The sequence below is a fragment of the Mytilus trossulus genome, unplaced genomic scaffold (genome assembly GCF_036588685.1).
Source record: "Mytilus trossulus isolate FHL-02 unplaced genomic scaffold, PNRI_Mtr1.1.1.hap1 h1tg000158l__unscaffolded, whole genome shotgun sequence".
Taxonomy (NCBI): domain Eukaryota; kingdom Metazoa; phylum Mollusca; class Bivalvia; order Mytilida; family Mytilidae; genus Mytilus; species Mytilus trossulus.
Genome location: NW_026963304.1, coordinates 640444 through 712532, shown reverse-complemented (window position 1 = coordinate 712532; position 72089 = coordinate 640444). Strand labels below are relative to the sequence as shown.

Here is a 72089-nt window from a genome sequence, read left to right as displayed (position 1 = left end):
CATGTAAATGTAACGGAATTTGATGAGACTGTTATTAAAGTGAGAGGGTTAGCGCTATAGAACCAGGTTTAATCCACCATTTTCTACATTTGAAAATGCCTGTACCAAGTCAGGAATATGACAGTTCTTGTCCATTCGTTTTTGATGCGTTTTGTTTTTTGATTTTGCCATGTGATTATGGACTTTCCAAATTGATTTTCCTCTGAGTTCAGTATTTTTGTGATTTTACTTTTTTCTGCTTAGAGAAGACATCGTGTTATTGCATTGGTTATTTGTCTCATCCATGACAGATCCATTTTGTTCCTACTGTAGATGGAGCTGTAATAGATTCATGAAAAATATATATAACCCATGCAGTAACACGATATGTTGTTTATGCAGATGAAGGTGTCATGGAATCGCGAGACTAGCAACCCATACAATTGTACGATGGGTTGCTAAAGTAGATGGGGCTGTCGTAGGTTTATGAGACAAATAACCCATACAGTAATACGATGTGTTCCTAATGCAGATGAACCTGTCATGGTTGAGACATACGATCAAATCAGTAACACGATATGTTCCTGAGGCAGATGGGGCTGTCATGGATTCGTGAGACAAATAATCCATACAGTAAAACGATGTGTTCTTAATGCATATTCAGCTGTCAGTGATGAGACATACAACGACCTAAGTACCACAATCTGCTCATAATGCAGATGGAGATTTTATTGCTAATATGTTTATAAACACCAACACATTCGGTATGTGCCTGTCCCAAGTCAGGAGCCTGTAATTCAGTGGTTGTCGTTTGTTGCTGCGTAACATATTTGTTTTTTTTCATTATTTTGTACATAAATTAGGCCGTTAGTTTTCTCGTTTGAATTGTTTTATATTTGTCATTTCGGGGCCTTTTATTTATGACTATGCGGTATGGGCTTTGCTCATTGTTGAAGGCCGTACGGTGACCTATAGTTGTTAATGTCAGTGTCATTTTGTCTCTTGTGGAGAGTTGTCTCATTGGCAATCATACTACATCCTCTTTTTTATATTGTCACGTATGAAACAAACAACCAATACAGTAACATGATGTGTTCCTTATGCACATGTAACTTTGATGGATGAGACAAAAAAGACACAGTAAGCAGTGGCAGATACAGAAATTTTCATAATGGCGAGGGGCCATTGACTGCCTAAAAGGGGGTCCGCTCCAGTCATGCTTCAGTGATTCCGTAAAAATCAACCAAATATTGCCCAAAAAAAGGGGGTCCCGGGCACCCTACCCCCCTTCCCCCCCCCCGCCGCCCTTAAACGGTCTCTGGTAATCAAAGTATTCTTAATGCAGACGGAGCTGACATGGGTGCATGAGAATAATTACTCTTACAGTACCTCTACGTGATCCTAAAGCACATTGAGCTGTAATGGATGAGACAAACAACCAATTTAGTACCACGATGTGTTCTCATGCAGAAAATGTGAAAACAGATACTGAAGATATTTTCCCATTTTTTATATTAAATGGTAGTTCCGAGTACACGTCCAGTAGCAAATATTTCATGCATATTCAGTAAGAACAAATTAACAATTACTTCAATAGAGTCTAAGACTGGTTCTTTATAAGTCACAGAAAGCCAATACCAAGACAAACAAAAAACGACGACTAGACAAACAACTTTCCATACACAGAGAACTGAAGATTGACCTACGGAAATATAATCAATTCTTTCTCAACTAGTTGCAACCGTAATGTCGTTCATGTAAAATTTCAGTGATTATTTACATTCGGTGACAATCGATTTTAGTGATGAGGATAGGTTGGTTTGTATAGCGAGCAGTGGTAAATATGACATGTTTATATAGGTATGGACGAACGTGTGACACGCAAGTGTGATATGAACATGCTTAACCAACATGCTTAATTTCAATGTGCTATTTGAAAAGGTTAAACCCGCAGGAAGACAAACCATCCTACCTGGACACATTATTTTGATTCTAAGTCGACCAGTATTTTGTTTTACTGCTGAGTACCGTGTGCTATGCACAGAATTAACAATTAATTATTTTCAGATCTGGTAGGATCAAATCTACAATCTCTCGCACTCAAGGTGAACATCTACCACGAGATCACCTAGGACGTTTGCGCACTGCTACTGGAGATCAAATCTACAATCTGTCGCACTCAAGGTGAACATCTACCACGAGATCACCTAGGACGTTTGCGCATTGCTACTGGAGATCAAATCTACAATCTCTCGCACTCAAGGTGAACATCTACCACGAGATCACCTAGGACGTACGCGCACTGCTACTAGAGATCAAATCTACAATCTGTCGCACTCAAGGTGAACATCTACCACGAGATCACCTAGGACGTTCGCGCACTGCTACTGGAGATCAAATCTACAATCTCTCGCACTCAAGGTGAACATCTACCACGAGATCACCTAGGACGTTCGCGCGCACTGCTACTGGAGATCAAATCTACAATCTGTCGCACTCAAGGTGAACATCTACCACGAGATCACCTAGGACGTTCACGCACTGCTACTAGAGATCAAATCTACAATCTGTCGCACTCAAGGTGAACATCTACCACGAGATCACCTAGGACGTTTGCGCACTGCTACTGGAGATCAAATCTACAATCTGTCGCACTCAAGGTGAACATCTACCACGAGATCACCTAGGACGTTTGCGCATTGCTACTGGAGATCAAATCTACAATCTCTCGCACTCAAGGTGAACATCTACCACGAGATCACCTAGGACGTACGCGCACTGCTACTAGAGATCAAATCTACAATCTGTCGCACTCAAGGTGAACATCTACCACGAGATCACCTAGGACGTTCGCGCACTGCTACTGGAGATCAAATCTACAATCTCTCGCACTCAAGGTGAACATCTACCACGAGATCACCTAGGACGTTCGCGCACACTGCTACTGGAGATCAAATCTACAATCTGTCGCACTCAAGGTGAACATCTACCACGAGATCACCTAGGACGTTCACGCACTGCTACTAGAGATCAAATCTACAATCTGTCGCACTCAAGGTGAACATCTACCACGAGATCACCTAGGACGTTCACGCACTGCTACTAGAGATCAAATCTACAATCTGTCGCACTCAAGGTGAACATCTACCACGAGATCACCTAGGACGTTCGCGCGCACTGCTACTGGAGATCAAATCTACAATCTGTCGCACTCAAGGTGAACATCTACCACGAGATCACCTAGGACGTTCACGCACTGCTACTAGAGATCAAATCTACAATCTGTCGCACTCAAGGTGAACATCTACCACGAGATCACCTAGGACGTTCACGCACTGCTACTAGAGATCAAATCTACAATCTGTCGCACTCAAGGTGAACATCTACCACGAGATCACCTAGGACGTTCACGCACTGCTACTAGAGATCAAATCTACAATCTGTCGCACTCAAGGTGAACATCTACCACGAGATCACCTAGGACGTTCACGCACTGCTACTGGAGATCAAATCTACAATCTGTCGCACTCCAGGTGAACATCTACCACGAGATCACCTAGGACGTTCGCGCACTGCTACTGGAGATCAAATCTACAATCTCTCGCACTCAAGGTAAACATCTACCACGATATCACCTAGGACGTTCGCGCACTGCTACTGGAGATCAAATCTACAATCTGTCGCACTCAAGGTAAACATCTACCACGAGATCACCTATGACGTTCGCGCACTGCTACTGGAGATCAAATCTACAATCTCTCGCACTCAAGGTGAACATCTACCACGAGATCACCTTGGACGTTCGTGCACTGCTACTGGAGATCAAATCTACAATCTGTCGCACTCCAGGTAAACATCTACCACGAGATCACCTAGGACGTTCGTGCACTGCTACTGGAGATCAAATCTACAATCTGTCACACTCAAGGTGAACATCTACCACGAGAACATCTATGACGTTCGTGCACTGCTACTGGAGATCAAATCTACAATCTGTCGCACTCCAGGTGAACATCTACCACGAGATCACCTAGGACGTTCGCGCACTGCTACCAGAGATCAAATCTACAATCTGTCGCACTCAAGGTGAACATCTACCACGAGATCACCTAGGACGTTCGCGCACTGCTACTAGAGATCAAATCTACAATCTGTCGCACTCAAGGTGAACATCTACCACGAGATCACCTATGACGTTCGTGCACTGCTACTGGAGATCAAATCTACAATATGTCGCCCTCAATGTGAACATCTACCACGAGATCACCTAAGACGTTCGTGCACTGCTACTGGAGATCAAATCTACAATCTGTCACACTCAAGGTGAACATCTACCACGAGATCACCTAGGACGTTCACACACTGCTACTAGAGATCAAATCTACAATCTGTCGCACTCAAGGTGAACATCTACCACGAGATCACTAGGACGTTCGTGCACTGCTACTGGAGATCAAATCTACAATCTCTCGCACTCAAGGTGAACATCTACCACGAGATCACCTAGGACGTTCGCGCGCACTGCTACTGGAGATCAAATCTACAATTTCTGGCACTCAAGGTGAACATCTACCACGAGATCACCTAGGACGTTCGTGCACTGCTACTGGAGATCAAATCTACAATTTCTGGCACTCAAGGTGAACATCTACCACGAGATCACCTATGACGTTCGCGCACTGCTACTGGAGATCAAATCTACAATCTCTCGCACTCAAGGTGAACATCTACCACGAGATCACCTATGACGTTCGTGCACTGCTACTGGAGATCAAATCTACAATCTGTCACACTCAAGGTGAACATCTACCACGAGAACATCTATGACGTTCGTGCACTGCTACTGGAGATCAAATCTACAATCTGTCGCACTCCAGGTGAACATCTACCACGAAATCACCTAGGACGTTCGCGCACTGCTACTAGAGATCAAATCTACAATTTGTCGCACTCAAGGTGAACATCTACCACGAGATCACCTATGACGTTCGTGCACTGCTACTGGAGATCAAATCTACAATATGTCGCCCTCAATGTGAACATCTACCACGAGATCACCTATGATGTTCGCGCACTGCTGCTAGAGATCAAATCTACAATCTGTCGCACTCAAGGTGAACATCTACCACGAGATCACCTATGACGTTCGTGCACTGCTACTGGAGATCAAATCTACAATCTCTCGCACTCAAGGTGGACATCTACCACGAGATCACCTATGACGTTCGCGCACTGCTACTAGAGATCAAATCTACAATCTGTCGCACTCAAGGTGAACATCTACCACGAGATCACCTATGAAGTTCGTGCACTGCTACTGGAGATCAAATCTACAATCTGTCACACTCAAGGTGAACATCTACCACGAGATCACCTAGGACGTTCACGCACTGCTACTAGAGATCAAATCTACAATCTGTCGCACTCAAGGTGAACATCTACCACGAGATCACATAGGACGTTCGTGCACTGCTACTGGAGATCAAATCTACAATCTGTCACACTCAAGGTGAACATCTACCACGAGATCACCTAGGACGTTCACGCACTGCTACTAGAGATCAAATCTACAATCTGTCGCACTCAAGGTGAACATCTACCACGAGATCACCTAGGACGTTCGCGCATTGCTACTGGAGATCAAATCTACAATCTCTCGCACTCAAGGTGAACATCTACCACGATATCACCTATGACGTTCGTGCACTGCTACTGGAGATCAAATCTACAATCTCTCGCACTCAAGGTGAACATCTACCACGAGATAACCTATGACGTTCGTGCACTGCTACTGGAGATCAAATCTACAATCTCTCGCACTCAAGGTGAACATCTACCACGAGATCACCTAGGACGTTCGCGCACTGCTACTGGAGATCAAATCTACAATCTCTCGCACTCAAGGTGAACATCTACCACGAGATCACCTAGGACGTTCGCGCACTGCTACTGGAGATCAAATCTACAATTTCTGGCACTCAAGGTGAACATCTACCACGAGATCACCTAGGACGTTCGTGCACTGCTACTAGAGATCAAATCTACAATCTGTCACACTCAAGGTGAACATCTACCACGAGATCACCTAGGACGTTCGTGCACTGCTACTGGAGATCAAATCTACAATCTCTCGCACTCAAGGTGAACATCTACCACGAGATCACCTAGGACGTTCGCGCGCACTGCTACTGGAGATCAAATCTACAATTTCTGGCACTCAAGGTGAACATCTACCACGAGATCACCTAGGACGTTCGTGCACTGCTACTGGAGATCAAATCTACAATCTGTCGCACTCAAGGTGAACATCTACCACGAGATCACCTAGGACGTTCGTGCACTGCTACTGGAGATCAAATCTACAATCTGTCACACTCAAGGTGAACATCTACCACGAGAACTTCTATGACGTTCGTGCACTGCTACTGGAGATCAAATCTACAATCTGTCGCACTCCAGGTGAACATCTACCACGAGATCACCTAGGACGTTCGCGCACTGCTACTAGAGATCAAATCTACAATCTGTCGCACTCAAGGTGAATATCTACCACGAGATCACCTAGGACGTTCGCGCACTGCTACTAGAGATCAAATCTACAATCTGTCGCACTCAAGGTGAACATCTACCACGAGATCACCTATGACGTTCGTGCACTGCTACTGGAGATCAAATCTACAATATGTCGCACTCAAGGTGAACATCTACCACGAGATTACCTATGACGTTCGCGCACTGCTACTAGAGATCAAATCTACAATCTGTCGCACTCAAGGTGAACATCTACCACGAGATCACCTATGACGTTCGTGCACTGCTACTGGAGATCAAATCTACAATCTCTCGCACTCAAGGTGAACATCTAACACGAGATCACCTATGACGTTCGCGCACTGCTACTAGAGATCAAATCTACAATCTCTCGCACTCAAGGTGAACATCTACCACGAGATCACCTATGACGTTCGTGCACTGCTACTGGAGATCAAATCTACAATCTGTCACACTCAAGGTGAACATCTACCACGAGATCACCTATGACGTTCACGCACTGCTACTAGAGATCAAATCTACAATCTGTCGCACTCAAGGTGAACATCTACCACGAGATCACCTAAGACAATCGTGCACTGCTACTGGAGATCAAATCTACAATCTCTCGCACTCAAGGTGAACATCTACCACGAGATCACCTAGGACGTTCGTGCACTGCTACTAGAGATCAAATCTACAATCTGTCACACTCAAGGTGAACATCTACCACGAGATCACCTAGGACGTTCGAGCACTGCTACTGGAGATCAAATCTACAATCTCTCGCACTCAAGGTGAACATCTACCACGAGATCACCTAGGACGTTCGCGCGCACTGCTACTGGAGATCAAATCTACAATTTCTGGCACTCAAGGTGAACATCTACCACGAGATCACCTAGGACGTTCACGCACTGCTACTGGAGATCAAATCTACAATTTCTGGCACTCAAGGTGAACATCTACCACGAGATCACCTAGGACGTTCGTGCACTGCTACTGGAGATCAAATCTACAATCTGTCACACTCAAGGTGAACATCTACCACGAGAACATCTATGACGTTCGTGCACTGCTACTGGAGATCAAATCTACAATCTGTCGCACTCCAGGTGAACATCTACCACGAGATCACCTAGGACGTTCGCGCACTGCTACTAGAGATCAAATCTACAATCTGTCGCACTCAAGGTGAACATCTACCACGAGATCACCTATGACGTTCGTGCACTGCTACTGGAGATCAAATCTACAATATGTCGCCCTCAATGTGAACATCTACCACGAGATCACCTATGACGTTCGCGCACTGCTACTAGAGATCAAATCTACAATCTGTCGCACTCAAGGTGAACATCTACCACGAGATCACCTATGACGTTCGCGCACTGCTACTGGGGATCAAATCTACAATCTCTCGCACTCAAGGTGGACATCTACCACGAGATCACCTATGACGTTCGCGCACTGCTACTAGAGATCAAATCTACAATCTGTCGCACTCAAGGTGAACATCTACCACGAGATCACCTATGAAGTTCATGCACTGCTACTGGAGATCAAATCTACAATATGTCGCCCTCAATGTGAACATCTACCACGAGATCACCTATGACGTTCGTGCACTGCTAATGGAGATCAAATCTACAATCTGTCGAACTCAAGGTGAACATCTACCACGAGATCACCTATGACGTTCGCGCACTGCTACTAGAGATCAAATCTACAATCTGTCGCACTCAAGGTGAACATCTACCACGAGATCACATAGGACGTTCGCGCACTGCTACTAGAGATCAAATCTACAATCTGTCGCACTCAAGGTGAACATCTACCACGAGATCACATAGGACGTTCGCGCACTGCTACTAGAGATCAAATCTACAATCTGTCGCACTCAAGGTGAACATCTACCACGAGATCACCTAGGACGTTCGTGCACTGCTACTGGAGATCAAATCTACAATCTCTCGCACTCAAGGTGAACATCTACCACGAGATCACCTAGGACGTTCGCGCACTGCTACTAGAGATCAAATCTACAATCTGTCGCACTCAAGGTGAACATCTACCACGAGATCACCTAGGACGTTCGTGCACTGCTACTGGAGATCAAATCTACAATCTCTCGCACTCAAGGTGAACATCTACCACGAGATCACTTAGGACGTTCGCGCACTGCTACTGGAGATCAAATCTACAATCTGTCACACTCAAGGTGAACATCTACCACGAGATCACCTATGACGTTCGCGCACTGCTACTGGAGATCAAATCTACAATCTCTCGCACTCAAGTCGAACATCTACCACGAGATCACCTAGGACGTTCGCGCACTGCTACTAGAGATCAAATCTACAATCTCTCGCACTCAAGGTGAACATCTACCACGAGATCACCTATGACGTTCGCGCACTGCTACTGGAGATCAAATCTACAATCTCTCGCACTCAAGTCGAACATCTACCACGAGATCACCTATGACGTTCGCGCACTGCTACTAGAGATCAAATCTACAATCTCTCGCACACAAGGTGAACATCTACCACGTGATCACCTAGGACGTTCGCGCACTGCTACGGGAGATCAAATCTACAATCTGTCGCACTCCAGGTGAACATCTACCACGAGATCACATAGGACGTTCGTGCACTGCTACTGGAGATCAAATCTACAATCTGTCGCACTCAAGGTGAACATCTACCACGAGATCACCTAGGACGTTCGCGCATTTCTACTGGAGATCAAATCTACAATCTGTCGCACTCAAGGTAAACATCTACCACGAGATCACCTAGGACGTTCGTGCACTGCTACTGGAGATCAAATCTACAATCTGTCGCACTCAAGGTGAACATCTACCACGAGATCACCTAGGACGTTCGCGCACTGCTACTGGAGATCAAATCTACAATCTGTCGCACTCCAGGTGAACATCTACCACGAGATCACATAGGACGTTCGTGCACTGCTACTGGAGATCAAATCTACAATCTGTCGCACTCAAGGTGAACATCTACCACGAGATCACCTAGGACGTTCGTGCACTGCTACTGGAGATCAAATCTACAATCTGTCGCACTCAAGGTGAACATCTACCACAAGATCACCTAGGACGTTCGTGCACTGCTACTGGAGATCAAATCTACAATCTGTCGCACTCAAGGTGAACATCTACCACGAGATCACCTAGGACGTTCGTGCACTGCTACTGGAGATCAAATCTACAATATGTCGCCCTCAAGGTGAACAAATTCCACGAGATCACATAGGACGTTCGTGCACTGCTACTAGAGATCAAATCTACAATCTCTCGCACTCAAGGTGAACATCTACCACGAGATCACCTAGGACGTTCGCGCACTGCTACTGGAGATCAAATCTACAATCTGTCACACTCAAGGTGAACATCTACCACGAGATCACCTAGGACGTTCACGCACTGCTACTGGAGATCAAATCTACAATATGTCGCCCTCAAGGTGAACATCTACCACGAGATAACCTATGACGTTCGTGCACTGCTACTGGAGATCAAATCTACAATCTGTCGCACTCAAGGTGAACATCTACCACGAGATCACCTAGGACGTTCGCGCACTGCTACTGGAGATCAAATCTACAATCTGTCGCACTCAAGGTGAACATCTACCACGATATCACCTAGGACGTTCGTGCACTGCTACTGGAGATCAAATCTACAATATGTCACACTCAAAGTGAACATCTACCACGAGATCACCTATGACGTTCCCGCACTGCTACTAGAGATCAAATCTACAATCTGTCGCACTCAAGGTGAACATCTACCACGAGATCACCTATGACGTTCGCGCACTGCTACTGGAGATCAAATCTACAATCTGTCGCATTCAAGGTGAACATCTACCACGATATCACCTAGGACGTTCGTGCACTGCTACTGGAGATCAAATCTACAATCTGTCACACTCAAGGTGAACATCTACCACGAGATCACCTATGACGTTCGTGCACTGCTACTGGAGATCAAATCTACAATCTGTCGCACACAAGGTGAACATCTACCACGAGATCACCTAGGACGTTCGTGCACTGCTACTGGAGATCAAATCTACAATCTGTCGCACACAAGGTGAACATCTACCACGATATCACCTAGGACGTTCGTGCACTGCTACTGGAGATCAAATCTACAATCTGTCGCACACAAGGTGAACATCTACCACGAGATCACCTAGGACGTTCACGCACTGCTACTAGAGATCAAATCTACAATCTGTCGCACTGAAGGTGAACATCTACCACGAGATCACCTAGGACGTTCACGCACTGCTACTAGAGATCAAATCTACAATCTGTCGCACTCAAGGTGAACATCTACCACGAGATCACCTAGGACGTTCGTGCACTGCTACTGGAGATCAAATCTACAATCTGTCGCACACAAGGTGAACATCTACCACGAGATCACCTAGGACGTTCGTGCACTGCTACTGGAGATCAAATCTACAATCTGTCGCACTCCAGGTGAACATCTACCACGAGATCACCTAGGACGTTCGCGCACTGCTACTGGAGATCAAATCTACAATCTGTCGCACTCAAGGTGAACATCTACCACGAGATCACCTAGGACGTTCGCGCACTGCTACTAGAGATCAAATCTACAATCTGTCGCACTCAAGGTGAACATCTACCACGAGATCACCTAGGACGTTCGCGCACTGCTACTGGAGATCAAATCTACAATCTGTCGCACTCAAGGTGAACATCTACCACGAGATCACCTAGGACGTTCGTGCACTGCTACTAGAGATCAAATCTACAATCTCTCGCACTCAAGGTGAACATCTACCACGAGATCACCTAGGACGTTCGTGCACTGCTACTGGAGATCAAATCTACAATCTGTCGCACTCAAGGTGAACATCTACCACGAGATCACCTAGGACGTTCGTGCACTGCTACTGGAGATCAAATCTACAATCTCTCGCACTCAAGGTGAACATCTACCACGAGATCACCTAGGACGTTCACGCACTGCTACTGGAGATCAAATCTACACTCTCGCACTCAAGGTGAACATCTACCACGAGATCACCTAGGACGTTCGCGCACTGCTATTGGAGATCAAATCTACAATATCTCGCACTCAAGGTGAACATCTACCACGATATCACCTAGGACGTTCGTGCACTGCTACTGGAGATCAAATCTACACTCTCGCACTCAAGGTGAACATCTACCACGAGATCACCTAGGACGTTCGCGCACTGCTACTGGAGATCAAATCTACAATCTCTCGCACTCAAGGTGAACATCTACCACGATATCACCTAGGACGTTCGTGCACTGCTACTGGAGATCAAATCTACACTCTCGCACTCAAGGTGAACATCTACCACGAGATCACCTAGGACGTTCGCGCACTGCTACTGGAGATCAAATCTACAATTTCTGGCACTCAAGGTGAACATCTACCACGATATCACCTAGGACGTTCACGCACTGCTACTGGAGATCAAATCTACAAGCTGTCGCACTCAAGGTGAACATCTACCACGAGATCACCTAGGACGTTCGTGCACTGCTACTAGAGATCAAATCTACAATCTCTCGCACTCAAGGTGAACATCTACCACGAGATCACATAGGACGTTCACGCACTGCTACTAGAGATCAAATCTACAATCTGTCGCATTCAAGGTGAACATCTACCACGAGATCACCTAGGACGTTCGCGCACTGCTACTGGAGATCAAATCTACAATCTCTCGCACTCAAGGTGAACATCTACCACAAGATCACCTAGGACGTTCGTGCACTGCTACTGGAGATCAAATCTACAATCTGTCGCACTCCAGGTGAACATCTACCACGAGATTACCTAGGACGTTTGTCACGATCACGGAAAAAAGGGTGCCATTGCTATTATATGTAAATATTTCAATGATCATTTTGTTTTATAACGGTTAACCATAGCATGGTGTTGTCCGTAAACCTTTCCAAGGACTCATATCAAATCTTCTATTTGAAAACCTTGTCCTGGTAAACATCAACTTATACCACAGAAATTAGACAAGAAGCGCTTGAATATCGATTCAACTTGTTAAAAATGAGATACAATTTTCAAATTTGACATTTATCTGAGTGAAATGAAAACACGACCAGGTTTGAGAACACAATCCGATTACTGAATGAAAAGTCGACTAGGGAGAACACATTCCACATTACTGAGTGAAAACACGACCAGGTTTTAGAACACACTCCGCATTACTGAATGAAAACGCGACCAGCTCTGAGAACACGCTTCACATTTCTGAATGAAAACACGACCAGGTCTGAGAACACACTCAACATTACTGAATGAAAACACGACCAGGTCTGAGAACACACTCAACATTACTGAATGAAAACACGACCATGTCTGAGAACACACTCAACATTACTGAATGAAAACACGACCAGGTCTGAGAACACACTCCACTTTACTGAATGTGTGTTTATTTTTCACGTCATGGTTTGTTATAGCCGACTATGCGGAATGCGTTTCCGTCATTGTTAAAGGCTGTACAGGTGCCTTTAATTGCCTACATCCACTTCATTTGACCTTTGGTGGATAGTTGTCTCATTGACAATCATACCACATCTCCTTATTTTTATATATATTTATCATATATCAAATTCGTCGATAAAAAATAACAACATTAAACACTTATTATTTATTTAAATCATCTGGGATTATACTTCTTGCTGGTCTTAACCGTGGTTGACTGTATCATTCAATGTTTAATGCTGGGATTATACTTCTTGCTGGTCTTAACCGTGGTTGACTGTATCATTCAATGTTTAATGATGGGTTTTACTGTCCACATCGTTTGTCATTCTGGCTTTGCAACATTTTCGAGTACATCTTTACTATTTTTCTCCGTTTTTCAATCCATTTTTTATCTTAAATGTAAGGTCTTAAAAAATTACAGACGTAACATCTCCTATTTGTCTCCAAATGAATTATGTCCCAATTTGTCACTTCAATCATGTGAATACTGTACAATTTTATACCTTTAAGTGACTTTCAGTTTTGTATGAGAATTGATTATGATTTCACTAACTTATCCAATTTGGGGATACTCTACAACATTTCTGATACGAGCCTCGTATTCAGGATACAACTTAATATCAAAACTTTTCCGTTATATTTTACCTGTATACATTAGCGCAAAAGCACCTTTTTAGCGATACAAAAATGTTTGTATTCATACAAATAATAGCATATCTAAGTATCAAACTATTTGTCTTAAAATCAATGTCCATATTCAACGGACATGCGACCTTAGCCAGGAAGCTACCACTTATTTCCAAAACACAACCTCAGAATGGAACTTACAGTACGTGGTTGCCTCCTATTTAGCATGCACATATAGTAATATTATCTTTCGTAAGATAGAGGGTTGGGAGAGAGAGAAATGATTTCTTTAACAAGAAAATTGTGCCAAACAATGGACAGCAGTTTCATTAAGAATCCGTCAAAAAAGGTCAACATACAGTCTTAAACAATAAACAAGCGTCTATACAAAATATCAACCTCTAAATCGTCTGAATAAAGAGGTCAACATACAGTATCTTTAATTGGCATTCAAATATAAAATTGTTTATTTTCTCAATAAAATTTAGCATTCAAGACTGCACGTGATTTACTTGACAACGTCACAACAATGTATTATAGGTAAAAACAAACTAAAAGCTTGATATAACTCGTAATTATTTAGATGTAGCAAATTAATGTTATTATAAGAAACGAATGCTTCCTTTTTTAAATTTTATAGGGTTGTAAAAGTGTTGATCTGTACACAATTTAAGTATGAAGCGCTTCCTCATACAAAAAGTACTTCAGTAAAGAACAAAATTTTCCCAGAATTGGCGTCGGTATACGAAATAATTTCGACATCAAAAGTTCAATGAAGGATAAAAAATTAATTCACATAGTTTTTTCACTGACCCCCCTCTTAACTTAATTTGGGAAAAATTGATTGACCCATATGGATACATGTAAAAAATCAATGTCAGATAACCAAATCTTGCAGCAGTTCAACCCCCACCCCCAAACTATTTGAATTAAGTTTTTTATCCTTCATTGATCTTTTGATGTTGTCCTTAAGAAGATAGAGTCAAGGTTGATGGTCATTGGGCAAAGACCAGTAAACATTGGTTTAATTCATTTGATTGATATACCTTACTAAAATGAGCAGTAAAATTTTAATTTTGTCCAAATCATATGTGTGACTGTCCTGTAAAAAAGAGACTAGTTCAGTTAAGAAGATTTTTTACTGGACCAAATGTCCAATCGATTTCTGAAAGCCTTGGGAACCACTGGACTTCATATCATTGCAGCAGGCTATTGCGTTAAGCATGTTAAGCTTACTTTCAAATATCTTTTATTCAATAAACATTCAAAACATAAGCATATCTGACTGGACAATTGCAGTCCTGTCACCATATATAAATGTAATTTCTCCAAATCACAATAACATGTATATATGTCTTACATAATGGTTATCAAAGTTAGAAAAATAACATTAAAATTTGACAATTATTGGAAAACTTAGTACATTGACATAGTTTTATCAATATCTAATTGTTGACATCAGCATTCACATGGTGAACTAGCACTTTACAAATCAGACTCCGGATGTTGGTCAAGTATACATTTCACACTCTGACATATGCTTTCTCATTCTCAATATGCATTAAACTGGCCACTGCCTGGACTTGAACAAAAACAAAAATTATCATCTTCTAGGCATTCATCAGTAATTTCTTATGTTTACTTGTTTGTTTTCATATGCATTCAACACACATCAAAACCTTAGGAAATGTACTGGGTGTTATCTTGGTGGATTAATACTAAAATCCAATTGATTAGGAAGCAGCATTTAAATTCGTATGATATCATGGAAAAAGGTATGTATGAATGGTTGAGATGCCAGAATCCCAAATCCCAAAATAGTTGGATGCCAAAATCTCCTTATTTTGGGATGCCAGCATCCCGATATGTTTGTTGGTATGCCAGCATCCCATACTAATTGGATGCCAAATGATTGGATATCAGCATCCCGATATGCTGGGATGCCAGAATCCCCATATTGGGATGTTAGTTTCCAAAAATGATGTGATGTCATCATTCCAATGTGATGGGATGCCAGCATCTAAAAATAGTTGGAAACCAGCATCTAAATGCTGAGGTATTCAATAAATTAAAAGAATTACATCAGCATCTATCAAAGGTGAAGATGCCATTTTAATATTTTTCTTCATTATCTGTAGACACTTTTAAATATGCTATAAACAGAAATAAGAAGTGTTACTTAAACAAAACCATCTCACAATTGTGACTACAAAAGTTATAATATATAATCAAGAGAGCATCCAAAATCTTTTAGAACCAACACAATACATATGCAGCATCTGCTATTCATAGAAGTAAATGAATAAGTATGATTTTTTGTAAAATGAGCATATGGTGATACTATAAAAAATGCAATATAGTAGAAATATTCCGAAATATGGAACATGGCCGTAACATTATCTCTTAACATTGAAAAATTAAGTAGAATACAACATAATTTGTACTAAAAATTCTAAAGGAGTAGGTCCGATAATGACCGATTTTGGCCCCAAATTTCAGGTTCATCTGACGAAAGATTTTGACCACTTTTCAAACACTTTAGTGCCTATTTCATTTGATTCAATTAATTTATGTGAAATATTTTAACTTATTAAGTCATTAAAAACGCTCCGATTTAAGCTGTAATATGAAAAATCTACCAAATCTGCCGAAAATGTCACTTTTCAGATGGTTTTTGTCCAAAAATGAAAGTGGCTGCATCCGTGTTCATCCTCAACCTTTATATGGGTCATTTTCAAAAAATGTCGAATTTTCAGTACACCCATGCTAATTTTTTTTATTTCTTATGGAAATTTCAGTTGTAATGGTTTAAATGAAAGCTTGTCAGATTTGTGATTCAGAACATTAATAATAAACACACCTTACATCTATTTTGATAAGATTAAACTGCATCTAAGTCCGATTTTGGGGGTATTTGTGTGTGTACATTGTCAGAAAAACACATTTCAAATGATTTTTTTCCGATTTTCTAATCGCCTTGATATCTGCAAAAGGGACTTTTTAAGAACGTTAATTATTACACTAACGAAAAATCGTAGCTTCTTTATCATTGTATGTAACAGATTATCTACAAACTAAATTCAATCAGCGTACAGGAGGTTCATGTCTATCCTGTTACCGCTACTTAAATCAGTCGTTAAATTATTCTCCCTATGAATATTGAATCAGTCCGTGTTGATTTCAAAAATGCAAAGTAATCTTTACATTTAAAACGCATCGTTTCTTGAACGAAAGTGTAGAGAAAAGAAATTTCAAGACATTTAGTGAAAAAAATAGAGCGTACTTTTTTTCATGTCTATGCTGTTACCAACCATTTTGATTAATTACACTGACAGTATGGTTGTAAAAAGTGCAATAACGTGTTGGAAACCAAATTCACAATAGAAAACCATAATCACTTCACCAAAGAGAGTAGTTATTTCACAACAGCAATCAAGAACGAAGAAATTTGTCTATCCTGTTATGTCTATCCTGTTACTATGGTTGCTATGGTTACAGTAACAGGATAGACAATTATAGACAAAAACGTCGTTAAATTTTTTATCTTAACATGTAGGTGGAAAACGAATGAAATATTTCATTGTTTGAACTCATCTTAAGGTTATAACGTCTTTATCTTCCCAATTAAGCATTTGCAGGTGCAATACTGATATCGGTAACATTATAGACAAAAAGGTAACAGGATAGACTTTTATATAGTGATATATCAGAAACGTACGTTCCTGTTACCAACGAAATAAAGAGAAAAGTAAATTAACTTATGAGGGATTTACTTGATGTTGGGTTTATTTGAAAGGGTGAAAAAAGGCCGAACAATATAAATTGCTATCTAAGACTTGCATTACTGGTGGTAATTTTTACAACCTTTGAAAACCAATTTTTAGAGCCATTTTTCAGTACAACCTAGAAAATTGGCAAATAATCTATTATTTTACAGAATGAATATATATATATATATAGAAGTTTATTCTCTTGAAAACAATCTAATTGGTAACGTAAAACAAGCTTAACATTTTATCTAAACCTTTTCTTAATAACCCAAAATTTCTTTTGAAAATGGTAACAGGATAGACAAAATACTGTACCACCGAACAAAAAATGTTTCAAGACATTCTTGTATGACATCATTAAGATTGCATCTTTTAATATGTTGTTCTTAAAGTAAAGTTTGTTTTGATTTGCTTATGTAGAGGGTTGTTTGAATAAGTAACTTTTAATAAATTTTTCAATTTCAAAATTCGACATTTTTTGAAAATGACCCATATATGTTATGTATTATCATCAAATACAACTTATACATTTCAATATTTAGGATGAACACGAATGTGGCCACTTTCGTTTTACACGGAAATCGTCTAAAATTTAACTAAATTGCTAGAATTGTGAAGATTTCAGTAATTTAGCATGACTTAATGGTGCTAGTACCCGATACATGTGCATTATATTGTCAAAAACGGCCCATATTTATGTAGCAGAAGCATTCTACTGTCCAATAAATAACTAAAAGTTTACATTTTAACAATTTTGTAAAACTGCTGTATTTTGGGGCCAAAAAGGGGTCTTACTGGACCTACTCCTTTGTCATATAATTATGTTATAGCATTTGAGAATTACATTTTTTTGTTGAGAACCCATTTTCTTTAATCCTAAGGCATCCCTAAATACGAAAACCATTGATATTTGTTAATTTGCACAAGAAAACGTAAAAATGAAAAGAAAAAAAAAAATTCCAATATCGTGTAATCATATCCCTCTTAATGTAGCAATAAATCAGGACACTATTCGAAAGGAGTTGTATGTTAAATTGATTTGAAATGGCGCTATGGGAATACATTCATTGCGTACAAACCTCAATTTATGAGTCCACAGTACGTAAGTACTTTTATTAGTGTTTTCACTACATATCTTCACTTTACCATGAACTAGGAAAATTTGTTGGTGTTGAAAACCTCCCGAACGAGATTCTACGAAATGAAAATTTAGTCATCGTATTATCTAATTTGTGTTTTTTTTCGTGGAATGGTACCAAAATCAGGGTGTGAAAGCATAGTTTGTCAAATATTGAAAACTGGCAAAGACTACCGTGATCCGTATGGGTATATGAGTATCAACTTGATGTCAACGGCAGCTAAATTATTCCACTCAATTCTGAACAAGAGACTAGTGAACTATCTGGAGCAAGAAATTAAACATTCTCTGCGAGGAGCAAAACGGTTTTTGTAAAATTCCGTCCACATTTACACATTGTGTACGATTCTTCGAAACAGAAAAACACTAAAACTCGACACTTTTCTCGTCTTTGTAGATTTATTGAAGGCTTTCGGTTCTGTGGATTACTGTGGCATAAGCTGACAACTGTTAGAATTTACGGAAGAATGACAAGGTGTCCCACAGTTTACTCATCCATAAACTACACCATGATGGCATTCGAAGTAAAATAAACAAATGGATAAAGAAATTTCTCACCAACAGAACCCAAGTAGTAGTTGTTAAAGGCGGAACATCTGACAAAGTGAAAATAGAATCCGCGTTACCCCCAGGGATCAGTATTAGGACCCAGTCTCTTTCTTTTTTACATTAACGAACTACCAGAAGGCTTACACTCCACAGTGATACTGTTTGTGGACGATACTGTGGTCTATTTGACCATTCCCTCAGACAGCAACTGCCATAAACTCCAAGAAGACCTGGACAAACTGGCAAAATGGGAAATATTTGGATATATGATACCCCCCCTCTTTTTGCAGGTTAAATTGTCGTTCCCCGAATAGTTGTTCATAGAAGAAATATAGTTGCCATGTGTGTAGTCGAGTTATTGTATTTTTGACACCACATCCCACGTTTCGTACTTAATTCTATTTAGCAAATATAGAATTCAACATCACATTGTAGGAAGAAATGAGGGGGGTGAATGTAAGGAGCGTATAGCCATTTTGGTACGCAGTCTTTCGGATATTATTTAAGAGTATTCGGTATCACCGTGTAAAGGCAAATTTTAAGGGGAGTGGGGGGGGGGGGGGGGCACATGAATCGAAAACAATGGTTATACAGAACAATCATTATGTATTATCAGAGAAAGCAAATATGTGGACCACGATATTCAGCAAAACATACTTTCATACTCTTGTCTTTGGTAACACACATCACGTTGTACAAGGCTATGTCATTTTCGCAAACACCTAGACAATTTGGGTATGCTCCTCCCCCTAAGATTCACCCATTTCAAATTGTTGAAGTGCATGTTTGTGAAAACAAGAGCGTTTTGCAAATCGTGTTTATAACCAAAAGAAAGAGTTTTATGCCTGATTCCGTGGTCTACCGTTTTACTTTCTCCTATGCTTTATTTTGCCTTGGGACAGTTTTTTTAATCAGTGCGCTCCCCCACGTCCCCTTAAGATTTGCCTGTATATGCTGGGTATGCGCATGCATGGTACGCGGTATTCCAAAATAGAGTATATAGCATTCAGTTACATAGATTTGTAATGTTTGGTAATCTTACAAATACAAAAAACCTTAATGGCAATCAAACAATCACCCCGAAAACGACCTAATAATAAAAAAATCACCCCGTAAACGACCTAACAATCAAACAATCACCTCGAAAACGATCTAATAATCAAACAATCATCCCGAAAACGACCTAATAATCAAACAATCATCCCGAAAACGACCTAATAATCAAACACTCACCCCGAAAAAGATCTAATAATCAAACAATCACCCCGAAAACGACCTAATAATCAAACAATCATCCCGAAAACGACCTAATAATCAAACAATCATCCCGAAAACGACCTAATAATCAAACAATCATCCCGAAAACGATCTAATAATCAAACAATCATCCCGAAAACGACCTAATAATCAAACAATCACCCGCCCCCTCCCCCCGAAAACAATCTAATAATCAAACAATCACACCTCGAAAACGATATAATAATCAAACAATCACCCGAAAACGATCTAATTATCAAACAATCACCCGCCCCCTCCCCCCGAAAACAATCTTATAATCAAACAATCACCCCGAAAACGATCTAATAATCAAACAATCACCCCGAACACGATCTAATTATCAAACAATCACCCATAAAACGATCTAATAATCAAACAATCACCCCGAAAACGACCTAATAATCAAACAATCACCCCGAAAACGATCTAATAATCAAACAATCACCTCGAAAACGATCTAATAATCAAACAATCATCCCGAAAACGACCTAATAATCAAACAATTATCCCGAAAACGACCTAATAATCAAAGAATCACCCCGAAAACGATCTAATAATCAAACAATCATCCCGAAAACGATCTAATAATCAAACAATCCCCCGAAAACGATCTAATAATCAAACAATCACCCCGAAAACGACCTAACAATCAAACTATCACCCCGAAAACGATCTAATAATCAAACAATCACCCCGAAAACGATCTAATAATCAAACAATCATCCCGAAAACGATCTAATAATCAAACAATCACCCCGAAAACGATCTAATAATCAAACAATCACCCCGAAAACGATCTTATGATCAAACAATCGGGGTATTTTAATATGCCTAAATATTAAAAAAAAAACATTACAATCTACAGTATAAAAATAAGGAGATGTGGTATGATTGCCAATGAGACAACTATCCACCAAAGTTCAAAAGAAGTGGATGTAAGCAATTATAGACAACCGCACGGCCTTCAACAATGAGAAAACGCTCTCTGTATAGTCGGCTATAAAAGGCCGGACATGAAAAATATGAAACAATTAAATTGAGAAACTAAAAAGCCTAATTTATAACAATTTGGAACAATTTACGAAAAACAAATATGACAAACATGAACCAACGACAACCACTGAACTTCAGGTATATATTAACCTTAATTACTGATCTTGTGTCATTAAAATTTTATCAACGTTATAGTTTTTGGAAGCAATACGTTCAGAAAACTCGTAATTATTCCCGTATACTCTTTGAACGCGGCACTCCATATTGACAAATTAGTTGAAAAGAAACTCTTGTTAATTGTTATATCATTTATATTATACCTGTGTCCCCTGCGAACTAAGTTTGACTTTCCGTTTGTTCAAATATAAGGGAGACAAACACAAATTTACAATGACCAAGTTTAGGCGTATAACGTACGTCAAACTATATGATTTTTGTTTAATTTACAAGTTAATGGTCAAAGGGAGATAACAATGGACATTTATTTGAAATGTTATACAATACATGAGTAAGAAAATGATTTAGTTTTTTCAACACTATCACCCAAATATTTTTTTTGCGACATTAGCACTATTATGTATATACGGTATTCGAAAAATCAGGAATCAGAACATTATCTTGTCCTCTTCTTGACCACATTATATTTTTTCTCATAAAATTGGGAATCAAAATATATTTTAGGAAAAAAACATAACTCCTCTTTTAAAGTTAAATGGTCAACCTCTTAGTGTATTTTTATTGATGCTAAACTGAGTAAATATTTTAATAAAAAAGAAAGGAAATATGTCGGTGAAACAAAAAGTTCAAATATTATTGAAATTGAAAGTGCCCGTAAATTACTCATCATGCACGGGTGATTCTATTCATAAAAAGAGGGGAGCCAAAAGAGGGCAGTAACTAAAAAGTGTCCGTGTAAAACCCGTTAACGTACTGTTTTCTATAGCTCTGCTGGGGGTGGGGTGGGGAGAGGGGGGCAAAGTCGTACAAATTACGTTAAAGTACTTCAAAAACATAAAATTATCTAGTAAGCATGAACAGGAAGAGAATACTGCTAAGAACCTTTTTATGGGATTGCCGCTTTTCGGTCAACCATCGTGATATGTGGAGTAACCACGTACAATCACTCATGAACGATTGTGGACTTTTAAATCTATTAACCCCCAATAGTACTAACGGTCAATCGTATGTGAAAATGAACATTTCTCAACAAGAAAGATCGGTGATTGCTTAACTAAGATGCGGAGTGTTTCCGCTAGAAATCGAACGTGGACGCTATCGAGGAATTCCTGCAGAAAGACGCTTATGTAAGATATGCAAGTCAGGCGGGGTCAATGATGCGACTCATTTTGTACTCACTGCATGCTCAAAATATGCAACACAACGATTTACCATGTTAACAGACTATCAAACCAAATATATATAACTATGATCTTACAAATCTATCCGATATGGACAAACTTAAAACTTTTACTTGAAGTAGAGCAGCAATACTCATTACAGGGATAAAAGTAGTTACCAAATTCATTATTGTTATTTTCAACATTCGTACATAAAACGTATCTGTAGCAATTTTTTGCACAAATGACAGATACATATTTGTTTTTAGTATAATTGATGTTCAGTATTTTTGGGACAAAGTGCTTTATAAGCCTATGGAGGCTGGCTGATATTTGTATTGTAAAATGTATAACTATGTATATAATTTAGCTAGGTTGTAATATTATAAACAAATATATGTATATGATTGTATAACCATCATTCACCCCCTTCCTGGGGTGGGGCTGCATGGGACCTAGGGAGAGGGGAGGGAATCGGGAGAAGAGGGGTAAAAAATAGGGATATGCTGGAAAAGTTCTTTGATCGATTATCGTCTGGGAGTAAGGGCCGGGGGAGGGAATTTGGAGTTGGAGGTAGAAAAGCGGGTGTTAGGGGGAGGGAAGTGGGAACAAGGTACCCCTGTCCATCCCCTCAGTATAAGATCGAGGGTCTGGAAGGGGGGTCTTTCATTTCTTTATTCTTTAATTTTAAAGACCATTTTTCTCTATTCTTTATTCATTTTAGCCACTATTTTCTATTGTTTTATATTTCAGTACCCCCGATTATTCATTGTTATTCTTTATTTTTTTATACCATTTTTGTCTATTCTTTTTTCCCCTTTGTTTTGCATGCTGCTGCATCCATCATTTGCCAATATTCTCTATACCTCTATACTTTTTTGTATACCCTTTTTGTCTGTTCTTTTTCCCTTTGTTTTGCATGCACCTTTTCTCTATTCTGAAACCCCATCCATACCTTTAAATATTATTTTGTAACACAGTCTAATAGTTTAATATATAAATATAGATATTTCAACTCCAAAGCATGGGACCCCATTAATTGGGACGTCAGGCGTCATTTATAGTATTTCGTAGAATTACCATTATACCGTCGGACCATTGTTTCACAAAACATCGTAAATCGTACGATTTACGACTGGTCGTAGAATATGTTACCGACCAAATTTACGAGTGTTTCGCAAACGTGTCGGAAAAATTATCGTACGACTTCCGATTACCGACCACGGTTTATACAGCTCTTTTATGTGAAGGTCGGTAAATTGATCAGACGCGCACCTGGCCCAAGACCACAATTAATGAACCCGCTTTTCGATATAGTTCCCTTTAAATAAAGTGTATTTTTTCTTTATTTTTTTTCTTTCTCTTTCTCATTCATTTCTTAGCTTTTCTGGGGTGGATATCAAAGAAGAGAGCTGAAATAAACTTTTGGATGTTTCATTTTAACTGATTTTGATAAGGAAAGAGTGATTAGGCCAGGTGCAAAAAGGTAATATTTCCACTTTTCGGAACATCTCTTGACTTGCCTATAGGGGTATGGATGTGTATTGGCCAAATTTGTATGATGTAAACATGCAATTTTTCTGAAAATTGCATATATTTTTGGACTTGTACTGTACATTACACACACAAAAAATTAGACAAAAAGAATAGGTGATTTTGTTTAATGCGACAAAAGGCTATAAAGAAATGATAGAGGAATTGATTGTGGTCTCGGGCCACCTGTGTTGAATTAATAATATCATTTTATCGACAATCATATGTCATATGATATGTTTTTGGTTTATGTATACAGTTCTTTCAAGTAAGACAAGCAGGTTATATAAGAATGGAACGGTTTCAGGTAAGTATGTTGAGTATCGGTATTGTAATATAAACATTCAGTAAAAAAAAAAATCCGCGAAATGTGCTTCATGAAAGGTTTCCAAGCAGACGACATCATAACTTTAAGATGGACTCTATTGCTGGCACAGGGAAGGCTATCCGGTGGTCAAAAGAAGAGGTTTCAACTCTGGTAACTCTTGTTACCGGGAGTATAGACATAATTAAGGGGAAATTTTCTCCTGGCCTATCCAGTTCCGACAAAACTAAATGTTGGAACTCAATTACAGAAAGGTATATAATCTTCATCTCAACCCTCCCCCTATACCTCTAGCCAATGTAGAGAAGTAAACGCATAACAATACCTACATTTAAAATGCAATTCAAGATAAGTCCGAGTCTGATGTCAGAAGATGTAACCAACGAAAATAAACAAAATGACAATTATACATAAATAACAACAGACTACTAGCAGTTAACTGACATGCCATATCTGAACACCTGATCAAAAACAAAAGAAATAGTTGAACTTTAAATTTCATGTTAAATCTAACAATAGAAATTCTGTTCAGTGAGGCATAAGTGAGTAGAATTTACCTGATCATCACAGCTTTCAATCATGGTAAACAATAGATTTTATATTTAGTAAGATAAGCATCAAACTGGGCATGTACATATTAAATTAAGTACATCAATTGGTGCATCAACTGTTCCAGGTTACTGCCATAATAAGAAGAGAATGCCATTCTGCCCTATTTTGATTTAAATCCAGTCTAAACAAAAATAGATTATCCTTCTATACAGGTATTGTCACCATATAGAGGGTTTGTTCCCAACCTGTCAAATCTTTTCATTTTAAAGATTACTTTTTAAATGATAAAAAAAGTATATGTTTAACTTGTCTAACAGATATACATTGTAATTATCATTCCAAAGGGAAATTCTTTACTAGCCACTGTTGGAACATATTCACTTGTACTCAGTTGTACTGGTATATTTCATTAGCTCACCTGGCCTTAAAGGCCAAGTGAGCTTTTCTCATCACTTGGCGTCCGTCGTCCGTCGTCTGTCGTCGTCCGTCGTCGTCCGTCGTCTGTCGTCCGTCGTCGTTAACTTTTACAAAACAAACATGGCCACAATCATTATTGATGTATCTAGTTTAAAATTTGTGTTTTTTTACCTGGCCAACCAACCAAGATGGCCGCCACGGCTAAAAATAGAACATAGGGGTAAAATGCAGTTTTTGGCTTATAACTCAAAAACCAAAGCATTTAGAGCAAATCTGACATGGGATAAAATTGTTTATCAGGTCAAGATCTATCTGCCCTGAAATCATCAGATGAAATGAAATTTCAGATGAATCAGACAACCCATTATTGGGTTGCTGCCCCTGAATTGATAATTTTAAGGAATTTTACTGTTTTTGGTTAGTATCTTGAATTTTATTATAGATGAAGATAAACTGTTAACAGCAATAATGTTCAGCAAAGTAAGATTTACAGATAAGTCAACATGACCAAAATGGTCAGTTGATCCCTTTAGGAGTTATTGCCCTTTATAGTCATTTTTTAACCATTTTTCGTAAATCTCCATGATCTTTTACAAAAATCTTCTCCTTTGAAACTACTTGGCCAAATTAAACCAAACTTGGCCACAACCATCATTTATGTAACTCATAAACCAAAGCATTTAGAGCAAATCTGACTAAGTAAAATTGTTTATCAGGTCAAGATCTATCTGCCCTGAAATTTTAAGATGAATGGAACAACCCGTTGTTGGGTTGCTGCCCCTGAATTGGTAATTTTAAGGACATTTTGCTGTTTTTGGATATTATCTTTAATATTATTATGGATAGAGATAAACTGTAAATAGCAAAAATGTTCAGCAAAGTAAGATTTACAAATAAGTGAACAGGACCAAAATGGTCAGTTGACCCCTTTAGGAGTTATTGCCCTTTATAGTCAATTTTTTACCATTTTTCGTAAATCTTAGTTAACTTTTACAAAAATCTTCTCCTCTGAAACTACTGGGCCAAATTTTACCAAACATAGCCAGAATCATTATTAGGCTATCTAGTTTAAAAATTGTGTTTTGTGACCGGGCAAACCAACCAAGATGGCTGCTACGGCTAAAAATAGAAACTAAGGGGCATGTGGCCTTTAATTGACAAATTTTTCATACGTCAAATAGCGATAAATATGATAAACAGACTTCATTGGTCATCTCTTCTTGATTGCTTTTTTTACTTTTGCCGTATCGACTGAAGAGACAAAATCAATCTTTTGTAGATGATCAACGATAATCTATAAATATAAGAATTACATGTATGTTTTTAAACATTACACATTTTTTTCCAGTATCAATTCCTGCAATATACAATCCAGAAGTGTCACTCAAGTTAAGCAAAAGTGGCTTGATTTGCAAAGTGATGCTCGAAAGAAGGAGAACAAAAGGAGGAGAGATAGTTTGATGACTGGAGGTGGACCAGCCCCTCCAGAGATTGACTCTAATGAATTAAAGGTGATTAATCAATTTTTCCTTAGTTTTTAAGGCTTTCTAATTTTTTATGGTGCAAATTCCTTAAGCCATTAAACCTTTACTGCATCATATAGATAAATTGTGGAATTATATACAATACAAATTTTAAAGACTTCTTTTTGACTAAGGACAGGAATATGTATGATGTGTTAGGGCTACACAAATAGGCTCACATGTATGTACCTCCAGGCGCGTAGCTACATTTATGTCAAAACGCCTGGGCATACACTTGAATTTTGGAAAAAAAATATTTCAATCTCAATGAATTAATAAAATCTGGTTTAAAGCACATCAGTCTTTTAAATCTCTCTTCAATAGCTTGTAATTGCAAATAAAAGGCACAACATTTTCTTTCAATCAAATGGTACCGTATAAGATATAAGATATTCGTTCATTTTTTGTCAGTCGTATGGGAATTCCTCTAACTTTCCTTTCGTTTAAAGCAATTCATAATCAGCTGAGATTCGCTATGTGCTTTGAATTTTATCCGAGTCTACATTTTTGACGCGAAAACAAGAAATAGAGAACCTAGATTTCATCTTACAGGAGACGTCAACATGAAGGTTAAATATGTGGTAAAGGATATTTCTTATATCAATAATTTTGTCAAACCTTCCTGAAAGGAGTAGGTTCAGTAAAAACCCTTTTTGGGCCCAAAATATAGCAGTTTTACAAAAAAGTGAAAATGTAATCTTTTATCTATTAACTGAAAGTAGAAGGCATCAGCTACATAAATATGGGCTGTTTTTGGCAGTACAATGCACATATATCGGGTACTAGCATCATCATTAAGTCATGCTAAATTACTGAAATCTTCAGAATGTTTGAATTTTAGTTAAATTTTAAACAGTTTCAGTCTTAAATAAAAGTGGCTGCATTCGTGTTCATTCATAATATTGAAACGTAAGTTGTATTTGATGATATTATATAACACGGGTGAACACGTATGCGACCACTTTCAATTTTGACAAAAAACATCTGAGTAATTGCTATACCCCACGCTTCCTTTTAGAAAAATGTTTTAAAGTAACTGGTTTGGATATTTTCTGTAACACCATTGAAATGATTGACCATTTGAAATTTGACCATTAGATTTCAAATCAACACCATGAATGCATTAAACATAAAAGATGAAAAAAATAGCCTAATAGGTATTTTAACTTGCTATTGATAAGTTTTTAATGACACCTCCCCCTTGAACCCACTACTAGACAGTGTTATAACCTGGGTCCGATTGGGGCTATCGAACCTCTCGCCAAGGTTGGGGCGTACACTTAAAATAGTCTTGCTACACCACTGACCTCTGGTCCTGAAACCCAATGAATGTTTCACACATTATTTTGACAGGAAAAATAACACAATTATACAGTATCTTTCTTATTTCTTTTCAGATTATAAGTGTAACATCAGATGCTGCCATTTCAGGGTTGGAATCAGGCTAGGATTCTCTAGGTAGGAAGATTATTTAATAACTATACAAGTATTCTTGTTTTAAGAATATTATTATAGTTCATGCAACAAAGTAAATAGTATCACCTATCAGGCTTATCTGTAACATTGTATGGCCCCGCAACGAAATTGTTGCTGCCATATATAGTTTTACCCTTGACAGAAATTTCATAATTCAGAAATTCCGTATTTCCTAAATTCTGTCATTTCGCAACAAATCATTATACCGAGTTTTTTTCTAAACGCCTGCAGCTAAATTTTGGTATGTGAGTTAACCATAATGAGTTACAGATCAAGTTTAATTTTAGGTCTGCTTCGCTAATTTTTACAGAAATGACGGGGTTTTTACTTTGATAAATCAAAGGACGATAACCGTGTACTCTGACCAATTGATTTTTTTATCATTCGTTGATTTATAAATGTCGTCCCTAAGGATATTGACCTTCTGTATTGAATCAACATGTATTGTAGAATATTATTTTCATTACCCCAAATCAGTTTATTTAGTGTTGTTATAGTGTGAATAGTGTTCTTGTCGCTATATTATTCTTCTTGCAAACTTAACATTTCAGCAAAGCCAAAGAATTTCATACAGTTTCATGAGGAAGCTGAACCAAGTGTCCTAAGTAAGTGCAGTTATTGAAGAACAAATATATATAGCTCATTCTACTAATATGATGTTTTTTTACTTGTGTTAAAAGTGAATGGATATCTCTAAACTGAACTGAACCACATTTAAACTAAAAAATAGTGGTGGTGGGGGGGGGGGGGGGGGGGGGAGGTGAGGCTGAATAAAAAAATCTTAATTAATGCAAAGGCTAAAATGCTAACACCTTCATCACCAGGTTCTATTAACGAACCATTGCATGTTAGCTAAAAATAAAATAAACTTAAACATTACAAATGGACCATCACACTTTAGCATTACTTTCAACAATTAGTGTCACAATGATACCATTACACTTTAAAGTTGCAGTCAGGAGTTCCATTATGGTTCAGATTCTTACATATATTTACTGATTTTAACCTTATTTAACATAATTTCAAATACCGTAGTAAACCCAGGTAAGGTAATGCTCTGTAGGACCACTTCTGCTAATATGTAAAAATGTAAAATTTGGAATAAAATCAGAACATTTCATATTTGATTCATTTTTTTAAAATTATGATATAATTTTGTTTCAGAAAATCCTGAAACAGCTGAGGCTAACTTGTCTGCAGCATTGCCAACAAGAGGTTTGTTACTTTAATAAGTCCTATGCCGACAAAGGTAAAGCTTAATCCTAACAATATTTATTATTTCTTCTAATTTTAACCTTTTTTACGCAGAATTTAATTCATGTACTGCGCATAAATATATTTCAACCTGTCAATTTATGCAGATAATCAGTTTTCCACACTTTTTAATCATGTTAAGCATGTTTTTAGATATTAATTTGATATTTGTTTTTTAAAGTGTTAATGATGATTAATATTTTGTGTATTATGCCTACTCATAATGTTAATTATACCTAATGATAATATAATTCACAGAAAAAAATTACACTGACAAGAGAATAATACTATCTCCTGTCAGGAAAGAAACCAAAAATTATCCTGTTCCTTCTACTTCAGGTTTGTAAATTAGAACAATAATTAAGGAATGACTGTAATATGTGGTGCACACAGAATAACCTGGGAGCAATTTATTTTAAAGTGTGTGCCACATTTTTTATGTTATTCAGAATAGACAGAAAAAGTATTTATACATTGATTTCTTATAATTTTATTCTTAATTCTAATTTAAACTGAAGTAAATCATGAAAAAAACGATGATGACCATCTTAACCACATGATAAAGTTATGTCTTTGAGCTGATAAACAAAAAAGCTCAGCCAATCAGAAGAAGTGTTGAATTAAATTATTGTGACATGTTATACATAGTAATACAAGAAATGGATGCCACACCGATTCTAAAACATCCATATGAAATAAAATTTATACACATAAAAAACAAAATTAAGTCCATGGTTTCCGGACTTGAAATGGGTGCATAGATACTTCTCGGTTATATTTGTTTTGTGATATTTAAACTACTCTCTGTGTCTTTAATCAGCATGAAATAAAATATTATAGCTTTGAACACACTCAAAATCCGTTCAAAAGAAGTCTGAGTGTGATATTAAAAGAAAGTAGCAGACGAAACTAAGCAAATTGACAATTATCAATATAATACCAATTTATACTAAAACCATTGACTTTCATGCCAACTTCAGATCTCAATTGAACTAATATAAAGACTATATTAAAGTAATCTTACAGAAAATTAACCAGTATCACTTTAAGTTAATTCATTTATCACTAGTGTAAATAGCTAAAAGATCTACATGCGTGCTAGATGAATTTATTTTTACCAAGTTCTTGTACAATTTTAATGTAAGTGATACCTATAGATATTTGGTGTTGGATGTGTCCTTTTGTTATGTAAGTATTTAAACAATGTTTATTTACAGAATTGTTATTAGAAGTAGAAAAAGAAAACCTTAAAGTACAAAAAGAAAAACTTGAATTGGAAAAAAATAAATTTGCCCTAAAACAGGAAAACCAAGAGATTTATAGAAGACAAAAGGAAGAAAAACTAGATCTGTTGAAACAAGACATGGCAATGAAGAAAAGGGCCCTGGAGCTATTACAAGAATATGTGAAGTTCAAGAAAATGAAATTTTCAAATGACTTAAACGATGTGATGTTGTCTCCAATCATTAAAATGATAAATGACAATTAATCAAAAAATATGAAAGCTAAAAAAAATATTTTTAAATAACAAAGCTGAAATTTTAACTTTAGAAGATGAAAGCAGTTTTGTCCACAGATAGCACAATTTTAAAGGGGCACTAGCTGCCAAATTCATGTTCACCGTTTTGCCTCAAATTCTAATATATTGTTTATTAAAATGTAAAACATATTTCAAACTATCAAGAGTATAAAATAAACAATTTACAAGACATGGTCTCAATAAGATGAAGCTTTGTTTCGTAAGAATTTTATCACGCCATCTAAATAACTTTCGAGTTGACCTTGTATGACCATATAAGCGATGTTAACATAAACATAGATATATAAATAGATTAAACTACCCGTGCAATGATAAATTTATAGGTCTGTTAAATATAAATAGATTAAACTACCCGTGTAATTAGAACTTTATAGATCTGTTTAATTTTGTTTTATAAATTATAAATTTATGTTTATCGTGGTTTTTACTGTTATCAAAATATTTCTTGTGGATCAAATTATTTACCTTTGTTTCACTTTCAATGTTGACATTCTTTTCCTTTAAATAACCATACACGGGCAATGCATGCATATTATATATCTTTCTAAGGGGTTAAATTGGAGTTCACATGAATACGGATTTAATGAGGTTGAGTTTTTCACTTGCACGTGAATAATTCATTATCAATATCTATTAGCTTTATTTGACAAAACTGAACCATTTTAGCTGTTAAAAGCAAATTATTATTTCACTATTTCACTTTCATTAATGATTGAACCAAAAAAAAACATACTTTAGATTTTTTATATATCTCGTAGCTAGTGTCCCTTTAAAGATAATTTTATATAATACCGTGCAACCATATTCTCATTCATATATTCTTAATTGTAAATTATTCAGTACATGCAATTATACATAATAGTAAAAATTGAGATTTCTGTTATATATATATTTTTGGTGGAAAACAGAAACATGTTTTTCTAATTTTCATGAATCAGATAGGCATATAAATAAGTTTTTAGGCAAATCTCTGAATAATGTGTTCTCTAAGAGTTTGAACAGTAGCAGGTGCAATATCTCTAATATGGTTATCTACATTGTCAATAAAATCATCTGTAAAATCTGGAAATGGCAACTTGTCATCTATACACTTATTGTGGAGTTTAAAAACAGCTGTCTCAACTATTGCAGATTTGTCAGGTGTAAATGGCAAACAGCCCCCTGTTTTATGCAAACACCTGTAATGAAAAAAAGAGCAATATTTTTTTTACATTGGAAATTGATGTAATTTGCACATAAAATCTTAAAAGAAGAAAATTGTATCATTCTTCATATTTTATTAATAAGATGTAGTATGAGTGTCAATGAGCCATACTCTACACCCAAGACAGAATTAAGCTGAGTTATAAGTCGCAATACAATTTCTTCAATAAGGAGTCTTGGTGCACACGGAACAGCAAGTTATAGAGGGCATAACAATGACTGTGCTGTTTTTCATTAACATATTTAAAATGATATTTTTTTAAATTTGAAAATATTTTTTTTTTTACCTATATCTAGATTTGCATACACCAAATGCCTGTTCCACTATGGTGCGCGTTTTTGAGTGAGCCTTGTTGTATTTCTCCTCAGCCAGTGTGTTAGGATTTAATTTTGGAGTAAGCAAATACTTTTTTAAACCATATCCAGAATCTCCCAGTAACCATCCATCCACATTGTTCTCTTCAAAAAAGTATCCCAATTCAGAATTTGAAAAGATGTACGAGTCGTGTACACTGTCTGGAAATTTTGCTACTAGGTTTGTAAATCTGAAATAAAATAAAATATGTACATGCATAAACTTAAATTCTAATATGACGTCCTTATTACGCTTTTTAAACAAAGCCGTGTTCTAACGAGCATAAAAAATATGTTTGACACATGCGCACGAACTTACTGTGTATATAAACGTTATGTCAATCGTTATCCTTTAAAATGTATACATTTAAGCAGCTAGCATAAACTTTCATCATATATTTTTATAAAACAACATATATTTACCCGGCTTGTGGTTTTTAAACTTATCAAATATGAATTCTAATATGACGTTCTTCTTTAGCTTTGGGTACAAAGCCATGTTCTAATTTGAATAGAACATGGGCTGCACGTGATTGACGTCACAATTGAAATTGCAACGTCAGATGAATTTTGAACAACGCCAGAGATCAAAATGGACATTTGTGTTGGTGTTGCTCGCTAGGAAATTAAATTAAAACATTCTAAAAGTAAGTTTAAATGTTTCTGTTCTTTTTTTTATTGATAATCTTTTGATTTTTCTATAACGTTTTTGTTCATCAAATCAAAATGGCGACATTTCGAGCGTCACTAAAGGTCCGCTTCGAAGAACAAAACTTCAAAATATTCCTATTATAATCGAAATAATTCTATCATGCCATGCTTTATGCTCATTTTAACATGGGTAGGCATTATATTTGTAAACATTTAATACCTCGCTAACGCTCGGTATTAAGATATTAACAAATATAATGCCTACCCATGTTAAAATGAACATAGAGTATGGCATGAAAGAATTATTTCTTAATTGTAATGCACAGACTCCTCGGGGAGGAAACGGGAAAAGCCAAACGTTTTTTCGGTATTTTCTTACACTTTGACCTATAAAAATACTGCATTTGACCTATTAGAATCGAAATAATTCCTTCATGTCATGCTCTATGCTTATTTTAACATGGGTAGGCATTATATTTGACCACATTTTGAACCTCGCTAACGCTCAGTGTAAAATATCGACAAATATAATGCCTACCCATGTTAAAATGGGCATAAAGCATGACATGAAGGAATTTTTTCTTAATTATTTAATTTTGCCTTTCCTACCCTATTTTATGAATTTAATTTCAATGCTTATTTCATGTTGTTGCTTTTTTTTCATCAGTGAATTATGATACTATTATCTGTTATTATTTATTATACCCCACGCAACGAGATGCGGAGGGTATAATGTTTTTGACCCGTCCGTCAGTCCGTCCGTCAGTCAGTCCGTCAGTTCTCTGTGTCTTGTCATCGCAACTCCTCTTAAACCACACAACAGAATTTTACGAAACCTTTTCAGATAATTATGACATACTATGTAGTTGTGCATATCGAAGGGAAATTGCGATTCAATTTTTTTTCTAGGAGTTACGCCCCTTTGAACTTATTTGCTTCAATGTACTTCTGCAACAGTTTGTCATCTCAACTCCTCTGAAACTACACAACATAATTTCATGAAATTTTGTAGATAATAAGGGCATACTATTTAGATGTGCATATTGGCAGGAAATTAATATTTTCTATACAATTTTTGTTTCTTACACTTATTTAAATTCTCCAATGACAATGTGGGGACGTGGGGTATGTGAGCGTGCTCACTAAGGTTCTTTAATTGTGTTTATTTTTTGTTTCCTGCATATAACAGGTACAGTAGCAAATTAGTAATCTCCATATAAATATCATATCATATTTCAAGTATTGTTTTCACTCACCTCATCTCATGATCCACAACTGCCTGTATGTTCAAGGAATGGTATCCTTTCCTGCAGACATATGCAGGTTCATTCTCTTTTGGAGCAATACTGGGGATCAAAGTACCATCTACTACACCGATGACATTTGGCACCTTGGCAATACGATAAAATCCCCTTTTAACCACATTCATCTCAGCTTCTGTTGATGGAAATTTTATGTTGTCCATTTCTGAAACGATGGCTTTAGATACTCTTGTGATGCATCTTGACACACTGGCTTTTGAAATTCCATGTAAATCTCCGACTTCGGAGTAAAAATCCCCTTTTGCATAATATCTCAAAGAGACCAATACCTGAAAAAAAGGGGTTGACAAACTTAAATACTGGAGAAACATCAAGTTGAAGTTTGAACAGGACAAGCAAGGCACTCATTGCTTTAATTTGTATTATGTGTATATTAAGTCCATACAAGTAATTGACCTTGCATCTTCAATCAGGGTTCATTTCTTTTGTTTTTGAAGGGCTTGCCATCTCAAATATTGCCATTTGTGTTGAACATTTGCATTTTACTATGAAGAATCTTAGATAACTACAAGGCAAAACATATCTCTGTGTCCACACTTCAATAATGATAAGTCAAGTTGCAAAATTCTTATCAATATTTGTTTTGACAGTAAGAAATGCTATCTGCAAGACAAGGTTGCTAGACCATTGGCAGCTATGTTTTTAATTTTTTGGGGTTCTTTGATATGCTGAATCTTAACATGTTTGCACCTGTCCTAAGTCAGGAATCTGATGTACAGTAGTTGTCGTTTGTTTATGTAATATATACGTGTTTCTCGTTTCTCGTTTTGTTTATATAGATTAGACCGTTGGTTTTCCCGTTTGAATGGTTTTACACTAGTAATTTTGGGGCCCTTTATAGCTTGTTGTTCGGTGTGAGCCAAGGCTCCGTGTTGAAGGCCGTACTTTAACCTATAATGGTTTAATTTTTAAATTGTTATTTGGATGGAGAGTTGTCTCATTGGCACTCACACCACATCTTCCTATATCTATGTACTTAGATTCTTGATTTTGGGCCCAGTTTTCAAGTTGGTCCAAATCGGGGTCAAAAATTAAACTTCGTTTGATTTCATCAAAAATTGAATAATTGGGATTCTTTGATATGCCAAATCTAACTGTGTATGTAGATTCTTAATTTTTGGTCCCGTTTTCAAATTAGTCTACATTAAAGTCCAAAGGGTCCAAAATTAAACTAAGTTTGATTTTTACAAAAATTGAATTCTTGGGCTTCTTTGATATGCTGAATCTAAACATGTACTTAGATTTTTGATTATTGGCCCAGTTTTCAAGTTGGTCCAGATCAGGATCCAAAATTATAATATTAAGTATTGTGCAATAGCAAGAAATTTTCAATTGCACAGTATTCAGCAATAGCAAGAAATCTTCAATTGCACAGTAATGTGCAATAGCAAGAAATTTTCAATTGCACAGTATTGCGCAATAGCAAGAAATCTTCAATTGCACAGTATTGTGCAATAGCAAATATTTTCAATTGCACACTATTGCCAATAGCCAGAAATATTTCATTGCACAATATTGTGCAATAGCAAGAAATTTTAATTGGAGTTATCTTTCTTTGTCCAGAATAGTAGTTGAATCAACTTAAATCATTGTTTAATACAATATACAATGTATATTCCCTTTTACTACCAAGTGATAAATTAAAACTAATATTTACCATTCAGTGATAACAAGCACTTTTTTACATTTTAATATGTATTAAATGAGTAGTTATTGTTGCAAAATCCATTAGAAATTTGAATTTAGATCAGTTTTGGAATAGGGGAAAGGGGGATGTGAAAAAAAAAAATGGGGGGGGGGGGTTCATTTTTTTTTCATTTCAGATTTCATAAATAAAAAGAAAATTTCTTCAAACATTATTAATTTTTTTGAGAGGATTAATATTCAACAGCATAGTGAATTGCTCCAAGGCAAACATTTTTTTTAAGTTCATTAGACCACATTCATTCTGTGTCAGAAACCTATGCTGTGTCAACTATTCAATCACAATCCAAATTTAGAGCTGAATCCAGCTTGAATGTTGTGTCCATACTTGCCCCAACCGTTCAGGGTTCAACCTCTGCGGTCGTATAAAGCTGCGCCCTGCGGAGCATCTGGTTAATATTTGGACCCGGTTATCAAATTGGTCCACATTGAGGTCTAAAGGGTCTAAAATTAAACATTATTTGATTTCATCAAATTGAATTCTTGGGGTTCTATGATATGCTGAATTTAACCATGTATTTAGATTTTGGATATTGGACCATAATAGGTAAATGTCCAATCTAAAATTTTTAAGTTGAAGTTCTTAGACCACATTCATTCTGTGTCAGAAATCTATGTTGTGTCAACTATTTAATCACAATCCAAATTCAGAGCTGTATCAAGCTTAAATATGTTGTGTCCATACTTGCCCCAACTGTTCAGGGTTCGACCTCTGTGGTCATATAAAGCGGCTCCCTGTGGAGCATCTGGTTGGAATAAGGGAAAGGGGGAGGTGAAAAAAATTGGGGGACAGTAGGAGTAAATTTTCCTCATTTCAGATTTCAGAAATTAAAAAGAAAATTACTTCAAGTATTTTTTTTTTTGAGAAGATTAATATTCAACAGCATAGTGAATTGCTCCAAGGCAAACATTTTTTTTAAGTTCATTAGACCACATTCATTATGTGTCAGAAACATAAGCTGCGTCAACTATTCAATCACAATCCAAATTCAGAGCTGTATCCAGCTTGAATGTTGTGTCCATAATAGCCGCAACCGTTCAGGGTTCGACCTCTGCAGTCGTATAAAGCTGCGCCCTGCGGAGCATCTGTTCCATTCATTTGTTTATTTCTTAATTTGTGTGAATTAACATTGTTACAGTAAATGTTAATTACTACACTTTCATACCACAACAAATGTTGTATTGGTACATGTATCACTTATATTTGTATCCATATAACAAAACACAAAATGAAAAGGAATAATTTTGCAATACCTTTTGAATACTATAGCTTTTTAGATATTTAGACATATTAAGACTAATTAAATAGTTGTTGATAATATCTGCTTGACATACTTGAAATTCTATCAGATTACTTTTGGAGCAGTTATGAGTCTTTGAAGCATGCTCACAAAGGTTCTTTTGGTGAAATCATTTTCATATTGGTCAAAATTTTTCTTTGCTTCGACCAGCTTTGGAGAAGATATAATTAAAGAATTGATATAAATCAGCACAGAGGTTTACTTCCTATCTCATTTAGCCCCAATCATCATGTCAGGCATTGTCATTACTTAAAACCAATAAATGTATTCTAATCTGAGGAACCAATTCGACATTTTAACAAAAAAATTTACTAATGATACTGACGATCCACCACAAAGTAATATAAATAGAACCATACCAATAGTAAGCAAATATATATAAAAAAGATGTGGAATGATTGCCAATGAGACAATTCTCCACAAGAGACCAAATCGACGCAGAAATTAACAACTACAGATCACTGTACGGCCATAAACAATGAGCAAAGCCAATACTTCCTAATCAGCTATATTAGGCCCCGAAATGACAATATAAAACAATTCGAACGAGAAAACTAATGGCGTTATTTATGTTAAAAAAAATAAACAAAAAACTAATATGTAACACATAAATAAACGACAACCGCTGAGGTACAGGCTCCTTTTATCATGTTCTCAAATCTAGATATCATCTCCCATTTAGAAAAATACACGTGAAAATATGAACCTAATATGTGTTGCTCTCCTAGCTACAAAATGTATTCAAAATCAAAGATGTAGAACATGTTCTATCATAATCATTTGGTAACTAATGTAAATACTGTCTCTCCCATGCCCGCCTTGAACATAAAAAAATATTAAATAAATAACACTCCTAATGCTCAGATCGGTTGTCACCGTGCAACAATGATAATAACACCATATAGGAAAAGCATAGAACTCCTTTTGTCATAAGACACTGTCAAACATCCAAACATACTATCCACACTCATCTGTGTCCACACATGTACAATATACAATATATATATCCACTTTTACTACCAACTAATAAATTAAAACAAATCTTTACCATTCAGTGATTACAAGCACTTTGTTTACATTTTAATATTTTATGATGTATTTAAATGAGTAGTTATTCATGCAAACTCCATTAGAAATTTGAATTGAGATCAGTTTTGGAATAAGGGAAAGGGGGTGTGAGGAAAAAAAATGGGGGGGGGGGGGTCAATATTTCTCATTTCAGATTTCATAAATAAAAAAAAAATTTCTTCAAACACTTCAAACATTTTTTTGAGAGGATTAATATTCAACAGCATAGTGAATTGCTCTCAGGCAAAAAAAAATAATTTTAAGTTCATAAGACCACATTCCTTCAGTGTCTAAAACCTATGCTGTGTCAACTATTTAATCACAATCCAATTTTGGAGCTGAATCAAGCTTGAATGTTGTGTCCATACTTGCCCCAACCGTTCAGGGTTCAACATCTGTGGTCGTATAAAGCTGTACCCTGCGGAGCATCTGGTTGTCTTTTAAACTAATACTATATGTAATAGGTCAATCAAATTTGGTGTGTGGAAATATTTTGTGATCTACATTTCAGTGGCGCAGGTTTTATTTGACCTTGACCTTATTTTCATGGTCCATTGCTCAGTGTTAAGTTTTTGAGTTTTGGTCTATTTTTCTTAAACTATAAGTAATAGATCAACTATATTTGTTGTATGGAAGCATTGTTAGCTGTATATGTCTGCCTGAAATTGTTCATCTGACCTTGGAAGCAGCAATAAGATATTTCACGGTGAAGTCTGTATACCAGAATACTAGTAATAAACTCATATGGGAGCTAAGTATTTTTGGCGTACGTAAGTTGTTAAAGCGGCCGACCAGGGAAGCATCATGATATGAAAACAGTGTCCTGACCATTGGTTAATTGTTCTCATCCAGGTGTGATTTATAAGCATTAATTTAACTGTGTGTACATGCCGGCTGATGTTTATTTGACTTTGACCTCATTAATTTAATTGGTAGTTATGTCAATTTCTCTGCGTCCAATAGTATACGGTGGCGGATCCAAAGTGGGATTGGGTTCATGTTTAAATATGCTTCTGTAATTCCCTTTCATGGGAAAATTTGATTGCAGATTATATAGGGAATCACTGAAGCATGACTGGAACGCCCCCTCTTTTAGGATAGTCAGAGGGCCCCCACGTATAAAAAGTTCTGGATCCGCCACTGGTACGGTAAAGCACTTCTGTTTTCTGTTATAATCCACTACATTTCCCACAAAAGGATGGATCCTAGCCCCATGAATCCGCCTATGACGTAAGCAGTAGGCAACTATATTTGGTGTATGGTATGCTTGTAATGAGTACTCTTTTGTCTTTAAAGGATTTTCTCACGTTGGCAACGTAAACTTGAAGCTATAAGTTTTGGGGAATACATGTATATAGTAAAGCATGAAGTAATGATCGTCTCTTTATGATAAGAATTTAAAAAAAACACCAGCTAGACATATCAGCTTGTACACGCTGGACTATAATTTACACGCTTTTAAGCCTAATATTCCAACTGCATGGTGGTAATTTAATTTAAACAAGGAACAATGAGACACATATCGGATGTGGCAGGATAATTATTTTACGTGCTTGTGGGATGTAAAGCTGCCTAATATATGTTATTGTATCATGTGATGTCATAGTTTGTAAATACAGTTCCTAAAACTTACTAGATGTAAATGCAAGGATATGTGTTCTGAGATATAAACGACACATGCATACAGCTGTTATTAATTTGATAAAAAAATCCTGCACAAATAATACTTTTAATACACCATCAATTTTTGAATAGGATTTTAATGACTGTAAGTATTGTGAGGAAGAAGGCTACTTGAATGCCGTCGATGGAGGTGCTTATGGAAAACACGTCTTTGTTGATTCCTTTGTATTGTATTGTCTTGTCTTACTTCAGTACTATAGAATGTGTACACGTGTTTAAATGCCCTAATAAAGATTTGTTCCGAGTGAAATTTAAAATACTGGTAGATAATTTGTTATTTTTGTCTCGGATTCATGAGGGTCTTCAATTATATATTTTTAAATTTTTTAGCCCTTTATTCCGCAATTTTTGTCAACACATCTCTATTCTGTAAACTGGACCATCGAGACCCTCATTTCTGTTCATTCTTATGTACACCAAATCAGACTTAGGAAAGTGACCGTAATGAGCTGCGCATTTGGATATGTATAGTAGTTAATGCAGGTAAGAAATGGGATGATGAAAATAACTTATGATGCCTGATTTATGTCATCTAATGCATAAGGTGTACTTTTATTGGATAATTTATAATGTTACATGCAGCGGAGTTACGGGGTGTATAATATTTTGTACACTCCTCCTTCATCGCTCATAGATATATATATATAGATGAAGATGTGGTGTGAGTGCCGATGAGACAACTCTCCATCCAAATAACAATATATAAAAGTCCGGTGTGTAGTTGTTTTTTGTCCAGTGTTAGTTAGTTATTGTTTTTTTCTACCAATTTGGTTCGATCTTTGATGCTATTACAATGTACTTCTAATTTATTAAACAACTGTTTCAGCTGATGGTCTTCAACTAATTATGATTTATGGAACCTACGGATGGGTTTTAAAGGATGTTATATACCATTTTGTTATCATGGAATAGAAGTATATACAGTTTGTACTTCAAAACTTTGGTATTAAAAATTCCTGATCCAATACAAAGTCTTGTCAAAAGGCTTAAGCTGCCGAATTTTAATCATGTGAAGCAAAATTGACTACATATATCTTTATTTACATCTTGGTCTAGTAAAAATTTCAAGGTACATGTATGTGTGTTGATGGTGTAAATAGTACACCAAGACATATGTGTGTTGATGGTGTACATATTAAGTCTTTTCTCTTTGTACCAGTCGTTCAAGTTCAAGTTTAAGTAAAAGATATGTGTTAAGGATCATTTACACAATCATGTAATAAAAATAATTTTATTTTGGTGAATGAATATAATAGTTAAAATATTTGAGAAATATGTTTTTTTTAACTCGGCCTGAATTGTTGTTAAACAGTTATCACGGATTTATAAATATGTCAGAAGTTACTGTATTATGAATATTTCACATAGTTTTATAGTAATGTTTGATAAAACTTTTTCAATAATTCTGATTCCCTTGTTGTAACTTATTTTTAATAATAAGTTGACGGGGAAAAGAAACAAAAACACAAAACACATATCAGAGAAACCCTGACCGTACCAACTTTGTTTCGTATGTTATTTGTTACAAGGGAGATAAGCGTTATAAGTGGGAAAATGACAGGATCATATCAAAATAAAGGATTTCACACCTGTAAAATTGCTGGAATAGCATGACTTCTGTAGGTTGGACTCTCTATATCTTTTCTAACTAAATCAACAACTTCCAAGATCTTAATTTTTGGCATCCTGTGTCGCTCTATCAGCTCAACATCTGCCATATAGTCGATTGGGTTGTTCCAATCACGGAAAATACGCGGCCTCCTCTCTTTCCTCTCTTCTTGTTCTAGCAAAGCCATGAACGCAGCCATAGTTGCTAAAAATGACACGTATTATTTCCCGTTTTATTAAAGTTTCCGATTTACGACTGCTTAAACCCAGTCGGGAATTTGCGAATAATATTTCTCGTAGGTCGTAAATCGTAAATATTTGTGAAACGATCGCATATCGTTAAAATGGTCGTACGACCTTTTTCACGAGTTACGACCTTTTGTGAAACGGGGCCTGTATCTACTCCTGCACATACTCCTGCATCTACTCCTGCACATTCTCCTGTATCTTCTCCTGCACATTTTTCTGTATCTACTCCTGCACATTCTCCTGTATCTACTCCTGCACATTCTCCTGTATCTACTCCTGCACATTCTCCTGTATCTACTCCTGCACACTACTCCTGCACATTCTCCTGTATCTACTCCTGCACATTCTCCTGTATCTACTCCTGCACATTCTCCTGTATCTACTCCTGCACATTCTCCTGTATCTTCTCCTGCACATACTCCTGTATCTTCTCCTGCTGCGTCTCCTGTATCTTCTCCTGCACATTCTCCTGTATCTACTCTTGCACATACTCCTGTACCTACTCCTGCACATTCTCCTGTATCTACTCCTGCACATTCTCCTGTATCTACTCCTGCACATTCTCCTGTATCTACTCCTGCACATTCTTCTGTATCTTCTCCTGCACATACTCCTGTATCTTCTCCTGCACATTCTCCTGTATCTACTCCTGCTGCGTCTCCTGTATCTACTCCTGCACATTCTCCTGTATCTTCTCCTGTACATACTCCTGTATCTTCTCCTGCTGCGTCTCCTGTATCTTCTCCTGCACATTCTCCTGTATCTACTCCTGCACATTCTCCTGTATCTACTCCTGCACATTCTCCTGTATCTTCTCCTGCACATACTCCTGTATCTTCTCCTGCTGCGTCTCCTGTATCTACTCCTGCACATTCTCCTGTATCTACTCCTGCTGCGTCTCCTGTATCTACTCCTGCACATTCTCCTGTATCTACTCCTGCACATACTTCTGTATCTTCTCCTGCTGCGTCTCCTGTATCTTATCCTGCACAATATCCTGTATCTTCTCCTGCTGCGTCTCCTGTATCTTCTCCTGTACATTCTCCAGAAACTACACCTAATCAACCTCCGATGATTTCTCCTGCTTCTTCAGTCACCTCTCCTACACCAGTATTGACAACAGCTTCCATAGACAAACAGTTTAGGAGTGCATTCCAAAGTTGGAGACAATGTCTGCATTGCAAGTGGCGGCGAGACTTATTACTTTGCAACCGTGGAAAAGATATGGAGCTCTAGAGTGGACATTACCTACCCAAAACAAGCTGGGCCTAAGCTATCAACATGGAAGTTAGGGAGTGGTAAACCTTACAAAGACAGTATCCATAAAAACAGTGCCTTTCATTGCTTGGGCAAAATAGATCAAGTAGAGGGTCAGCCGATGCAGACAATAAAGAAAAAACTAAATAGCCTTTTTTAATAGACAATTTGGTCAAAACATGTTAAGTTTGACTTTTGAATTATGTTATCAAATGTTACTGCGAGCAACTAAACCTATACCTAGAGTTTTATTTTATTTAGTATACAGAGGATTAAAAATGCAGAAAATGCAGAGATTTACCTATAATTATCTACACTTACACTTCCAAAGAAAATAATTTGCATTTAATTCATTAAAGGGAATAACTATAACTAAACAATGGGAAAACTAGTTTGACCTAGTGTTTAGTACATTCAAGACAGATTTTAGCATGTCAAGAATATATTAAGAAAAATTAATACACAATTCAAAATATTCAGAATGTGTCGAAACATAATGAGGAAAAAACAGAATGTCAAGAATCTGTCGAGACATCATTAGGAAAAACAATAATGTCGAGAATCGGTCGAGAAATTCTAAGACAGTATTTAAATGTCGAGAATTTGTCAAGAAATTTTTAGACAGTATTCAGAATGTAGAGAATAGGTCGAGTAAATTTCATACTTATTTAATATAAGTCAGATTTTGTCAAGAAAAATTAAGACATAATTCATTCTTTTTGAGAGTGTCGAGTAAAAGTTCATGCAAATCCAGACAAAAACTGGTCTTTTCAGACTTTTGGACTTTTGTAGTGCAAACAATCAAACTTAAAGGTTTTCTATATATTCCCATAAGCAAGCACACATCTAAGCTACTTGAAACCATATATTTTATTTGTATATAAGCTTGAATTATTGTTTCTCAAAATCAAATCATAAATCTATGAAATTCTAAAAAATGTATAATAAAATAAGTGGTTTCTGCCAACTTAAGTAATATATCTGGCGTTTTGCTCAGTTTTAGTTTGTAACCGGGATTTGTTTTTTTCTATCAATTAATGAGTTTCGAACAGCTGTATACTACTGTTGCCTTTATGTTTTGAGAACCTGTTGTGTTGATATTTATAATACCCCGTAGATTACCCACCTGTCAGTAAGGCAACTGCTTATATATGATCACCAGTAGGCGACATAGCACCTACGATAGTAAATTTGAGTTGTCTTCCATTGCACAGAAGGTTATAATTTGCAATATATTTAAATTTAAAGAAGATACAATAAAGCCAATGAAATATACCTATATTCATTTTGAATAAATGTTGACAAAACAATTCAAAGAAATTTAACTGGAGGCTCTTTAGAGTCTGTGTCGCTTACCTTGGTATATGTGAATATTAAACAAAGGAAGCAGATGGATTCATGACAAAATTGTGTGTTGGTGATGGTGATGTGTTTGTACATCTTACTTTACTAAACAGTCTTGCTGCTTACAATTATCTCTATATATAATGAACTTAGCCCAGTAGTTTCAGTGGAAAATGTTAATAAAAATTTACAAATTTTATGAAAATTGTTAAAAAATGACTATAAAGGACAATAACTCCTTAGGGGGTCAATTGACCATTTCAGTCATGTTGACTTATTTGTAAATCTTACGTTGCTGAACATTATTGCTGTTAACAGTTTGTCTCTATCTTTAATAATATTCAAGATAATAACCAAAAACAGCAAAATTTCCTTACAATTACCGATTCAGGGGCAGCAAAAAGTTGTCCGAGTATCTTAAAATTTCAGGGCAGATAGATCTTGATCTGATAAACAATTTTACACAGTCAGATTTGCTGTAAATGCTTTGGTTTCTGAGTAATAAGCCAAAAACTACATTTAACCCCTATGTTCTAATTTTAGCCGTTGCGGCCATCTTGATTTGATGGACGGGTCACCGGACACATTTTTTAAACTAGATAGCCCAAAGATGATTGTGGCCAAGTTTGGATTAATTTGGCCCAGTAGTTTCAGAGGAGAAGATTTTTGTAAAAGATAACTAAGATTTATGAAAAATGGTTACAAATTTACTATCAAGGGCAATAACTCCTAAAGGGGTCAACTGACCATTTCAGTCACTTGACTCATTTGTAAATCTGACTTTGCTGAACATTATTGCTATTTACAGTTTATCTCTATCTATAATAACATTCAAGATAATAACCAAAAAACAGCAACATTTCCTTAAAATTACCAATTAAGTGGCAGCAACCCAACAACGGGTTGCCCGATTCATCTGAAAATTTCAGAGCAGATAGATCTTGACCTAATAAACAATTTTACTCCATATCAGATTTGCTCTTAATGCTTTGGTTTTTGAGTAATAAGCCAAAAACTGCATTTTACCCCTATGTTCTATTTTTAGCCATGGTGGCCATCTTGGTTGGTTGGCCCAGTAGTTTCAGAGGAGAAGATTTTTGTAAAAGTTAACAACGACGACGGACGACGGACGCAAAGTGATGGGAAAAGCTCACTTGGCCCTGTGGGCCAGGTGAGCTATAAAGGGGGGAGAAATATTTAAATAGATCTTTTCTTGAAAAATACATTAATGAATGTATGTTTAATTACACATTGGTTATGGATGTGCAAATCTTGTCTTTAATAAAACAGGAATGTTTATTTAGCAAACCCATATGGTAAATTGCTTCTGAAAACTTACGATTCTAATCAATCAATTGATTCCATGTTAGTTTTAGTTTTTGTAATAGCCTAAAAACAGTAACTGCCTGTAAAATTGATGTGTTAACTAAACTTTATTAAAAGTATAATGCATTACTATGCATATTATATTTATTAAAATTCATCGGGTCTTCGTTCTTAAATATGTTCTTAAATTAATCGCAAACGATGGAAACTTCATAATTGAACTTTATTTGAAGCTTTTGTAACTAATGTTGTTATTTCAGTTTTTTCTTTTGATTTTAGTGTTTTTCATCGAAGATTCTAAAAACAATTGTATTAGAATCATTCGATAGACATTGTGTTTTGACATATTATCGCAAGATTTGATTTTTGGAAAGAATTTCACCAGGGATCCTAAATACTGAATGTTTGTACTGACATACATCAGGGATCATCGAGACCTGCTGTTCAGAACGTTTTATAATGCCCTGATGTATAATCTTCAATTTTGACCCTCGAATCATGATGTTGTTTGTTCATCAGGACTATCGAGAGTAGATGTCCGGATAAACCTGCAGATACCATCGAAACTCCTTGTTTGAAGAAACCATAAAATACGGCTCTCCATCCATGTTGTTTGAAAAACATTATCAGAGACCATTGAGGCTCATTATTTTGATTAAATCCCAAGCATTTCCCAAGGCACATCAGTCAACGTTCTGTTATTATCTTAAACACTATAAAACCAACAGATAAATGAACAAACCTTTAACATGATACAATGGCGCAACGTACAAGCGAAAAGCTACGTGACATCAAATAAAGAAACATAAACAGGCACACAGACAAGAACGTTATAAAAATAGACAATAAAGTAATTATAATAGAACTATAACACAATGACGGGATGTAAAAGTACAAAGCCACGGCATATGTAACCAAGAAACACAAAAAGGTATGCAGAAAAAACAAAATAGCAAAAACGAGAGACAAACATACAAAATTTATCATTGAACTATAACACAATGAGGGGGTGTATAAGTACAGAGCCATGTCAAATGGATACCAACAAAAGAACAGACTACACATTAAAAAGCATATTCAAAAAGACAAATAAAAGGATATTATAACACGGTTTTTTAAATTATAAACAACGTCAGTACCGCGAATATCGTGTATCATTTGTGAAGTTGATATGGAACATTCATCAACAGAGTCTAGGTACCTACAGATGATTTTTTTTTTGAAAAAAGGTGAGACGTTCTTGACATTGGTTCATCAACTTTCTGTTCATACACTGGCGACATTTTAAAACGTCAGAGGAGTTGCTGCATGCTCTTAAATACCAAATAATTTTTAACATGTATATTCCATACGCAGAAAAAGTTGTCGGAATTCCAATGGGGACTAACTGTGCACCACGTATTGCGAACCTGTTCTTGTATTGCTATGAGTTACAATTTATGACCACAATCAGCAGAGACCCATCGAAACAACATCTGATTCAAAGATTTAATAATACTTTTAGAGATGTTGTTGCTATAAAGGCTCTCGATAATGACGACATCAGTATGTGTACTAAAGAAATTTATCCTGTTGAACTTACTTTAATAAAGCTAATACTGACCACTGCCCTTTCCTCGATCTTGATATCTTTATCATTAACGGGAAGCTTAATATTAAAATTTATGATAAAACAGATGATTTTTCATTTCCTATCGAAAATTATCCATTTTTAGATGTTGACGTTCCTTTGTCACCATCTTACGGTGTTTATATATCCCAACTTGTACGAAACATTTACTTAATTTTATCACCGGTACAAGGACATCATTCGTAAATATAACTCAACATGCAGACTTCTTATACGATCAGGTATTTCACATCCGATCTTTTATGATAATTTTCTTTTTAAAGTTCAAAAATGTCAGTAGTCACATCAAAAGCTAACAAAACCTTTAAATAGACTTATTAAAAAGGGATATAGTTACGATACTGTTGTCAGGTCATTAAATATTGCATATGTTGGCTTTAATATTGATTCACTTATAGGGTCTTTGCATCGGAACTAAACACATTTATTAAAAAAACAGTAGTTGACATGACTTAGAGGCATGATTTTTTTTATTAGTTGTTAATGGCTTTGAACTAGCTGTCAGATACTCTCAGATCTGTTCATTGTGTCTTTTTGTGTCGGGATGTATCAATACCCGGCCACGTCCACTTTTATTTTTTGTCTATCTGATGAGTTAAGCCTTTTTCAACTGATTTTTATAGTTCGTTCTTATGTTGTACTGTTATACCACTGTCCCAGGTTAGGGGGCGGGTTGGGATCCCGCTAACATGTTTAACCCCGCCACATTATTTATGTATGTGCCTGTCCCAAGTCAGGAGCCTGTAATTCAGTGGTTGTCGTTTGTTTATGTGTTACATATTTGTTTTTCGTTCATTTTTTTACATAAAAAAGGCCGTTAGTTTTCTCGCTTGAATTGTTTTACATTGTCTTCTCGGGGCCTTTTATAGCTGACTATATGCGGTATGGGCTTTGCTCATTGTTGAAGGCCGTACGGTTACCTATAATTGTTAATGTTTGTGTCATTTTGGTCTTTTGTGGATAGTTGTCTCATTGGCAATCATACCACATCTTCTTTTTTATATGACACGGGTTGTGTTCTTCTCATATATGTTATGATGGTATAATACTCAACCCCAACGAGAGGGATTGGTCCTGATATTCATACGATGATCACATAATCTTTTAATCAGTGGAATTGGAGTCTGGAGCTGGCATGTAAGTGAACTGCAAGTAATCTGTTATTATCAGACATCAAACTCTGACTTTTCCTGAAATGAATTTTAATGTGCGTATTGTTATGCGTTTACTTTTCTACATTGGCTAGAGGTATAGGGGGAGGGTTGAGATCTCATAAACATGTTTAACCCCGCCACATTTGTGCGCCTGTCTCAAGTCTGTTAGTCTTGTATTATTTTTAACTTTTGTTTCTTGTGTATAATTCGGAGTTTAGTATGGCGTTCATTATCACTTAACTATTATATATATTTATTTAAGGGCCACCTTAAGGACGCCTCCGGGTGCGGGAATTTGTCGCTGCATTGAAGATATATTGGTGACCTTCTGCTGTTATCTGTTATACGGTCGGGTGTTGTCTCATTGACACATTCCCTATTTCCATTCTAAATTTTATTGGTATATCTATAATACTAAAATTACGAGGTCCAATTTGTCAGCCGTCATCACGTAAAAACGACGAATCAAAGAATTCAACTTTATATATAACTAATATAGTACAAAGGTGTAGATTAAAAATTACACCACTCAAAGCCCTTTTGTTTTCCACGTAATTAATATTGCCAATAATTAAGAAGTTCCGGGTCGAGCCCGATACCGATACCAATAGTATATTCATCTGTTACCTATTACCTTATCTGTACGCTCCGCATTTGACAGGCGCTCCACCAAACGGTGTATTCAGGATATGCTATATACACGGGTCATAATCACAGGGTTGACACTACTAAATTGTGAAATTGTTACCTATTGTAGTGTTTTAATCAGTAAGACTTTATAAGATAACAATACGAATACTAAAAATAAGGCGTATAGGTACAGTTTTCAATTTGTTAGCGGGCATGACGTAAAACAGCGAATCTAAGAATTCAACTTTATTTATAACTAAAGTAATGTAGGACAATGCTGTTGATTAAAAAAATACTCCATCTCAGGACCTTTTGTTTTTCAAATAATTAATATTACCAATAATTGATAAGTTCCAGTTAGACGGGTTCAAACAGACAGATTTGAAAGCAGAGAAAACTGTGATAACTATCTTATAATCGGCATGACTTTATCAGATGACAATACTAATACACAAATAAGTCTTGCGCATAGTAATATACTTTAATTCAGTCACGGACCCGCGATATCACGGGTGTGTTCTAGTTGCTACTAAAATGGAGAGAAATTGAAAATTTCAAAATTAAAATCGTATTGTTTGTTCTTGATTCTAATGATGAATTGACTGGGTTTATTAAATTCGAGATATACGTTTAATCATGATGCTTTTGACGCCGTGTCTGTAGTTCATTAGTTTCTAGTTCTGGTGGATATATTAATGTGATCCAATAGAAAGGTTTTGATTGATAATGGAAATATTATCATTAACAAATTTGAATTTGAAAATAAATGACCGAGCTGTTTTGATCTTCTTGTTTTTGAAAAGTGTCTGTAGAAACTCCAAGGCATAAAAAATATAAGATGAAGTCGGCTGTTAACAAGAAACTCCAGCTACGAATACATGTCTGCAACATTAAAACTGTTTAAATGTGCAAAAAAGTATGATTACGGTAAAAAAAATTAAAGAAAAAAAAAAACGATTCTCTTCAAAATATAATCTTTATAAAATTTTACGGAAACATCAGAATAAATATATACTATGAAATTGTCCTTTCGTTCGTACGATAACGATTTATGTTAAATGTAAATCGCGTTATTCAGGTAGTTTACCTAGTACAATCATTAGATAGGTATATGACTGCTATCAAACAGATTTTTTTTACATTTGATGACATTTATCATTATTATTTTACATAGGGTTTCTTTGTAAAACAAAACTATATGTAAATGTATTTTCTAAAGAATAAGTTATTTAAAGTATGACATACGACAGAAATAGCATCCCCGGTGATTACAAAATAAAACAGATTTATATTACATTATTATATTAATTTAATCATGATGACTTAACACTGTTCATTTTGCTTACTGCTTTACCTTTAAGAAATAACAAAAAAAACTTTAACAATCAGTCTAACAATATTGTATACAATAGCTTTGTTCTTTGCGTCTACATACGTAAAATTGGAAAAGAGGGGGAGGGGAACGGATAAAATCATTGATTTTATTTACAGACGTCATTCATGTATCTTAGATTTATCAAATCAACATATTGTTTGGCTTGACAATAGAAATGGTTCTTCAGGATTTCAAAAACTCTTCAACGTTGGTGTTAGATTATGATGTGTGGACATTAACGTGGAAATAAATCAAACCGACTAAATGTATATACACCATTTTCCTGTGATAAACGAAATTAAAACATATACGTCTGTACAAGAATAAACGATATGTTTAGTCCCATACAAACTGGTACAACATCAATACACGTTTGATATATACACATATGTTATTTAAAAAAAACATCTAACACTATGATTACATTTAAAACAGTATCAATATGATTTTAATAGTTAAGGATACGTGACAACTCATGCCTAAAGTTTATGGATCTCTGACATTGCAAAGCTATTCTCCATAAATTAAATTTCAATCACACCAAGAATTATCAAATATGTCTACTCAGTTTAATATAAATTATTCGGGTACAAAGTAAGCCAAATGTGAATGAGTACTCTGAAATTAAACTTTATGGAAAACCCACCTAAATGTTTTCGCCGAACTATCTTTTCAATGAAAAATCGTCAAGCACCTGTACTTTAATTCGGTCAGATACATAAATTAAAATACGAGATTTATTTTGTAACTATAAGATTATTTCTTTTTTCACTATAACTGACATTTAAATATTAACATGATCAAGTTGCAATGTTATGAACAAGCTACATCATCTAAATGATATGTTTAAAAGTAATAACAATGATGAAGGAGAAATAAGTATACCGGATAATTTTAGTATAAAACAGATTGTTATTACACTATGTGATATATTTTATTATCATTTACCCACAATCAGTTTAACACAATGGTATTAAATAATTTTGTTCTTTACGTCTTTACAAGTAAATTATTAAAAGTAGCTTAAGGTTCAACATCTCCCAACACAAGACAGTGATCTTTAACGGTTTTCTTTGTTATCCTGGTTGTTATTAATACGCCAAAAATTAATTAATTTATACCACTAAATAAAAGCAACATTAGTATACCGCTGTTCGAAATTCATAAATCGATAGCGACAAACGGCTACGGGTTACAAACAAAAACTGAGGGAAACGTATCAAATATAAGAGAACTCCGACACAACATAAACACAAAAACGAAATGTAACACACAAAGAAACGAACTATAATGTAACAATGGCTATTTTTCTGACTTGGTATAGGGCATTTTATGAAAAAAAATGGTGGATTTAATCTGGTTTTGTGGCATGCCAAAACTCTTGCTTTACTATAAAAGAAGTTGAATTAGGGGAAGATATCATATTACACTTACAAAAAACTCATAACTTAAATTCGAACCTTTGAATCGCGAGTGAATGACAAAAGGGCTATAAGAAGAGAGAATTTGGACAAGGTTTTCATGATAAATTCTCCACTTAAACATATGTCTACAGGACTGATAGGATAAAACGATATCTTGGGACAATATTATTAAAAATTACATACATTTCATATATACACAGGACTATCACAAATTGTTTTAAACAGTTGATAGAAATTAAACCCAATACAAAACTAATAACGACAGATTCAACTGGCGTGTGTCCAACCAATTAAGTGAGGTGAGTGCAACTATAATTCGTTAAACGGAATACTTTCTTGCATTAGTTTACTGTTTTGTATTTAACATTCATATCGAAACCTTCTTGTTCTGCTGCTAGCAGTGTGTCCCTTTAATGTTGGTACTATGTACGGTTTGCAATAATTTTGTTTCTTATTTTTTTTTATTAATAATTATTTAACGTTTGTACTAGGTTACAGATTTTGTAATATTAGGACATAATTGCCAAAATGAAAATCTGATACGATACCATTGTTACTTTTATAATCAAAACAAACTGAAAATTAGAAAAAAAATAATCGGATCAAATTTGTTTTAAAACGAATACGGACTTTTAAAGGTGGATTACATCAAGCTGTCTATAAAGCATTTGTTTCCCCTTAGAAAAAAATAAGTGTCCGTACAAGACGAAACCTAGATCAATATATCTTTAAGACTAAAAAGAAAACAAAAAGGACAAATTTGATCGTGTATGATGAATATAATTACAGTATTTTATAAAACAGGAGCAGTTTTATAGAGTAAAAGTGTTATATAAAAAGAACTGATGTCAGAAGATTCAACAATGCAATATTTAATTGGTCAAAATCACAACAAAAATTTAAAAACATTTCTCGAAGTTTAAAAAAAATTAATAGGGTAAAAAGTACTTTATATGTAAATAAACTGAAAGAAAAACCCAACTAACTTTGTAATAAAATTCGTCAAACATCTGCACTTTAATAATTCGATCATATACATACCTTAACATACCTTAACATACGATATTTGTTTTGTAGCGTTCAGTCTGTATTTCTCACTATCAATGACAATTAAATGTGAAAACAATCTGGTTTCAATGTGGTAAACAAGTTATTTTTGGTAACTAAGGTTAAATAAGTTTAAGTACAAGGTCTAAAAAGGATGTTATAATGAGATTATACATTCCAAAATAAATTGTATGTCACACTCTGCTGTATATTTTACCACGTATTTAACTATGTATGTGTTGTTAAAATTAATGCACGTGAACTATAATAAGTCTAATGTTATGCATTAGATGGGAAACGTTTTGAAAAAAGAAACACCCCTTCATCCCCTCATCTGGTTCCGAATGGTTGACGGATTGTTCCTGTCCATTGGGCTTGGTCCATCTATATCAAGTATCGTCGACAGGGCCTGAAGCTAAATTGCCCTTTACCTATCCTCTTGGCTCCTGACGGAGCATAAGATAGCCACAAGACTTCGCCATCCAGTTCTGTCTCTAGTCTTTGTTTCAGCTTCTACCCAGGTGATGCCAAGCTCCTTAAGTTCGGCTTCAATCGTTCCACGCCAGGTGGTTTTGGATCTTCCTCTTGGTCTCCTTCCCTGGGGTGTCTAAGAGTTGTCCTGGTGATATTGGATACAGGAATCCTGAGAACATGCCCCAGTCGTCTGAAGCGCCTCTGTCGAATTTCCTTCAGGATACACATGTATTTGGTCATTTCAAGGAGATGTTCATCTGAAATCCGGTTTGACCAGAAGATTATGCAGATTCGCCTCAGACAATTGTGGTGGAAACTTGAGAGCGATCTCATATCTGTTTTTGTTAGTCTCCAGCATTCACTTCCATACAGAAGGACAGATTTATCATTACTGTTATATAGCCTGTTCTTTCTTTTTCCTGTTGTATTGTTTGGACTTTCCAATGGGTCGTAGTCTTGGTAATGCAGGTCTTGCCTTGGCTAGATATAGGAAGATGTGGTGTGAGTGCCAATGAGACAACTCTCCATCCAAATAACAATTTAAAAATTAAACCATTATAGGTTAAAGTACGGCCTTCAACACGGAGCCTTGGCTCACACCGAACAACAAGCTATAAAGGGCCCCAAAATTACTAGTGTAAAACCATTCAAACGGGAAAACCAACTTTTAGCCTACTTTTAATATATTTTTGTGTCGGATCTTCTGTACTAACCACAGTTCCTAGATAGATTGTGTGATATATAATATATATATTTTTTTCAAAAGAGTACTAAAGGCAAAATTTCTGCTCAATTTGAATGAATTGTGTACATCAACATCGTGTTAAATGTGACGTCATACAACGATCAAAACTTCGACTGATGACTACGATATGTCTTCTTAGAAATTAACAGTAAATTCAAGCCAAATTAGAAAAAAATGCTGGTTTTTAAAAAAAGAATATTGCATGTGTATAAAGGGAAGAGCGGTATATTACATGCAATTTGATTGGATGACAAAACAGATTCTACAAAATATATGATCTCACCGACTACCTATTAACAAAGTGTAGTAATTAGCTTACATCTGCATAAGGACAACTTCAGCTTTAGCAATTTAACGACAAAGATTTGTCCCGGTAAAGTGTCTTACAAAATTACAACATTTTGTAATTATAAATGCTTTCTGATTTTTCGAACAGTGTCATATCCCCTATAATCAAAAGTGTTTGGTTTCTTCTGTTAAAAAGATATCTTCCAATGGAGTAATCAAATATTTAATTCGAAGTAACAGATGGACGGACAGACCAACACTGAATGTTTGATTACACTTTTTAATGTATTTGTCGTTATCAATCATCAGTTTAATTGCATCGTTTTATAAAACAAATTTGAAAATATGTGTGCAACAAGAAACAACAAATGTGTCAAACTTTAACACGTTTAATTATAATTTCAAAATATAACATTATAGCATAAACAGTATATATCGTCTTAAAATTAGAGATCCTCGATTATAAACTGTTTTGTTGCAAACTATACTAAACATTGTTTTATATTTTAATATCTTCACTTATTCGTCTGTCTCCTAATATTCTTTATTTCTAATATGTTTTGGGAGTATGAATTATTTACAATTGAGTAAGTCTTCTGATTTATACCCTGTTGCTCGGGGTAACTTTATTTAAGTAATCATAATAAAACCAGTTTCAAGAAGCCTCAGTCTTAAAAGTTTTCTGACTTGTGTTATAAACTGCATTATAAAATTTAACTTCCCATTATTGGACAATTGAAAATTAAAACTGAAAGGTGTTACTTGTCTGCATAGCTCAAAGGCGAAAACAAACCTATAAATGTATAGTTTAATTTTGTTTGTTAGTTCATCCACATTCACCATATATAATATAATATAAAAAAGATGATTAGGTATGATTGCCAATGAATCAACTATCCACAAAAGACCAAAATGACACAAACATTAACAATTATAGGTCACAGTACGGCCTTCATCAACGAGGAAAGCCCATACCGCATATAGTCAGCTATAAAAGGCCCCGATAAGACAATGTAAAACAATTCAAACGAGAAAACTAACGGCCTTATTTATGTAAAAAAATTAATAGTTATTATATTTTTTTTATCTCAGATTGCCATTTCATTTACCAAAAACAAAAATTGATTGTTATAACATATGTATTTATAGTCGATTGGGAAACAAAATACTGCAGCTTATATCAATCCCTTTCCACTTTGTGGGTGCCAGTGCTGCGTTGCATTAGCCTGCTCCTTCGAACAATTTCAAATGGTGTATCTTACGTAGATCTATTTTTAAACGGTACAGCTTTTCATCATCCCCTTTCGAAAGACTATCATCGTTTCTCTAGACCATACTTGTAATATATATTTAATATATAACAAGATTTTATTTTTCTATTTAGTAAATATTTACCACAGCTTGTTGGAAGAAGTGATCATTAAAGTAAACAGAATATCACATTACTCATTAAACTGCATATGTACAAGCTTTTTATTCTGTAAGTACAAAAGACAAAAAAGCTTTACATTAAACATGTTATTCTAACAGAATCAAATGTAAAGTGTCACCAATATTTAGTGTGTTGATATGTTAAACAAACAAGTTTGAGAATTGTCTGCAACTCGTCTACTAAGTGTGTCATTATAAACAGTAGTAAGCTTTAACCAAAGTAACATCTGTCAGTTGCATCGAATCGGCATAACGTAAAGGCTGTGGAAACGACAGACTATATCACAACCTTAAAAAACTTAAATTTTGGGAAAGTTTTATCCTTGAGTATTTGCATTTATTTTTAGCAATGCATGATTGTCAACGTAATCTATTAAATTGAATATGATACTCAATATAATTCTATTAATTATGTTACATAGAATTTTTCATTTTATAAAGACGGTATGTAACCTTGGAGAACGTTCTAGTCATCGACTTTTATCAGCTATAATTAAACTATCTTATAATAGGTATTTACAGAGACTGGTGGCGTGATCAACTACGAAAACAAAATATCATATAACCACCTAAATCTTTATGTATGAACAAAAAGATACATGACTTTAAGAAATACACAATTGCAAAAATGTTTTCATAAACATGATTATGAATTAAACATGTTAAGACAGGAGTAATTATTTTTCTTATTTTCATGATATATTGACGGTTTCCGTTACATCGAATCGATAAACTTATGTCTTATTTGTCTTTTATTGTTTATATCCAAATCGTTGTAATGGTTACTGTTTAAAAAAAAGAGGGATGAAAGATACTAGAGGGAAAGTCAAACTCATAGATTGAAAATAAACTGACAACGCCATAGCTAAAATAACAAAAGACGAACAGACAACTTAAAGTACAAAATACACAACATAGAACACTAAATACTAAGAAACACAAACCCCACCAAAAATTTGGAGTGATATCAGGTGCTCCGGAAGGGTGAGCAGATCCTGCTTTACATATGGCACCCGTCGTGTCGCTTTTTTTTTCAAATCCGGTAAATAGTTTAATTCGGTAAGTCTCATTCGTGAAAAGGGAAGGGTATTGTAGTTACGACTTTAGGAACATATCCGATATCATCATATACGTGAAACGGTTATTCCCTTACGGTAAAGTAACTCGTGATGACGTCCATAACATTTACGAAGGGATGATTTTAACTTCACCATGTGGAACGCTTTGTTTAAAAGCTTCTTTGTGATCAACAATCCTCTATCAAGGAAATCATGATATAAACACAATCCCGGGAATATCGTTCCAATTGGGAGATATATGGACACTATTTACTTCTTATAATTTTTCCTAAGAAGGTCCTGTATGAAGTCAGCTTCATAGTAATAAAAAAAACACGTCAGTCGAGAAGAGGGACACAATTGGTTCCCATTGGAATTCCAACAGTCTGTCCTCCGAACGTAACAAATATGTTGTCCTTTACAAAGAAGAATTTATCCCTCCCAAAGACAAGATACTTGTATCTTCGTTCGCCTTTCTTTTTAATGGAACAAAGTAATACAAACTATTTCAATTTGTCTTTTAGTTTGGAATGGAATACTTGTGTAAAGTGTAGAAAAGTCAAATGTTTTAATAGTATTGCAAGGTGAGAGAGTCGTAAATCGTATGTACTATAAAAGATTGTTGGATTTTTTTAGTATTCAAATCTGATTCACACGACCTCTAGAATAGGCAGTTTCACAATAACTTTAGAGCCCGGCTTTGATTGCTGATAAAATAGATGTTAATAATTTAAAAAGATGTTTCGTTGAGCATTTGGAAGACCCAGCAATATACCGTTGTGTGTAAGGACATTTATAAAGCTTAGGTATCCAATACAGCGATGGAAAATCCAGTTCTTCATCTTTGGTTTTAAGTGTATATGTAGTGCACAACATTTGTTTCATTTTTGCTACGCTTTGGTATTTATTGATATTTTTGATGTGGCAAGTGGGTTGCTTTCTTATTCTTGTTTGAAAGAAATAAGAAACCACTCTATAAGTTCACTTTTCAAATTTTCAGAACGAAATATTATCGTAGTTAAGGTCCTGTTAATATGTGTCCTACAAACCACTAATATGTAGAAAAATCTAAATGTTTTTGTTAATATATATTAAATCATGTTGAGAGAAAGTATTTCAGATGTAAAAAAAATCTTTTAAACATGTAATAAAAACAATAAAAATAGACTTCTTATAAGACAATACCATGTACACTTGTACATAGTTCATTTATGTCTCATCATCAATATTACAAAACATAAATGACGCATCAAAACATTAAAGAAAATAGAATATTAATGCCTTGCTAAACAGACTTACAAAAGCTGGATTAAAAACGATAGTGTTATTAAGCCAATATTAGAAATAAAACATTGAGAAGCTAAATTTTCACAGCAGATTATGGCAATGGTTAAAGCTACAACACAATTACAGTCACTTTCTATAACAAAAGGCAAGTTTTCCAAATTTAGAATTTCTTAATGTTTTGATGTTCTGACAAAACTATTTTAAAGAGTTCAGTTTGGAGGCCATCGGCGATGTACACTCTGAAGATACATGTTCTTCAAATTCAAAAATGTATTTGCAAGTTCTTCACGCTAGTTATTTTACTGGAAGTCTTTCGAATCGTCTATTTTCTATGCGGTGTGGTGAAACAACACAACAAAACTGTGCGCACTCTCTTTCGGCTGTTTATTATTCGTGAGAACAAATCATGGTTATACAACCACAATCAAGTCATTATTTCCTTCCCCAACATCCGCTGCAAACAATCAACTGTTGAGGTAACAGTATTTTGTATACAAGATAGGACATAGCAAGATAATGTGTCAAAATGACCAACGGTTTTAAGTAAGCTTTAAGTTTTGCAGTTATTGCTTTTATTTTTTAAAACGATAGTGATACGGAAAATTCGGAAGCAGGACAAATCGCCCCATTGGCAAATTGCCCCAAACCTAATCGCCCCACTTTTTTACCAACTCGCCTCAAAAATACAAAGCCACGTCATATGTAAAAAAGAAGCACAAACAGGTATGCAGAAAAAACATATTAGCAAAAATCCTAAAAATATTATAGAACATTAACAAAATGAGGGGGTGTATAAGTACAAAGCCATGTCAAATCGATACCAACAAAAGAACAGACTAAACTATAAAAGTAATATTCGAAAAGACAGAAAAATTACATTAAAACAACTTTTTTTTAAATTTTAAACAACGTCAGTTCAAAGAATCTATACTTCAAGACTATCGTGTATTATTTGTGAAATTGATATGGGATATTTATCATCAGGGCTGGGTACCTACTGATGAATGTACACAAAAAGGATGAGACGTTCGTGACATACCCTTTGTTCATCAACTGTCTGCTCATACACATGTGACATTTTACAAAAACTAAGTAGTTGCTGCATGCACTCAAATACCAAATAAGTTTAAAAATGTATATTCCATATGCAGATAACGTAGGCATTTTGCTATTGAGATGGAGAAATATTGAAAATTTCAAAACTAAAAGCGAATATTTCGTCATAGATTTTAATGCTGAGATGACTGTGCATGTCAAATTCGAGATAATGCTGTGGCAGCCGTGTATGTGGTGTCATTATATCCTAGTTCTGGGGGATAAATTAATGTAAACCAATAGGAAAGTTTGGATTGTTAATGGAAAGAACATCCTCAATATATCTGAATTTGAAAATAAATGACTGCCCATTTTTTTATCTTCTAGTTTTTGAAGGAACTCCAATGCATTAAGAATTAAGATGAAGTCGGCTGTTAACCAAAAAACTGCAGCTACTGATACATGTCTGCAACATTAGAAACAAAATACTGTTTGAATGTGCCAAAAAAGAATGTTTACGGTAAAAGTTTTAAAACAAAAAGGTGTGTCTCTTCAAAATTTGTCTGAAGACATTATTTCTTTATAAACATGTGAGGAAACATCAGAATAAATATATACTGCGAAATTGTCCTTTCGTTCGTGAGATACCGCTTTATTTTAGATGTAAATCACGTTATGCAGGTACATTGTAGTTTATCTAGTTTAATCATGAATGAGATATAACGAGTCCAGAACCAATCCTATATATACCAATACATATTCTTAGTATTTGACTTTATTTCATAATCTATTTTGTTCAATTCAATATTTTATCATAAATATTTGTTGTTTTTTAAGGTGTTTCGGTTAAGGTTTAACTACCAAGGCTTTTCCTCATCAGGTATCCCAAGCCTCTAACTAATAAAATAATCAGTTTCAAAGTAAAGTTCAAAGCATCCATACGCATAGCATTTAAAAATTCTGCATACCGGGATACTTAAATGAGATATAACGAGTCCAGAACCAATCCTATATATACCAATACATATTCTTAGTATTTGACTTTATTTCATAATCTATTTTGTTCAATTCAATATTTTATCATAAATATTTGTTGTTTTTTAAGGTGTTTCGGTTAAGGTTTAACTACCAAGGCTTTTCCTCATAACCATTGAACAAACACTTCAACAGAGTTTACATATACAATGTATAATTTTTGAAATAGATTTAAACAAAATACAAATCAATTCATCTCTCAAATAGAGTAGAATTAATAAAAAACATTTCATCTCTCAAATAGAGTTGAATTTCATATATATTCATTGCATCTCTCAATTAGAGTTGAAATAATTATACAAACAAACAAAATAGTTTTGTCACAAAAATTTTTTTTATACAAATAAATTACTATGAGTAATAGAAAAAGATCTCTCAGAAAAAGGGATAAGAAAAAACGATTAATAAAATACAAAAGTAAACTCCGTATACATAATAATAACAAAGGCCATCTTAAACGCACAAAACACTTTCATGAAAATGTAAAAAAAGCTTTAAACTATATAGAAGTGTTTTCACGTGAGAATCTCACAAACTATGAAATATTAGTTCTTGCAAAGGGATTAAAATTTATTCCCAGTCCAGATGTAAAATACATTAAACAAAATCTCTTACGAGATTTTGACGAACTAGGTAGAAAAATGCGATGCAAATATCACTTTAGTGATAAAACTAATGCAGACACCAATCATCCTTTTAGAATCAAATCGGGATTATAACCCTCTTTAGCAAACAACACAATAGAAAATTATCTATTTGCCACAAAGATGGAAATATGCAGACTTAAAATAAACAAAGTTAGAAATAATCTTTCTAAACATGAGAGAGGGGCACTCAAAACCTTACGTTCAAATAATAATATAATTATTAAGAAAGCTGACAAAAATTCATCTACTGTTGTTCTGGTTAAAAATCTATATATTGAACAAACACTGAATTTCCTGAACAACAGTATATGCTATGAGCAAATTCATGAATTTAATACGAACAAAATATCCGAAACTATTCAAAAAATGATCAAACAACTACACAAGAAAGAATATATCGACGATATAACATATAAATACCTAGCCAATAATGCCAATATATGAGTGGGACGACTCTATATGTTGCCAAAAATTCACAAAATTAACCATGAAGATAGAGAAAAAATCAAAACTAACAAAGATTTCCTTAAAAATATAGATATTCCTGGGAGACCAATTGTATCATTATGCAATAGTCCAATTGAAAAAATTGGTCAATTTATAGACCACTTCCTAAAACCGGTAGTTAGCCAATTATGGACTTATACACAGGACACGACCTCATTTATCAACAAAAAAGAACAAATAAGGGCACCGGATGACATAATTATGTGCACTTTTGATATTACTAGTATGTACAATTCCTTAACTCACGATGAAATACTGCAAGCAGTTGACAGAGCATGGTATAAAATATGTCGTAATAAACATGAAATACCTCTACCACCAAAAAAGGACTTCTTACGAATACTTCAATTCATTCTATGCAATAATGAATTTGAATTTAATAACTTGATATTCAGACAGACATGTGGAATCCCAATGGGAGCCCCAATGAGCCCATCCCTGGCTGATTTAAGAATGTTCGAGATTATAACGAAAATTCTTGATATATTTCCTGTTAAAGATAACTTAGCACTGTTATCTATATACAGAGATGATGGATTCATTCTTTTTAATTCTAGTCAAGATAATCTTACTGAATTATTTAACATTGCTAATAATATACACCCGTTGATAAAATTTACGCATGAAATATCACAATCTAGCATTCAATTCCTTGACGTCACAATTTTTAAAGGAAACAGATTCCTTAATCATAATATATTAGACGTAAAACTATACCGTAAACCTACTGATAACTTTCAGTATCTTGAACGAACGTCAGCTCACCCATCATCGGTGTTCAATGGATTTATTACTGCGGAAATATTGCGTTTTATGAGATTATCAAATAACAAAAAAGATACACTAAAAGAAATTGAAACTTTTAAAATAAAACTTCTCCAAAGGGGATACTCGGAAAAAGATATCAACCCCATTATAACAAATGCACTTCATAAGGAAAGAAAAGATTGTCTAAGGTACAAGCTTAAAAACAAAAGAGCAATGCCTCCATTAGTTTTAGCCACCAAATTTAATCCTTCCTTCAATGGACTAAATAAAGCAATTAAAAAACATTGGTACCTAATTGAACAAAATGATAGCACAAAAACCATGTTTACAAAACCTTCGATCATAGCATATAAAAGACACAAAAACTTGAAGGATCTTCTTACATCCTCCAAGTTATAGGATAAACCAAGTTATAGGATAAATCACAACATAAAAGACAATAGTTATATCAAATCATAAACTGATTTAATTTAGAATACAATACATCAATACAAAGTTACCAGGTGTCGTATCCCGGTATGCAGAATTTTTAAATTTTATGCGTATGGATGCTTTGAACTTTACTTTGAAACTGATTATTTTATTAGTTAGAGGCTTGGGATACCTGATGAGGAAAAGCCTTGGTAGTTAAACCTGAACTGAAACACCTTAAAAAACAACAAATATTTATGATAAAATATTGAATTGAACAAAATAGATTATGAAATAAAGTCAAATACTAAGAATATGTATTGGTATATATAGGATTGGTTCTGGACTCGTTATATCTCATTCAAGTTTAATCATCAGACATTGATATGACTGCCATTAAACCGATTTTTTTAACATTGGATGACATTTAAAATTAATAACTATAGGGTTTCATTGTAATACAAAACCCATAATTATATGTAATTTCTAAAGAATAAGTTATTTAAAGTATGACAGACGACAGAAATAGCATTTATACGATAATAACAAAATAAAACAGATTTCTTTATCAATATAAGATTTATTTTATTACGATGACTTAACACTGTTCATTTTGTTTACCGCTTTACCTTTCAAAAAACCAGTACAACCAATCTAACAATATTATATACAATAGCTTTGTTATGAGTCTACAAATGTAAAATTAGAAAAGAGGGGGAGAGGTTCGGATTTAATCATGGATTTTATTTACATAAGTCATTCACTTATCTTAGATTGATCAAATCAACATATTGGTCGGTTTGACAATATTAATGGTTATTCAGGATTCAAACTCTTCATAGTTGGTATTAGATTATAAAACGCGAAAAAAAGATAAAAGTCCTGATATACTTGATCATTGAATTTACAAAACTATTCTCCCCAAATGAAATGTGAATCACACCAAACAATTAAAGCTATCATCCCCAAATGAAATGTGAATCACACCAAACAATTAAAATATATATCCTTAGTATGAGATGAAATAGTCGGGTACAAAATATGTTATATGATAATGAGTACTTTGAAAATTCAACTTCATGGAAAACCCAACTAAACATCTCTTTGAACTAGTTTTACCATAGAAAAACGTCAAACCCCTGCACTTAAATTCGGTCAAATACATAGTTTAACATTCGATATCTATGTGTTCCTACCAGACTATAAATGACATTTAAATGTTAACACGATAACATGTCATTAATAAACTACATCATTTTAATAAGACATTTTTTTTATAAACAAGGTAGTGTTTGTACTAGGCATCAGATATTTAAATATTAGGATGTGATTGTCAAAAACATTGCAATATTTTACATTTCAATGCCATTGACCAAAAATAGAAATTTAAATCACAACAAGCATTTTATAATGGTTCTCAGGGTTTCGGATAAGATATTCGGGTACAAAGTATGTTTATACTATTTTTACTAATTTTATGGAAAATAAGTTTGACACCTGCACTTTAATTGATCAGATACATAACTTAGCATATGCTGTTTAATTTGTCGCTACCAGTCTGTATTTCACACTCTCAATGACATTTAATTATGATGACGATCTAGCTTCAATGTCATAAACAAGCAATATTTTTAAAGGATAAATACGTTAAAGTGCAACTTCATCCAAGGATGTAATAAAGAGATTATGTATTCCAAAATAACGATAAGTTATATTTCATCGTCTGCTTGGCGAAGTATTTAGCTAGTTGTCTGTTAATAACATTAATATGAGTTAACTTCAAGTATTCTGATAAAAAAACTAAAAAGTAAGTTAAAAAAAAATTGGAAAGTCCCTTGAAACTGACACAATCCGGAGTGTTTGTTTTTGTTTCAATGCCGATTGTGACACAGTAATGACTGCTTTTGTACATGCATCGTTGTAAATATAATGGAATTTGATGCGACTGTTATACAAGTGAGAGTTTTAGCTCAAATAAACCAGGATCAATCAACCATTTTCTACATTTGAAAATGACTGTATCAAGTCGGGATTTGAAAGTCGATATCAGCTGTACAAGGACTCCGAAATCTCACAATATCAAAAAATGTCAAAAAATTCAAATAGAAAAATCGATTGTAAATTCTAAGAAAAACCAAAAAAAAAACCAATTAATTTAACAGACGATAATTACTCAATTACAGACTCTTGTTTCGGGATTTTCATTTAGATGTTGTTACGTGGCAGAAATTGGAACGATTAATACTGAAAGTATGTTTGTGTAACCGATGATTTTGTACTGCATCAAAAGTAATAAAATTAATTTTTGACTACTGTCAATTAAACAAATAACTTTTCGACAACTATCAATTAAACGCTACAAATATACAAAAAAAATACAGTTAAGTTAAACACAATAATGTTGCTCAAAGTATGTGTAGTGGACATTTATAACTTTCCCAATTTTAAGTTGACAGGTGTTCTCCAGATGGTAACTCCTACTGATGATCAGAAATATTCAAACAATTTTGAAACATCGGCTTTCAACATGTATGATAGATGACAGCGCATTCAATCAGTCACTTAAATATATTTAAGATGTTGTTTTTATTTACATTTTGCTTTCATACTGACTGAATTAAGCTTGAAATATGTATATTATAACATAGTGACTTTCAATGTTGGAAGTTTCCTGTAGACTTTTTTTTCTATAAGAAAGTAGAATAATTAAATAGTTCAGCTAACTTCAAATATCAACATGTATAATTATAATGACATGTATGGATTAATGCTTTTGTCTTGATAACCATCCTAATCACAGGTTATAAAACTACCAATGGAGTACAATTTTTTTCATGGGGCAAAATAATGTTAATCTCCTTCTATGTAAGACATAACTGAAATGAAATCAAATTATGTTTCTTTCTTATTTAAAGTCTTTGATCATCTGATAAGTAAAAGCAATACATTTGTTTTTTTTCTATTCGAATCTACATTTTATATATTGATAGTGTCAACATAGAATTCATGCATCTTACAAAATTATGCTTTAAGGAATTTGATTCAAATAAGTTCACAACCGTTATGATATGATATCGGATATGTTTCTTATCTCGAAACTACAATTCCATTCCCTTTTCACAAATGTGGCTTACAGATTTTGGTTTAGCTAAACTTGGCCCAAAGACCCCAGTGAGCTTTTTTCATCACTCGGCGTCCGTCGTCGTCCGTCGTAGTTTATTTTTACAAAAATCTTCTCATCTGAAAATACTTGGCAAAATTTGTCAATCTTCCATAAAGGTAATTCAACTGGTCATTGGGTTCGTAAAATGTGACGGGAAGATTTCGACTAGGAAATCTTGGTTTCATAGCTTCATTGTGAGCAGAAAACTTTTGTTAAAAAATTCCAGATGGGAAATGTAAGCCTGAAATATTTGATCCGATATGTCTAGACTACCATGACAAACAGGTTTCGTCTTAATTGTATCCCAAATTCAACCGACTTAACGAATGTGATATCCTTTTCGTGTGATAATGGCAGATTAAAACATGGCATTTTCATATCGCATGTATTATCAGTCCGAGGTGAAATATCAGTTCAAGAGCCGCATGGCTCGAGGGCTGATATTGACGGAGGGCTGATAATACATGAGATATGGAACATTACATGCTATGATCTTTTTATCATAAGCTTCAACAATGGAAAAAAATAACAGATTCATATATTGATCCTTTTACGTGATTCCAAAATAGAAGTTCAAAGATTGAAACGTTCACGGACTTCTTACGCCAGATTAAGAACCTTCGATATGAAATCTTCCTATCATGTCTCAATAGAGAAGGAAAAGTATTTGAATATGGACGAATCAACAAAATATAGAATTCATTTTATTATGTTACACAATATACTTTACAGTATCCACATAATTGTTTTGTATACTACTCTGAATGTTTTTCACTGAAAATGTAGCATTGATGAATATTTTCCGGAATTTGCCGAGTATCACAGGAATGTTATGCGATAACGTCACGAAAAGGTATGTGATAACAATCGAAACATGTGATACACTTTTCATATCAGCCCGCTAAGCACCAATTCGAAAAATATGGAGTTAACTTTATTTTAAGGTAGATCATAAGTAAATGTTTTTTGAGACATAATTTTCTTATAATTTGCCAAAATGAAGATTTTACTATCGCTTTTTCAAAAATATAATAAAAAGTATGGGTCACCGTGCTTTTTTTTCAAGCTATGAGTCGTTGAAAATTGTTTAAATTTGGTTAGTTTGTTCCTGGAAAAACACATAAGAATGCATAAATAATTTCTATGAGATAGAATTTTGAAATAAATTGTGAGAAGATAGGTTTCATAATACCCTTTAAGAAAATGAAAAGAAAACATGGTGTTTCCGAACTTGTTTTCTTTCCACAAGTAAAAATAAAAAAAACCTATCAATCTAGTATAAATTTTGTACTAAAAGAGTTATCTCCCCTTAAATGGCTCATTAGCAAAAAATGATTTTAAAAAACAAAAAAGTTGATATTTGTTAAAATATTTTGAATAATACAATAAATTAACAAGTTTCCTTTATATAAATAAACAGTCTAATCATTTAATTAAAATCTGTTTCCAAATTTGCTGATTTGGACAAATAACTAGACCGATTTTGTACTGTGATTGAACAATCCAAGATGGCGGTATACAATCAATCTACCTTAATGTTATTATCATACAGTAAAAATCATATAGTATTTAGTCTAAGTATATGTTTATTACATCATGACATATGCGTACGTACAAGACGAATGGGTTCATTCTTCCCATTAAAACTAAAACAAAATCGTTCACATTCGGTACGTGCATACAAGTATCCAACACAATACCTAAATAATAAGTGATAGGAATATGATTTAAGAAGTTAATAATACGTGACAACCTATGTTTGAATAATAATAAGTACTTGATATCTGTAATAACAAAGCCATTCTCCTAAAATCAATTTTCAATCACACCAGGAATTATTAATTATTTCTCCTGATGTTGAGATAAATGTGTCGGGTACAAAGTATTTCATATGTTAATGAGTACTTTAAAATTCAACTTTATGGAAAACCCATCTAAATATTTTCGCCTAACTAACTTTGCAAAGGAAAATCATCAAACAGCTGAACTTTAATTCGGTCATATACAATGTACATTAATTAAAATACGAGATTCATGTTGTTGCTATAAGCTTATTACTTTTTCCACTATAAATGACATTTAAATTTAAATATGATCAAGTTTCAATATCATCATCAAGCTACATCATCTAAATAATGTTTTAAAAGTAATAACAATGATGACAGACTATACTAGATAATTTAAATATAAAACAGATTTATATTATAGTATGTGATTTATTTTATTATTATTTATTTACAATCAGTTAATCAAATGTTCTTTACGTCTACATGGTCTATACAAGTAAATTATTAGAAGTAGCTAAAGGTTCAACATCTTTGAACACAAGACAATGATCTTTTACGTTTTTTTGTTATCGTGGTTGTTATTAAAACGCCAAATATTAATTAATGTATACCACTAAAAAAAGGCAACAGTAGTATACCGCTGTTCGAAATTCATAAATTCATAGAGAAAAAACCAAATCCGGGTTACAAACAAACACTGAGGGAAACGTATCAACTATAAGAGAACTACGACACAACAGAAATACAACCCCGAAATGTAAAACACACAGAAACGAACTTTAATGTAACAATGTCCATTTTTCTTACTTGGTACAGGGCATTTTATGAAACAATGGTTGATTGAACCTGGTTTTGTGGCATGCCAAACCTCTGGCTTTATCATAAAAGAAGTGGAATTAGGGGGATATATCATATTACACTTACAAAAGAAAAATAACCTATACTCGAACCTTTGAATCGCGAGTTACTGACAATAGGGCGATAAGAAGGGAGAATTTGGACACGTTTTCATTGTAAATTCTCCACTTAAACAAATGTTTACAGGACTGATAAAAGAAAACGATATCTTGGGACAATATTATTAAAAAATACATACAATTCATATATACACAACACTTTCACAAATTGTATAACCAGTTGATAGAAATTAAACCCAATACAAAACTAATAACGACAGATTCAACTGGCGTGTGTCCAATCAATTAAGTGAGGTGAGTGCAACCATAATTCGTTAAACAAGATATCGGAATACTTGTTTTGCATTAGTTTACTTTTTGTATTTATATTCATATCAAAACTATCCTTTTCTTCTGTAAGTAATGTGTCCCGTTAATGTTGCGCTCTGGTTCTATGTACGGTTTGCAATACTTTTGTTTCTTTTGTTTTTTTAAACGTCGGAACGATGCTACAGATTTTCGAATATTAGGATATAATTGCAAAAATGCAAATCTGGTACGATACCATTGCTATTATATAATCAAAACAAACTCAAAATTAGATACTATTTAGTAGGATCAAATTTGTTTTAAAAAGATTACGGACTATTAAAGGGGGAATAAAATCGAGCTATATATAAAGCATGTGTTTCCCCTTGGAAAAAAAAAGTGTCCGTACAAGACGAACCTAGATCAAAATATCTTTAAAACACAAAAAGGAGAAATTTGATCGTGTATAATGAATATAATTACAGTATTTTATAAAACAGGAGCAGTTTTATAGAGTTAAAGTATTATATAAAAAGAACTGATGTCTGAAGGTTCAACAATGCAGTATTAAATTGGTCAAAATCACAACAAAAATTTAACAATATTTTTCGATGTTTAAAATAAATTAATATTGTAGAAAATACTTTATAGGTAAATGAACTGAAAGGAAAACCCAACTAACTTTGTAATAAGATTCGTCAAACATCTGCACTTTAAATCGGTCATATCTATACCTTAACATACGATATTTATTTTGTCGCGTTCGGTCTGTATTTCTCACTATCAATGACAATTAAATGTGAAAAAAATCTGGTTTCAATGTGGTAAACAAGTTATTTTTGGTTTCTAAGGTTAAATAAGTTTAAGTACAAGGTCAACAAAGGATGTTATAACGATATTATACATTCCAAAATAAATTGTATGTCACACTCTTTTGTATTTTTCACCATGTATTTAACTATGTATTTGTTGTTAAAATTAATGCACGTGAACTATAATAAGTCCAATGTTATGCATTAGATGGTAAACGTTTTGAAAAAAAACACCCCTTCATCCCCTCATCTGGTTCCGGATGGTTGACGGATTGTCCATGCCCATGGGGCTTTGTCCATTTATATCAAGTATCGTCGACAGGGCCTGAAGCTAAATGTCCCTTTACCTATCCTCTTCGAACCTGACGGGGCATAAGATCGCCACAAGACATCGCCATCCAGTTCTGTCTCTAGCCTTTTTTTCTGATTCTCCCCAGGTGATGTCAATAGATATAAAAAGATTTGGTGTGAGTGCCAATGAGACAACCGTCCATCCAAATAACAATTTAAAAAAGTAAACCATAATAGGTCAATGTACGACCTTCAACACGGAGCCTTGGCTTACACCGAACAAAAAGCTATAAAAGGCCCAAAAAATTACTAGTGTAAAACCATTCAAACGGGAAAACCAACGGTCTAATCTATATGAAAAAATTACGAAACGAGAAACACGTATAAATTATAAAAACAAACGACAACAACTGTACATCAGATTCCTGACTTAGGACAGGTGCAAACATTTGCAGCGGGACTAAACGTTTTAATGGTACCATTCTCCCCTTTTCTGAAACAATAGCATAACAAAATGTATGCTACTATCAAAACATAGAATATAAGACACTATTTGAGAATAGGATTCAGAACAAATAAAAGATGCAATGTTCTGCTGCTACATAATAAAAAAATTGTATTTCATGAAACATTTCCAAATTTACCAAACAATTCCGAAAGTTACTTTGTTTAAAGCATCAGCTATCAAGAATCTTGACGTTTCGACTTCAAAATATTACAGCGTATACAGACCTAAACGTTGACGTAAAACAAAGGCATATACACTTTGATCAACCAACATTTTGTATTAATAAATGCATTTTTATTTCAAACAGTGTCATATCCCCTATAATCAAAGTGGTTTTATTCGTCTGTTTAAAAGATATCTTCCAATGGAGTAATCAAATATTTGATTCGAAGTAACAGATGGACGGACAGACCAACACTGAATGTTCGATTAAAACTTAATGTATAGTGTGATCAATCATCAGGTTAATTGCATTGTATTATTAAGCAAATTTAAATATCTGTGTGCAACACGAAACGACAAATATATCAAACTTGAACAGGTATAATTATAATTTCAACATATTACATAACAGCGTAAACAGTATATATCGTCTTAAAATTGGAGTTCCTCGATGATAAACTGTTTTGTTGCAGACTATTATACTAAATGTGTTGCGCACGCATTTACAACATCTTTTTTTTTATATTTTGGGATCTTCACTTATTCGTCTGTCTCCTACTATTCCTTATTTCTAATATGTTTTGGGAGTATAAATTATTTGCAATTTGATAAGTCTTCTGATTTATACCCTGTTGCTTGGTGTAACTTTATTTAAGTAATCATAATAATACCAGTTTCAAGAAGCTTCAGTCTAAAAAGTTTTCTGACTTGTGTTATAAACTGCATTTTAAAATGTAAAATCCCATAATTGGACAATTGAAAATTAAAACTGACAGCTA

At 34.8% G+C, this 72089-nt stretch overlaps 1 protein-coding gene and 1 long non-coding RNA gene across 2 annotated transcripts; one reads left to right on the top strand and one right to left on the bottom strand.

Annotated features, from left to right (window-relative positions):
• The first annotated feature begins 28937 nt into the window (after positions 1-28937).
• On the top strand, positions 28938-29787 carry LOC134700511 (uncharacterized). Its single transcript, XR_010103906.1, has 2 exons — positions 28938-29177; positions 29737-29787. It is a non-coding gene; the product is annotated as an uncharacterized LOC134700511 (long non-coding RNA).
• A 2463-nt stretch (positions 29788-32250) lies between these two features.
• On the bottom strand, positions 32251-42460 carry LOC134700548 (putative nuclease HARBI1). Its single transcript, XM_063561929.1, has 4 exons — positions 42242-42460; positions 34831-35165; positions 32857-33114; positions 32251-32544 (listed from the first exon to the last, which is right to left on the bottom strand). Exons 1-4 carry the CDS (start codon positions 42458-42460, stop codon positions 32325-32327), a joined length of 1032 nt encoding a protein of 343 aa, XP_063417999.1. The 3' UTR covers positions 32251-32324.
• Positions 42461-72089: the final 29629 nt, after the last annotated feature.

Excerpts from the sequence above, each read along its gene's own strand:
- LOC134700548 (XM_063561929.1), bottom strand. The coding sequence starts at position 42,460 with ATGGCTGCGTTCATGGCTTTGCTAGAACAAGAAGAGAGGAAAGAGAGG. Across the intron at positions 35,166-42,241 it reads CTATTCCAGCAATTTTACAG|GTATTGGTCTCTTTGAGATA; the intron begins GTGTGAAATCCT and ends CCTTTTTTTCAG. Across the intron at positions 32,545-32,856 it reads GTATGCAAATCTAGATATAG|GTGTTTGCATAAAACAGGGG; the intron begins GTAAAAAAAAAA and ends TTTTCATTACAG.